This window comes from Clinocottus analis, unplaced genomic scaffold, assembly GCF_023055335.1.
Source record: "Clinocottus analis isolate CAN_PGR_092001 unplaced genomic scaffold, fCliAna1.0.p SCAF_7, whole genome shotgun sequence".
Taxonomy (NCBI): domain Eukaryota; kingdom Metazoa; phylum Chordata; class Actinopteri; order Perciformes; family Cottidae; genus Clinocottus; species Clinocottus analis.
Genome location: NW_027176229.1, coordinates 11325153 through 11386100, shown reverse-complemented (window position 1 = coordinate 11386100; position 60948 = coordinate 11325153). Strand labels below are relative to the sequence as shown.

General features: G+C 41.3%; 5 protein-coding genes across 5 annotated transcripts in view; 2 read left to right on the top strand and 3 right to left on the bottom strand.

The window, feature by feature from the left end:
- The first annotated feature begins 928 nt into the window (after window positions 1-928).
- Window positions 929-4858, top strand: LOC137804905 (calcium release-activated calcium channel protein 1-like). Its single transcript, XM_068604372.1, has 2 exons — window positions 929-1233; window positions 2257-4858. The coding sequence occupies exons 1-2, from the start codon at window positions 1120-1122 to the stop codon at window positions 2797-2799; spliced, it is 657 nt and encodes a 218-aa protein (XP_068460473.1). The 5' UTR covers window positions 929-1119; the 3' UTR covers window positions 2800-4858.
- A 1860-nt stretch (window positions 4859-6718) lies between these two features.
- LOC137805186 (histone-lysine N-methyltransferase SETD1B-like) lies at window positions 6719-15790 on the top strand. Its single transcript, XM_068604990.1, has 17 exons — window positions 6719-6856; window positions 6981-7085; window positions 7185-7455; window positions 7548-7660; window positions 7791-8822; window positions 8947-9669; window positions 9774-9890; window positions 9986-10064; window positions 10156-10346; window positions 10610-10742; window positions 10849-11244; window positions 11918-12952; window positions 13332-13498; window positions 13581-13706; window positions 14242-14361; window positions 14802-14939; window positions 15036-15790. The coding sequence occupies exons 1-17, from the start codon at window positions 6719-6721 to the stop codon at window positions 15207-15209; spliced, it is 5058 nt and encodes a 1685-aa protein (XP_068461091.1). The 3' UTR covers window positions 15210-15790.
- Window positions 15791-15980: 190 nt separating this feature from the next.
- Window positions 15981-21182, bottom strand: LOC137805185 (4-hydroxyphenylpyruvate dioxygenase-like). Its single transcript, XM_068604989.1, has 14 exons — window positions 21171-21182; window positions 19777-19803; window positions 19556-19618; window positions 19250-19354; window positions 18933-18975; window positions 18279-18361; window positions 18053-18142; window positions 17811-17914; window positions 17642-17719; window positions 16887-17049; window positions 16717-16788; window positions 16511-16633; window positions 16245-16361; window positions 15981-16103 (listed from the first exon to the last, which is right to left on the bottom strand). The coding sequence occupies exons 1-14, from the start codon at window positions 21180-21182 to the stop codon at window positions 15981-15983; spliced, it is 1203 nt and encodes a 400-aa protein (XP_068461090.1).
- Window positions 21183-28324: 7142 nt separating this feature from the next.
- On the bottom strand, window positions 28325-30385 carry aplnra (apelin receptor a). Its single transcript, XM_068605384.1, has one exon. The coding sequence runs from the start codon at window positions 30224-30226 to the stop codon at window positions 29141-29143; it is 1086 nt and encodes a 361-aa protein (XP_068461485.1). The 5' UTR covers window positions 30227-30385; the 3' UTR covers window positions 28325-29140.
- Window positions 30386-58103: 27718 nt separating this feature from the next.
- The window catches only part of LOC137805333 (TBC1 domain family member 10A-like), a 9080-nt gene continuing 6235 nt past the window's right edge, over window positions 58104-60948 (bottom strand). The window contains exons 9-10 of the mRNA XM_068605195.1: window positions 60865-60948; window positions 58104-60185 (exon numbers count right to left, since the gene is read on the bottom strand). The exon at window positions 60865-60948 is cut by the window's right edge and continues 71 nt beyond it. Coding sequence (XP_068461296.1) covers window positions 59676-60185; window positions 60865-60948 — 594 coding nt within the window. The 3' untranslated portion in view covers window positions 58104-59675. The remainder of the gene's footprint in view (window positions 60186-60864) is intronic.

Sequence of the window (60948 nt, the reverse complement as noted above, 5' to 3'; positions counted from 1 at the left end):
TTTATTTCACAGTGTGTGTTTTTCCGCAGGGCCTCATTTATCATGACATGTTTCGGGCTACGACCACACCTAATTTCAGAACACTTCAAATTAAAATTTTACACTTTGCAGGGAAATATACATGAGTGTCTCTTGTGAATCTAGAACTTGATATATGTAAGATCAGATTTCAATTTGCTAAAATAAGGATTACACTGGAACACAACCAATCCATGTGCCAGTGTGAATTACTAACTTTGCAAACAGGATTTACCGACATAAACCCGGGACATAACTGGACTTTGCACACTTTAATACAGTGGTTCTCAACCTTTTTTAGGGATGTACCCCCTAACCAGCGCAAAGCATTTTTAGTTGGAAAAAAACACATATGTAATACAGCGCTGTGTCATCAGTTTCTAATTTAATATATCATTTATACAATATTTTTTTTTTAACTTACACTGACCACTGACATTTGATTGAACTTCTACGTGTTTTTTAATGGATGCAAAAAAATCTCACGGACTTTCACGGAGTGCCTTCAGGTACCCCCATTTGAGAACCAGTGCTTTAATAGTCCGTGAATATTATTTGGACCAAAGCAGTCACAGCCTGTGAAAACTTCCAGATCCAACTATTTACTTCATTAAAATATTAAAAACCAATCTCCCCATGTTTATTTCACACTGCAGCATTACGACCAGGGAGCACTTCAGAGAACAACACTAACAGATGTGTGTGTGCACCAACGACAAGCCACTCATATTTGCACTTTAGTGAATGGCATCATTTGGGTGCATTTTACAGGAGATAAGCTACATATTCGTAAATAAAGACAACCCATCATGACGAATAACTGGCACAAGGAGGCGGACTGCAGCCGCAGCGCTCGTGGGGAGCATTGGATTGTGGGTATCTTGTGTTTCCTGATAGACTGACGGAGTCGGTCAGCTGTTGAAAAGTTTTTGACATAGTTTGATAGCCTTCTGCATCCAACGTTACTGGTTTTATTGGATGTTGTACCAAATTCCCCGCGTGTGCCTTTTATCGGTCAACTCCATCGAGTAGGTAGAGCCTGTAAATCCGTCCGGTTCATAACTTCATATTTATTAAAGTAACTGAGACAGAGCTTTCGGAATGAGTTTGAACGAGCACTCCCTGCAGGCTCTGTCATGGAGGAAACTGTACTTGAGTCGTGCCAAGCTAAAAGCCACCAGTCGCACTTCTGCTCTGTTGTCCGGATTCGCGATGGTAAGTTCAGCGTTGACTTCTCTGGGTTCCTGTGACTCAGTCGCCTTTTTTTTTTACTGCATGAATGCAAACTCAGTTTAGGCCATCGGCATGAACTGCACATATGTGTATGTGACGCAGATAATTGTTTTCAAGGGCAGGCCTTATAACTGCTACTTGGCGTTAATATTTAGTATTAATTACCGTCTGATTTAAAGCATAGCGTAATTAAAAAAAAGTTTGCCGACGAAAAAAAGACGACGGTCACTCTGGTCCAAACTGTTCTCGTACGTTTTGTCATGCGTAAGATTGTACGAGCTGTTTCCTCACGGTGCACCTGTGCAATGGTAACGGATGAAGTCGCTGTTTAAAGTTCAGAGGGCTACTCAGCCTCATGTTTATGATAATCTTTCGCCTTAACAAGTAGACCGCACAGCAACACTTTTTGATTTATATCTTTGATATTGTTTTGTTTTATTCAACGTGCAAATCAACACCAATTTCATATACTCAAAAACAAAAAGTTTACAAAAAGCCATATTATTTTCTGAAATGTAGTGTCAAACAACATAATTAAACGACATGACTGTATAGATATATATACACTGCTTCACACGTCTCTCTCTAGAGGGAACTCTTTAGATCAACACCACTTCTCTTTTGGCTTGTATGCTGATCATGCTTGATATGCATCTGTAAGCGGTGCATTTACAATAATGCAGCAGCCCTGCTCTTATTACAATCCAGGGGCCCTCAAATAGCTTTATGACAACACCTTAGTTTGAACTTTTGACCACAAGCTGCTATTTGGTAAAATGTAGAAGAAACTGCCACATCTGAGACTTTTATTGTTCTATTTGATTGGATTACATAGTCCTTTCACATATAAATCAATCAGTGGTCTTTATTAGCTTTCTTATGTATACATATATACAGTGATATAAATATCACAACCATGTTTATTGTGCCACTAACTGATGCAGTTACAGTCATATGTTGAAGATCAAGTAGGAAAGAGACATTTTTCTTCTATGATATTCCCAGGTTGCCATGGTGGAGGTACAGCTGGAGCCGGATCATACATACCCTCCAGGGCTGCTGATTGCCTTCAGTGCCTGCACCACAGTTCTGGTTGCAGTGCACCTCTTCGCCCTCATGATTAGCACATGCATCCTTCCTAATCTTGAGGCTGTCAGCAATGTTCACAACCTGAACTCCGTCCACGAGTCTCCCCACGAGCGCATGCACCACCACATAGAATTGGCCTGGGCTTTCTCCACAGTCATCGGCACCCTCCTCTTCCTGACAGAGGTGATGCTCTTGTGCTGGGTGAAATTCTTACCCCTCAAAAGCAAAGAACTCAACGGCACCATAAGTTCTGGTCAGGCCGCAGCCATCGCTTCCACCTGCATCATGGTGCCATTTGGAATCGTTTTTATCATGTTCGCCATCCACTTTTACCGCACACTCGTCAGTCACAAAACAGACCGGCAGATCAAAGAGCTGGAACAGGTCATCCAGCTCCAGAACCAGCTGGATCATAGGGGTGAGAATGACGACCTCAAGGCCCCCATCCATTTCCATTGATTATAGCCAGCAAGCACACAACTGCAGCGAACATTAAACAATGTTGTAAAATCTCTTATACAAGTTTATTCTTCATGTTTATAACCTCTGCTCCCATGTTTTTCGGAGGGAGGAAGTACAAGTGTGATCTGTTGAGCTTTGTTGGGTTCAAAACAGTCAGCTTTATGATAATGTATTTTCACAAACCTTTTTGGTACTCATACATCGGAGAACTAGTTGTTTTTTTTTTAAATGAGGCTACATCTTTTGTTCTTAAGCCCTCACATTTCAGTGGCTTGTATGATGACAATTATGATGACATCTTGTTACATTAGATATTTTAGGGCTAAAGCCATTTAAAAGGATTTAAGGACTCTAGTGTATAATTATAGGAATTAGTTACTCCCATTTGTTCAGTTTTTCTTAAGTTAAATACGACAGTGATCTAATGAAAGTTGGGTTGTTGTGTAGTTATATTACAAACAAACAACACTACTTTGTATCACCAACACTTAGGAGAATCTGGGTAGAATCCACATCAGATGAAAACAATTACGATAGCCAAAGTAAAGATGCACTTTCTTGTTTGAATATGACTCAACAAGGGAAGAATTTATTTTCAATATTCATGTAAATGAAGTTTGCACAGAAGCCTGTTTTATATTCAGGTGGACAAATGCATTCATGAGTAGTTTGCTGCCCTATTCGAGCTGTCAAACCCACAGACACAGCTGAAAATTCACACCTTGAATATGAACACCTTATGACAGGTGTCAGTTATATTGGCATGGCTGGCTGAATCAACTAAAACCAAAATTAAGGAACAAGAACAAAGCATTATTCTGGTCTCCGTGCTATTGCTGGTTTGTTTTATACACACGCTCATACTCACTGGACTGAACAGTTGCTTGTAGGAACTTTTTTATTTTGCCTTTCTTGTTTTGCTCAAATTAAGATTTGAGCAAAGTATTGTTTAGGGCTTCCAAAAAACAAATGAAATGTTTCAATCCAACAGTATTTTTGTGCAATCTGAGGCAAAATAACACTTCTTAAAATTAAATAAGGGAATGCTTTTAAGCAAAGTGTCTTATTGCGGTGCAAATATTTCTATACCAAGGGCTCAGTGACAACCAAAATGAGTTTTGGGCAGCGTTTTGAGCCTGATGACAAAGTCTGTGAACTTTTGTAACATCAATCTCTGCTCATAAAGAAAAGAAACTAAGAGAAATGTTCTCTTTTTCACATTGCTTTTGTAAACGTAAAATTGTCACTGGCTTTTTGTTGAATGTATTATCACAAAGCATGCACATATTGGAAATGCTGGTTTTGTATGTTTTGTACTTTTCATAGTTTACTAGCTTGAGCGTGTTAGCACGTTGTTGGATTACAAATTGTCTATGTGTGAAATATAGGATGTGTTCTTTTTATCCTGTGGCAGATTGTTGAATAGTTTTACTTGGGTTTGACCATTTACTATACTTTTCTTTATCATGTTAACTGTGAGGACAAAAGCTGTTCAAGCTCAAGTGAAAAATCATGCACACATTTAGAGCAAATTTCTTTTTATCAGTTATTCTCTCATGTGATGGGCTCATGACAACATGTTCTGATTATATCATATCCCATAGTTGAAACATACTGTAATTATATCAAGGTAATACTGTGGTCACTATTATGTCTTTATTACCCAGGTCCTACACATACTCAGTCATTAGAAGCTCCAAAATAAGTAGCCGTAAGGGGTTTGTCCCTTACGGACTGTATATATAATGATTGTTACACTTCTGCAAAGCACTGTTGATGGTGTGTTTCTTAAAGACTTTTCACAAGGAATGAAATGAAGATTGGTTCCTTCACGTAAACTACACACACTCTTGGACACTTCTGATAGGAATTGCCTTCTTTCGAAAGAGATCATTGCAAACTGTTACTGTACATAGACTGCTTTTTTTGAGAAAAAAAAAATATCTTTGGAAATACTGTATTCTAAGTATTGTGTGTGTTTTTACTGTAACAAGACTGTACTGTATCAGATAAAGAGACGCAATTTGGTTGTTACCGGTTTGAGAATAAAACGCTTCTGAGATAATTCAAGATTTTTATCTTTATTTAAAAAAAAACCTGTATACGTATAAAAAATGCCAGGAAAAACAAACAGAAACTAATGTGTACATGCTCACAACCATGATCCATGGAAACTTGAGGCGAGGAAGCGCAGAGGCTCCTGAAGGAGTAGAGAAAGGCCGCAGGTCATCTTGACCTGTTATTGACAACATGTCCAACACCGTCAGAACTATGGCTGCCAAAGCCCTCCACTATAATAACATTTCAGAATGAATAAATAAATTATCAAAACTTCAATAGAACAACATTTTTTTAATTTTTGACTATTGAATGAAAGGAAAGAAAAAAAAGAACACGTGATTGTATTTCTCAGGTCTGAGGACTTGGGCTACCTGCTACAAGTTGAGGTAAAAAAAAATACCAATCAGGAATCAGTCTTTTACTGCAGTGTCATAGAAATGGAGCCAAAACTGTTGACCTCGAGACCTCATATGTATGTTCCTATATTGTATTGATTTATTTAGTCCCCCATTATAAAAACATAATTCTGTTTAGAATTAATTCTGCCAAGATACTTTGTGATTACAAATACAGAAAATACTTTAGATGCAATAGCTAAGTAGAACTGAGCCAATAATTTTGTGTTACTTACCTATGGAAAGACTTCTTTAGTGTACACTGAGCGTCAGAAGGTTTTCCCACAACCCTTGTCTCTTACAATAACAACTTGAATTCCTCTTGCTGGCTGGTGTTTTCTCTCCTCATCGTTTCTGGGTCATGTTTTGTGAAAAGACAGATGGAGAGGGATGCTCGCAGTGTGACTGTTGGTCCTGGCAGAGATAAACAGAAATATGAGTGCAACATTAGCTAGTAGATACAAGTCTGACAAAGTAATATGTGCATCAGTATAGAGGCAGAGAAAATGAAACAGTTTGGAAATGCTTTCTGGAACATTCACACCTTGAACACAAATAAAAAGTCCAGCCTTCTGTTTATGCACTGCTTCTCCCTCCGTCTGAATATCTAACATATTTAAACAGCCTCACATATAACTTAAAAATGTCCAATTAATATCTGTATATTCAAATTTGAGTATGTGACATATGTTATATTATAAACAAATATGCCACATACTCATATTACATTTTCCTAATATGCTATATATACATATATTCTAGAAAACTTTTTCATTTGTATTAAAATACTAACATATTTTCAAATCATCTTTTTTATTCTATTTTGTTTTATTGTTGTCATAAGGGACCATGTTCAATACATTAATTTAGGTTGTACTTGTACCTGTTGCCATTCGATGTAATAACAGAGTCATTGTCTGTAGTCGTGGCTTAAACATGTCATTATGATAATTATTCAGGTTCATGCATACAACTTTAACTTTTTCTTCATGCCTCGTCAACAAATGATTGTATTATAAGCTCATGAAGGTGCATGGAAACACACCTGTCGCCTCTTAATCCATCTTCCTTAAAAGGTTTGTATTCTTCCGCCTCACCGAAGGATCTATATCCGTCTCTGTCTCCGAGCGGATGGATCCGATGTCCAACCTGTGCGACTGTGCAAACACCGAAAATCACAGCAGCTTTTCCACAATGTTGCTCCACCAAAGGATACAACTTTTGTACAGGTACGCAAGATACAATTGTTTTCTTCGACTTAACTTTGAGGATTTTGACGTGTTCCATGTCACAACCGGTTATCTTTGAGAGAAGGATAACGTTACAGGTGATCCTCTCCATCACCTGTTGGGGCGTGTTACCCTCCAGTGGCGGACGAAAAGTAAGCTAGCGAACAGCTATATTCATCGCCCTCGCAATGACACCTCAATGTGTTGTATGTCCAGGTTTTGACGAATGTAATGGAAAGCGAACAACAGACTACTGAGAGAGAGACCCCGCCCAAGCACTGGAGAAGTTGCAAGTTGATTATTGACCCCGCATTGACAAAAGGACTGTACAAAGTGTACCGTTATGATGGACAACAGTTCAACATACAGGTGAGCACTTTGCATTATCTGTGTATTGTCTGTCTTTCGCAGAAAATTGCTTATCAGCGCACATTCCCGCTTTAATATTGCGCCTTTCCATTATTATCATGGCGGGTGTTGTTTACTCCAACAGGTGGAGGACTTAGGTCTGTTTCCTGTGGAGACCGTCAGAGATCCCCGGGTCTGCCGCCTGTGGAGCAAATGCAGCAAGACTGAGCTTTTGATTTCTAAATTTAAGGTAATCTTTATAGACATCATATTAGTCAATACAGCATTACATATACATAATAATAATGATAATAATAGTAATACATGTTGTTTACCTATGTCCTCTCAGCTTGATGAATGGTATGTTGGCCCTGTTCCTCCCAAAGAAGTGACATTTTCCAGGTTGAATGACAACGTGAGGGAGACATTCTTGACTACTATGTGCAATAAATATGGGAACATTGAAGACGTGGAGATATTTTACAATCCTAAGAACAAGAAGCATTTAGGGATCGCAAAGGTCGTCTTCGACACAGTGCGGGCTGCAAAAGACGCTGTTCATCACCTCCATGAGACGTCAGTGATGGGAAATATTATTCATGTGGAAATTGATCCTAAAGGTAATTAATTAGGAAGACCGAACACTTTGTTGAAAGTAAATTATTTTTTTTACTGAATTTGTTGACTAATAGTAACATGAAACCTTCCTCAGGAGAAAACAGAGCGCGGTACCTTCAGCTCATTTTGCCTGGCCTTTATACTCCATGGACACTGCAAGTGGGCGGCAATGAGCGAGCTGTTCAAAGCTTAATCGACAATTTGCTGGTAAACATTTGAAAGCTGCTTATAATTATGACGTAATTGTATCTTCAATGTCTAAAAAAACAGCAGTTCCATTAATATGCATTTTCGGGACAATATTTTATCAGAGGTTATATTGTTTCCTCTCTCACAGGGCAGCATAGCCACACAGCGACGAGGGAGTATCTGCAGCCCCACCAGCATCGCCACACCCTTCTCTCTGGACACAGCCTATTCCAGTATTTGGCAGGACACACCGTGCAGCTTTGGGCTTACACCACGTTCTCAGGGAACCCCCCATACTCCTCTCTCACAGGACTCTTGCTACTCCAGTCTTCAGGCAACTCCGGTCCTGCAAGGGGAGCCCTCCACCTACAGTGTTCACAAACCTTTAAGACGTGAGCTCTGCCATCGTAAACCTGCGAGGTACCACAGGGGATCCAGTGAAGTCTCAGATTTCAACTCAGATTGCCAACCACAGGCCCCACACCCTGTTTCTTCTCAAATCCAAACTAGCAGCCGGCAACTTGCTCTGTGGGGTCGCAATGCACAATCTTCTTCTCACAGTAATGCAGAAGCTTCCTTTGACCTTTCCTCCCACTGTCAGGAGCCCAGAGATGTGGTCAGCACTACCTCTCAAGCTTTACATCAAAACTGCAATTCTTTTAGCCTTGTGAGCATTGACTTCACAGTCGACCTGCAGACCGCAGAATCCTCCAAACCTGATGAGCATGCATCCATAACAGACTTATCTCCATCTGCTGGTAACTGTTCCTCTAGTAGACCCCAGCCAGAGGTAGAGAGTTTGGACTCACGCATTGAAAGTTTGCTAATAAACAGCCATATTTCTGACCCTTCATACTTTGATAGAAAGACTTATGAGGCTGAGTCTCAGGATAGTCCGACTTCACCTTGCTCTGCCAATACCTCCCCTTTCTCGGATGACTCACCTGTTCGCACTCTGACTTCTTGTGACTTTACAACTATCCACCAGCGACCCTACAGTAAACTGTTGGATGTCACTCCAACATCGCTCATTGAAAATGAAGAGGATGAAACTACTCAAGCTGTTATGTTTTTAACAAGAAACTCAGAGTCTTCATCTGAGCTCCCACATTTTGAAAGGAAGGTCCACGCAAACAACGAAAAAGAGGAAGAACAGTTCCAGTCATTCTCATGTCGAGAGGTAACTCCTCCAGATCTTCACATAAGCAAATTATAAAAATAAAAGTAATAGTTATTATATTGGAATAAAAGTATTTATGTTGTGCCACAAATTTGTCACCTAAATTTGTTTGTGACATTCTCAGGACCGTCATGCAGCAAATGAGAATAAGGAGCACTCAAATAACAGACCTTCCAGAGTGTTGACACCTGCAACACAGATCTCCTCTCTTCCTCAGCCACTGTCAATTTCTCTTAATAGCACTACTCAACTCTGTACCTCCAGAGCTCCTCCTGCCATCACATCTGGGTGCTTCCATCTACCATCCACCCCTTTCCCTTTCCCTATTCCTCCTTTTCCCCCATCTATTCCACCTGGCCCACCTCGCCTGCCAAATGGCACCATCCCCGTCCCACCTCCAGGTTGGATCCCACCTCCAGACTATTACACTGGCATCTCAATTCCTCCTCCACCTTTTCCAGCTCCACCATCTATTCCTTGTGCACCAACTTTTCTTCGACCCCCTCCAGGTTTGATGGTGCTGCCCTCTGTTCCACCCTCTGTGCACACCTACCCCTTACCCATGCATCCTGCAGTCTCTTTGGATAAGGGAAAGCCAGTGCATGGCAGTGCACCCTTCCCTGGACCACGCTGGTTTGCTCCACCTTTTCTCAGGTTTAACCCCTTTGTGCCACCACCAGAATACCCGCTTGTTCGGGAAAACCCTCACAAAGTCACGGTAGATAAAGTTTTAGAAGTCATCATGGATGAACTGAAGTCAATCATTAAGAAGGACCTGACACGTAGAATGATTGAAGGGACCGCTTTCAAGACATTTGAGGACTGGTGGGACGAAAAGAAAACAAAGGTAAGTTCTGTAATATCTAATTAAGTGGATCATGAAATAAGGAAGAAAATGTCTGTGACCTTGTGAGGCCATTAGGTTCATTGTTATTGTTGTGTAATTCCAAGACACAAGTATGTCCTTTGAAAAGTGGAGCAGCAAATGTTGACAAGAGGAACAAACTAATAAATCCCCCCAGTCACATCATTGGCAAGGGCAAAAAACCTCCACTGCCTTCCTTCAAGGTAAACTATTTTGTTTACTGTCATATGAAACACGTCACAATTCATCCTCCCAGTGATGCATGAATTAATGTAATGGAAAATACCATGCTATGCAGGTGAAAAGGAAAAGAGACGATGATACTGCTGGATCAGACGAGATAGAAAATGGGTCGTGTTCGACTCATGAAAGCTCAGGTCAGTGCTTTTAATGCAATTAACCCTCATGACTAATTTGTCTATTCTATAATCTAGCTTGTTCAACTGTGTTGCTCTCTTTTCCATGAAGATGTGAAACAGGGGGATGACAGAGTGAGACCTGAACCTGAGAGAGCCAAGCGCAGACATGCAAGACCACATGGGCTTGACAGTGATAATGATGATGAAGGGAAAGATGAAGATAACACACTTCAAGACGATGAAATAACATCAGACAAAGTGGAGGCTATTGTGCCAGTCGATGAGGATCCTCAAAATCTGGTGAATAGGGATTTTGAACAAAAAGTAATTACAAAAAAAAGTCTGTAGTTCAGAGCCAGAAATTTGTTTTCAGTTCTTATTCCGAAAATCAGCTATCAAATGACTTCAATCACGTCATGAATTAAATCACGTCTCTAATCAGTTACAAAAAGTTCAAAATGGTTTACTTTCCTCATACAAAATATCAATATATTAAACTATAGTCTATGTGCTTAAAGTATGACCTTTTTAAGATTCTATAATATAACTTTTGCTCTCATTAGTGTGACGGAGATGATGATGGTGATGATGACAGTAATCAACCTGAGGAAGAAAAGGAGTTGGCCCAAAAGCACACAGAGGATAGCGATGCTCTCATCTTCCAAACAATTGATGAAGTGCAGTACTTAGGTAGCGGTACGTTAAAAGGTCATACAGTTTGAACATTGAACACTTTTGAATATTCACATACTGATGAGTAAATATTTTTGTTGCTTTTTTTCAATTAAAAATACTTTTTCAGTGAACAGCTCCACAGAGGAAAGTGAGTACTCGTCAGACTCCGACTCTTCTGACTCGTTCTCAGAGAGCTTTGAGGACGCGTCCTACTCTGACCTCAGTCTGGAAGATGAAGAAATGGAGGATGACGGTGACCGGTCCGGTGTATGTATTGTCTTATCGTCAGATGAAGAGTCGATGGAACTCGAGCCCCTGGTCAGCCCTTCGGCCCCGCTAACCCCTGGTGCTCAGCTGGAGCTTGGCCTTCAGGGATGGTCCGATCCATTTCATAAGGATGAAACAGAGGAGAACCAGTACACATCCTGTCAACAAGACATCTGTGACTTGGATGTCATGATCAAGCTCCCAACTAGCGACCCCCAGAACCATCTTTGGTCCCCATCACCTAGAGGACGTCCAGGTGCTGTATAGTTGTTTTAACAATTTTATATACTTTGTTAAGTGTTTGTTAATTACATTAACATTATTTTGATGTCCATTATACAGTTGCAACTGCTGATAACAACACTTTGTCAAATGGTTAATAAATACCTTGTAAAGCATAAACATTATTGAGATAGACAGATAGATAGATGGATAGACAATACATTGTCAATGGTTAATAATTGATTTTTAGTTCAGCTTTCTATATTATGTTTAGAAATGTTTTACAAATTATTACTTTAAGTTTTACAAATAATTTGGTAATCAATAAGATATACTTAATACAGTATGTTAAATGTTATAATGCGTGTGCAACAACAAATTCTTAACACGTTTTACGAACATAATCCCAATGTAATGGTTGTCATCTCTAATCAGCTATTTATGTAAAGTTTATCCCATTTGTAATTGATGTTTTTTGTAATATGTTACTGTTTCAAGTAGATCACAATTTTCTGGCTTCTAAAGCGGGACAAAATCAAGGTTTAACAGATATTGTTTGACATAGGTAATAGGTATCTTCAATGCACACAGTTGTCATGTTTACCAATAGTACACAGTTTCACTGTATTGTGTGAACAATGGAACAAAAGTATAGAGAAAAAAATGGTAGTGAAAGTATGATTTTGTAATATCTTGTTCTTATTTAGTAGCAGAGCTACACCTTGATGTAGAGATGGAAAGCCCTGACTGGACGGGGGAGTCTTTTGGAAACATAGAAAACCTGAGGCCTCTTACTCCCACTGGCTGCTTTCTGGACAGTGACCCTGACCTTCTGATAAGAAGCAAACCCACATCCCCCGCTGAGGAGGAGGTGGAACGACCACAAACACCAGGCAAAGGGATAGTGACTGAACTGGAAAGTGAGGACTCAGCGGATGAAGTCTACTCCGTCTCTCCAACAGGCACCGAGCTCAATCTAGCTCCCCGGGCCTCATACCCATCATACCAGGATATGCCCAAAACCCCTGGTAGAGAGGATGGATGTGGATGGACACAGTATAGCTCTGGTAGAGCTCCAGCAACACCTGGCAGAGAAATAACCATGTCATCAGGTACATCAGTGATGTGCCCAACTCTTTGTTGCCCACCCCCTGTGCCATATCTTTCTAGCAATCCGTATATTACAGCCCCAAATACTCCTGGAAGAGACATCACCCTACCCCAAAGAGTCATAATCCACAGAAGGAAAACACACATTGTAACGCGCTTTCAGCCCCCCTTACATGATTCTCTGGGATGCTCTCCCATCCCAGTGTCTTCTCCACGCAGCCTCTCAGAGTTGTCATCTGACTCTGCTGATGAAAAGGGCATGGGGATCAATTCAGGTGTGAAAAAGAAGCCCCTGCAGGGACTGGAGAACATGCCTGGGCTTCTGGATGAAGGGAACTGTAGAGAGACAGCGAGACCCTCGTTCAGGAGACAACAGTGGAGGAGGCTAAAGAGTAGGTGGAGAATCCATCATCGGCAGAGATCACTGAAAAGAATCAATGGTTCTCTTCCCTCGCACAGTCATCTTCACAAGTGGCGTTCACTGTGTGAGGAGAGGAGGATACTTCATAGTGTTTGGAAGGAGGGCCTGGATGAAGAAGATGAAAGACTGCTGCAGTGTGCGTATAAGAGGCTGCAAGTGCAGAATAATGGCTTCGGGTGGATCAGTGACACCCTGTGGATATCTCACCCTCATATCCTTTTTAACAGAGATTTGTGTTGAAATGTAATGAGATCAAAGTGAGTTTACAGAAATTGCAGTCAGTAACTGATGTGTTAATAGATTTGATCATTGTGCCATTCACAAATTGAATCCCTAATTTATCATGTCTTTTTAAATCCTAATTTTAAAGAAAAAAATAAAACCATAACAATTAAATACTGTACATTGCAGGGAGATCTAATCTACTGTTGTAGTTAAGTATCAAGTGTACAGCTGTTACATATTCCTTGGAAGGGTTGGCATTGAAACATCAATTTACACATGAATAATTCAGATAAACCAGTAACCTTATGTGTTTGACACACAGTATTGTAAATAATCTGTGCTTTACATCCTTAACTGCTGCTTACTGACAAAAGTCCTGACAGAGAAGAGTGGGGAACAGAAATCCTGGCAGCCAAAACACCGGACCGGCTCTGCTCGCAGTGAAGGATTCTACAAAATTAGCAAGAAAGATAAAATGAAATACCTAAACAACACAAAGCTCGCCTCTGAGCTTCCATCAACAAGTACTCAGGTATTAATAAGGGGAAACTGTGAGGATCTCTTTGCCTAGTTTATTCCATTCAGTGCTTAATACCACCAATATCTTTCTCCAGGGAACGTGCATCCCAGCCCGGCAATCGATCTCAGTGCGCGCTGGATCTGACTTCAGGTCTGAACAGCGTCGCCTGCTGTCCTCGTTCAGCTGTGATAGTGACCTGGTCAAGTTCAACCAGCTGAAGGCAAGTCAACTATTAGATAACAATCCTCAACTAGAAATAAACCTGTCAACAACCCGAAAAAATGATTGTCAACTGCTAGCATTCCTAAACTGTGGTTTACGGCGCTCACTATTTTTTATCTGAATAGAACAAAAAACAATGAAACAATCTTTTATCAGTGTGAAAGTCCACATCTGTTGAATATAAATGTAGTAATATCTCATATATATATATATATATATATATATATATATATATATATATATATATATATATATATATATATATATATATATATATATATATATATATATACACACACACACACACACAGTATAACTATTCAAATGGTGAATGGGATCTGTTTGTTTTGCTCACAACACTGAGGTTCTGTCAAATACAAATAGAGTTTGTTCTGGTCAGGATTGTGCAGCTGAGGTGGAAGACTAATTTATTGATTTCCTTAAAAGGATTACACTGTCATATCAGCATTTGGTGACGTTGAAGCCTGTTTTAACAAATGACACTTGCCTTATTTTGTCACGATAAATGTCAGTTCCGAAAGAAGAGGATTCGTTTCAGCCAGAGTCATATTCATGAGTGGGGCCTGTTTGCAATGGAGCCAATAGCAGCGGATGAGATGGTGATTGAGTATGTGGGCCAAATCATCCGACAGGTAAGACAAACTTAAACTAATTACAAGGTTTGGAAATGAATTCATAATGCACCACCCTTGGTAACAACATTGGGTTGGGTTTAAGAAATGTACTTTTGAAATTGATTGTCATTTCAGTGATCCAATATTGTTTCATAAAATAGGTGAAGCTTTAAACTGACTTGCGAACCTCAGTCTAATAAATTAAGTAGAGGGGCCAAAAAAAGTGTGTGTGTGAGCCTGTACATTTAGTAACACAATATATTGAAATCCGTGGCAATATCCAGCCCTAGTAACAAATCCCAGTGACAAGCTTTAAAGCGATCTGCTTTTCCCCTGACTTGGCTTAGTGGACCTCTGGGACCCACTGGTTATTCTGGGTACTTTCCAAGAGGGTGAAGAGGGTGAAAGTGATAAACAACAATCGCATGAATTGGCACATCTGTTTTATTTTTTCCCAGGACATCGCTGACATGAGGGAGCAGAGATACGAGGAGGAGGGCATTGGAAGCAGCTATTTGTTCCGGGTTGATCAGGACACCATCATTGATGCTACTAAATTTGGGAACTTAGCCAGGTTTATCAACCACAGCTGCAACGTGAGTTAGTGGTAGTGCCGTGGTTGGAGATAAAAGTGATTATAAATAATTTGTCTTATATGAGCGTTAATGCAAAATACACTTTTTGTCTTGCAGCCCAACTGTTATGCAAAGATCATCACTGTGGAGTCTCAGAAGAAGATAGTGATATACTCCCGACAGCTGATACACATCGATGAAGAGATCACATATGACTATAAGTTTCCCATTGAGGAAACAAAGATTCCTTGTTTGTGTGGAGCAGATAGCTGCCGGGGCTCCTTGAACTAATCTCTAAGGAAGTGATCTGATTATGAAGCGATCCAAAGTTACCTAAGGTACAGTACATTATAAACAAAGACACAAAAGATGTGTCAAAAAAGCCATTTTATTCAAAACTGTACATTCTGGAGGCTGGCCAGGAGCTCATAAAAGCAGTGCGGAAGAGTAATGCATTATCAATGGAGGTCTGACATGAAATTATAGTGTGCCATCCTCAAGTACTGGTAACCACTGTTAAAACAAAATCCTACATTTTCTAGTAAAACAGTACAAAACACAACTTTTGTATTTAAATTACAGTTTATAAACACCACGTCACACATTGTAATTGTTGTCTCTTCCCAAATGGAGCTCCGAACATCAGACAAAAAGTTGATGAAAAAGCAGCAGAAGGTCTGTTGACCTTCTTGTCCGGATGATAACAAAAGTGTATCGTTACGTGTTTTCGTTTATGAGAGCTAAAATTATGTTTTGCTTGAGTCAAGCTTGTATCAATAATATTGTTCTTTTTGCTAACATTTTATAAAAAGAAAGTGTTGCATTATGATTAAGTTGTGATTAACTCTTCCTGCTATCTGATACAAACAACTATGAAACATTGCAATGATGTACTTTTTGACAGATAAAATAAATGATACATTGTAATAAAACATGCAAGTTACAAAAAAACAACACCTGTTGCACATTATTATTGTGTACCTCACAATATCAGAGCATCGATGTGGCACATCATTAGTTAAATACTACAAGTTACGTGTATTTTCATAGTGAATTGATAGTTCAGACTTTCACAGGGATGTTCTTTGAAACTCCATTTGGTGTCAGGATCGTCAGATTTCCTCGAGCATGCTGTTCCGCTTCGATGGCCTCAAACAGAGCTTTGAAGTTTCCTGCACCAAAGCCCTGTGGATAAATCATGTGTTTGAGTTGCGTTTTGCCATCAAAGTGTGTGTCAAGCCCTGATGTTGTTTTATTGAGAAATAGAATAATGAGCTGTATATTTCCAATCCCTTGTAAAAGTTATCTATCCAGTGGCGCCCTCACCTGGTGGTTATGTCTCTGAATGACTTCCAAGAACACAGTGGGGCGATCCTGAACTGGCTTAGTGAAGATCTGAAGTAAATAACCATTGTCGTCGTAGTCCACCAAGATCTTCAATTCCTGGACATGAGTAAGGTCACAATATACAACATGTCAGCTGTAATTTCATTTCTCCACTGTTTTTTTTTTAATGCATTTTGTTGGCTCAAAACAGCAGCTGATGCAAATTATGTTTCCAGACGCTAGATTATATCACAAAGGAGACAAACCTGCAGAACATTGAGGTCCTCTGAGATTTTGACCTTTGAGTCTTTCAAGTTTTCCCTGAGTATGTGGTAGTAGGTGTCTGGCACACACATGAACTCCATCCCACGCTTTTTTAGGTTACGAATCTACAATTAAGGGATTCATTACAGATTTATTGACGCTGTGTTTTGGAATACATCCTCAAAGCCAAAGTGTCTTCTAGACTTACTGCAGTGATTATATCTGATGTGTTCATGGCTATATGTTGCACTCCTGGACCTCCATAGTACTCCACATATTCCTGTGAGTGAAAATGTAGGGAAAGGATACGTGTTATTTAATCATTATTGTGCAAGTAAATTGTTTCGAGTCCACATATGAAAGGGAAAAGAACAATGCCTGGATTTGAGACTTTCTCTTCCCCATGGCAGGCTCGTTGATGGGCATCTTCACAGTCTCCTCGTAGTTTGCCACAACAACAGAGCTCAGGGCACTAAACTCTGTCTGAAGCTGCTTGTCATCCACGGACCAGAAGCGGTGAAAGAGAAGGTTTCTTTGATACCTGTTGATCACAAACCAGAGATCAAGGGCCGCAGTTCACACCTCATATCCACCATATGAGGTCCAACACACTTGAGTGTTAATGTACCTTGTGTTATATCATTTCAAATGTTTGGTGTTTTTTACTGGTGCATAGCCAACACAAGTTGTATTTGAATTGTTTACATGCCCAGCACTGATGCTATTATCATATCATGATCAAAATTGGAGAATTGCAGCCAGCTAAACATAAATCATGTGTTTTTATTGGTTAAGAGCCAGTTCAATGAAGCTCCTCCCATCTGAAAATCTCCAGTGTAAGTCACACCGCTCTTTCCAGGATCAACCAATGAGCTTGCTCATTTTGAGAACTGCCTTTCCCAACTTTGATCTGAGGAGGGTTAAAAACAAGATCCAGATGTGGAAAACTACTGGAGACCCACTTAAGAAATGCAAAGTCATGCTGATCCCCGAAACGAGCCACGCAGAGTTATGTAAGAACCAGACACCCTTTGACTCCTCTTCTCACCCACCCCTCTGAAGTACAATATTATCACATGTGACACACTGCATGCTTCTAAACTCTCTAAAGCAAATAGTTGATCGTCCTTTACCAATCCACCACTGGAACCATCTCATCATATGGTTGGTTTCCCACAACGTGATCAATGAAGTTCAGTTTTCCACTTGGTCTGCATGAAAGTAAAAGCACACAAACATAAGCTGTAATTCTGTGTTAACCATCTTATAAGCATACTAATAAAGATGTGTATGTACACTCACAGTGTGTCTAGTAAAGGGTCCTTGAAGAGAGGGCACTGGAAGCCTGGCAGAAACAACCCAGTGTATCCGGCCCTCTCCACAAACGTGTGTGTGGTGTCACCATACTGAAGGAAACATAAGCAAGTCTACAATTCTGGCTTTTTCTTTCTTTCTACATTTCAATGTATTACATAATGAACTAAATTAAAAATAATGACTAAATGTTCAACATAAATTCGTAGCATTCCTGCTTCGAGACTTACCGTTTGAAGCACGGCCAGCCTGACTTTACCACACTTGTCCTCCAGGGTGCAGGGCTCCTTTAAAATGACTGCCCCTCGCTCTCTAGCTTTCTGTGAACAGGAATATTTTGTAAGTGAAAATATGACTTTAATAGCATTAATTCACAGCAATTAATTGTAACATCAAAAGTATAATGTTTTTTTTAAATAGCTCAGAATGCACTAAAATGAAAACCTGCAGTGTTACCTGCACAAGGAAGTCACAGTCCTGCACTGTAAAAGCTACATCCTTCACTCCATCTCCATGTTTGACTAAATGATCACCCATCTCTGAGAAAAGATGAGGACAAATGTATTCATATTACTTTGCATTTTCATCTCTTCATGTGGCTAAAATTATGATTGAAATGTTGTCTGCCAAATCTACTGGGATGACTGGTTAACAACATATTTCTGAACACACTGAGAGGGATTGTTTAGAGTTAATTTGACAAAAGCAAGTCAAGATATATCATGAAATGCTTTGCTTAATTCTTTCTTGTTCTAATGGCCTTTAACAATAATTTGAGACAAAAACATTTTTCTGAATGGATAAACAAATGATGAAGCCATTTCATAGTAAGTACAATTCAATATAAAATCCAGAGTTTGGTTTCTCAAAATATGAGTCTTCTGTATTGTGGCAACTCTTCTTTTTGCTCTGTCAAACAAATTGTTTAATATTCTTTGAATTGTAACTTAAAACATATTTTCCTTCTGAAAGCCAGATACATTGTTAATAAAAAGATCCATTTTAAACTTAAACATGTTACTTTTTCTATTTATTAAATATGTATCGTTAATAGTGAAATGTGACATTTTTACAAACAAATGACTACTTCATGTCTGACAGGCTACGCACCTTTGTTTCCAGGATTGAGGGCAGATGAGAACACATAAATGATCTGTAAAGTACAAAGACAAATCAATAACCCTCCTTTTCCTTTATTTGATTTACTCTTTACCAATTCATCATAAAAGTCTGACAAAGCTATTTATTGAGAGCTACAGTGTTGCAATCCGCATTACTCAAGTAAAGTATAACATTTAGAGATGAGGTGTGTAATTAAACACATTTATATTACATATACTCACTAAAAGTGAAGTACCTACACAGAAGCCTGTTTGTCTTTGTCATTGTCATGTGTGTGCTGTACTTTGGCATTATTAAGTCTTTACCTTCCCTTGTTTGACTGCATGGGACACCACATCACGGCTGTCTGTCTCCAGACCCTGGTAAGCCAGAGGCTCAAATCCCAGCTTGTTGCAGTAATATGACGCAGCCTGTTGGATTTTTATAAAACAGAAAATCATAGGAATGTATCTTATTGATTGTTGCAGTTAACTGAAATTGAGCATGATTTCAACAGATTGGCCTTAAACTTTGTTATAGCGGCATCTTCCAGTGGCCAGTGAGTTTACACATGCAGTTGGTCAGAAAATAGATTTAATGCGTCTAAAAAAATGTACAATGAGTTAACTTACCTGTTTTGCATTTCCAACCCAGAATGTTATGTGATCAAAGCAGAGGAACCTGCCCTGCTCGTGCTAAAGACAAGAACGAATATTGAGCTTTGGTCATATGGTGAATGTCCCGTGAGGTCTTTGAGAAGGTCAAATAGAAGGTTGTAAAGTAAAAAGCGCATATTGAAAGGGAAAGACAATCTACAGCTAAATGAACACAAACAATTTTTTTATCAGCCTACCTTTTCGCCTTTATCTGTGTATGTTGTCTATAATCAGAAAAAAACACATCATTATATCACAAAGAAAGACAACAGCCAAGGGGATGTTATGAGATGTTATGACCGTGCAAATACATGGTCTCTTTATATAAGTTAATAACCATACAAAAAGTAATCTGAAAAGTATTCAACAGTCGAATGTAACTCACCATCTTGCTCCTGGTGACTGTCAGGATAAAATCAGCAAAGAATTTATGAATTTAAAAGCTGAGTAGGAGGTTTTTTGATCTACACCCACCGGTGAGGAGGAGATGTGTGAGTAAAGGGAGCAGGAGGAGGGATAGAGTACTTCAGGAACTTTTGCTGCAATACAATGACTACTTGGGAACATATGTTGACATATAGGTCTGATTAGACCTCATTATCATTTAATTCTCTGTCACTTGTTGTTTTTTTATAGTTAATATCTTCCCTTCATAGTCCATCCTAAATACAAAACAACTTTTTTTTTTTTACAGAGATTTAGAATTACAATACCCCCCCCCCCCCCAGAAGGCAGCCATATGTTAGTGTTTAGTGGTGAGAGGAGGTTCACTCATGCAGGACTCTCATTGGCCCGCTGTGGTTGAGCCGAGTGAATGCTTGAAAAAGCCCCTTCTCATCGATCCTTATGTATCATTCCATTCATTGTGATTATTTCAGTTCAGGAGTTACAGAAAGTTAAGCAAAGCTATTGATATTAAAATCCATTGGTCATGATTGAACTCTGTTTTTGGGACATTACAGGTTGATTTCATGTGTTTCAGCTGTTCCTAAAGTGCAGCTGACGTGCACATTGTTGCAAAAAACAGTGCAGTATCTGCAGAATGTATGGAATTAGACTATTATGATTTAGTAGGACATATGAGTACAAACAATAATGTGAAGATAATATGATGTTTTTTAAAAGACCATATTTTTGTACAGTACAGTTAGTTGTGCATCAAATAAATGCCCGACTACAACTTGTAGCTGCAGTATTACAGCCTGCCAGTAACTTGAGTTGCATGTATAATGTACATTTCTATGATAAAACCACAACTAGATACTGAATATAAGCCTTCTTTAAATGTGTAATATGGTAGTCCTCAGTGTGGAGGGCATACTAATTATATTGCGCTGCTCTGAAATGCAGAACTGCAGCTCCAAGGACCATTAAAGCTGGAAAATGTTTCTCAACACCTGTTCTTAATGCATATTTAGTCAGGTCCTCCATTCAGCACATGTTGATTAGCTTATCTGGAGTAATACATACGTGTTAGTTGTGCGTTACAGCTCCAAATTACAGTAACAGCTCACTAATGAGAATTTTGAGCCCACCCCTCATTGCTCCCACTGCGACTTTCCCTGAAGATCATTGTTTTTCTTGCTGTTACCAGGTGGTTCATTGTCATGGGATGCAACTACACACATGCAGCGAGAGGAACACAACATGCTGGATTTCATAATAAGAGCTGCTATTTAAATTGATACTATGATATGTGGTGTCACTGAGAGAGTTGTATTTACATTTAAGTACTGCTTTTCAGGAGCAGAAGTTGTTCTTCTAGGCTTTTAATAGTCTCATCTTATTGCGATAAAAAAAAAAAAGTTACCTCATACATAATCCTACATTATGTATGAGGTACTACTAGACTGTAAGCCTAAATCCCCTGGTATTCAATCTCTCTAAGGACAAACAACTCTGGGAATCAGGTCCTACTCACACCAGCACGTCTCACATTGTTGTCAGCTCAGTCGAAGGGAACAGAACAGCTGTCAAGACAAGAAATAAAAATGAATCCACAAATACTATTAAATGGTGAAGAACAGGAGCAACAGCAGGATGACCTCGCTACAATAGAAGGGCAGATGTCATATGTCAGTCTGGAAGATGAATGTTTGGAAGACAGCGATCCTGCAGAAAAGGAGACACAAGCAAAGGTGCAGTCTGTTTTCCAACAGGTACGTAACCAGATCAGATCACAAGTGAAGGCCCCAAAGAGCAACATATTTGAGCTAGTGCAAAGAGTCAGAGAAACGGAGATCGCACCGGTGAACGGAGGACCTGAGGGCAAGGATGTCAGCAGCGAGGAGAAGAAACCAGGAGAGATGCTGACTGATGAGAGCAAAGATGGGATGCATCTAAAGGAAGAGGAGCTGTGTGCAGTTTTTGAAAAAAAGCTTGAGGCAAGTGAAAAGGCCTTAAAGGATGAGTTTGAAGGGAAAGTTTCTCAGGTGCGTAAAGAAATGCAAGCCTACACTGACCAGTCTCTGAAAGACTTGGAGTGTAAGATGCAACATCGCAAAGAGCAGCAAGAGAGCCGAGGTCCAAACAAGATACAGAAGACTTCCGCAGCTGCTTCTCTGGCATCCAGACGAGGAAGAGTCCTGACTCGGACCATGACCACCATTTTCCCTAGAACGTGTGCTCCAGTCATCATTGGCCCACGCGCCAAATCAGAGAACCTGTGCTCCTCGAAGGGCGCATGCGCTCGACTGCTACTGAGGGATCCAGTGCGCTTCCTTCCCGTCAACAAGCCTTGCCAGTGCCGCAAGCCGCTACCCCCAGTTTGCCCACCACTACATCAGCACAAAAAGGTCATCCGGCCGAAAGATAAAACAGAAAACTGACTCAACTTGGGGAGACAAAAATGGAATAAGGATTGTTTATCTGTCCTTATAAACAAATCATTCAGGTCAAAACGGTCCCATTTCTTTTTAAACATAAGCTATGTTATTGCTTTTTCATACTCATAAATGTACCTCTAAAACTGTTGTTGAGTTTATGATTTGCCAGAGGGGCTGTTACTTTCACTCATATTATTAACTTTATGTAGAAATGAAATAAAGAGTTTGAAAATAGCAACTGTAATTGTAACAAATAATAAAACATATTGTGAGAGATTGTGAAAGATTCCTCATTCACTTCAATGCAGTCAATGCATTTTTGTGCCATAGCTGATATTCCCTAGTCAATAATCCCATTGCCACATATCTGAGGTGCCGTCCAAGTGTGAATCAAAACCTTGATAATCATAATTTATTTAATTACAAAAAATAAATGAATTGTACATTTTACACTTGAGGAAACATACTTTTGGTAATTGTGCAATATGACCAACAGATGGCAGCAGTTCATATTAATGGGGCTGTCAAGAAGTACAGGTGAACGTTGCCTTCCTTGCAAAGACTGACAAGTTTATTTCATAATTGTTGTAGCTGCAGTGGAGCAACATAAACATAATGTTCAATTAATGGATTGTCTTGTGGAGCACTAATATAAAAATTACAACTTTTGTGTAAAACCCTGAATAAGGATTAGAAAGGCTTGAGTCATTGAGCAAGCTGTACAATATACAAAGTGTGACTGGGAAGTGAAGAGTACCTGACCCGTGAAGATAGAAATCATCTGGAAGGTGAGGTAACCTCTTCCCTTGTTAAACTCTGCGGTCTGCTGCTGCTCCCCAGTGGCCAAGCAGTAGAGGACTGGTGCTGCTGATAAGCTCCCTGCAGAGCAGAAGAGATGTAGGGGCATCATGCAAAGTGTGCAAAAACATTTGACTCCATTTTAACTTCAACTTTTAATGACTAACTCAAGATAAAAATGTGAGCAACTGGTCCTATTTCAATTATTTGACTAATTCCTCTCCATGATGCTGATGTCATGTGTTCTTCACGGTGTGCAAGAAAGGTGATCAGAACCCTTTCATTTACATCTGATACTTACTCATGGAGACCTGAGCACCTGAGTGCTTCCAACAGCTGAACTGGCACTGGGACCAGTCAGTGACAGGAGATGCATTTAGCCCTGAAGCAGGCACAGGAGCCGTGTGGCTCGAGGCAGGCCTGTCTCAATGGACGGGATAGAGAAGGATGTGAAGAGGATCTTTGTGTATAAGGGATGATGGGCCCTGAGCGGCCATATCCGGAGGGGACGAGCGCCCACCACATTCAGGTCTGGCCAAGCCACGCTGTCCTCGGAAGCAGCGTCTCTCGCCTAACGATATTCACCAGCAGCGGGGCTCATTAATATGCACCCTGCAGTTGGCTTTCATAGAGAGAAAGACAGACAGACAGACAGACAGACAGACAGACAGACAGACAGACAGATAGATAGATAGATAGATAGATAGATAGATAGATAGATAGATAGATAGATAGATAGATAGATAGATAGATAGATAGATCATGCTACTTGTTACAATATTAACAGTGTACTGTACACCCTCATATATTTTCTCAGCTGACTCGAATCCTCGCCCCATCAGATCTAGTTAGTGCTGTACTGGGTGGAGTGGACATGTCCCTGAACAACAGTGAAAAACAAAGAGAGGGAGGAGACATTGGCAAGATCCATTCGAAAGCCCTCTCAAAATGTGCCAAAAGATAACAACATTACCATGAAAACACATATCTTCTGTAAATTATGTATTTTTCTAGGCCGTTGTTCTCAAGGTTTGGACAATTACAGTGAGAGGCCACTTCCAAGTTACACCAGACAGATTACTGAGACAAGCTGATTTCAATGAGTCTTGAGTAGACTCAGCAGCAATTTACAGCCATCATATGGAGGAGACATCAAGGCGGGAGACTGCAGTGACGATGTATTGAATACTCAAGTGGCCACTTTTGTGAGGCATGATTAGACATGTTGGACCTCATTATTTGTGAAACCTTATTGATAAGATTTGTGGGGATTTGGCGCTGTTGACGAATGCTCTGGAATGCCATTGATCAGTATCAGTGAAGGGAAAGGGATACGAGTAGACATGTTGCCGTGAATGCAGTGAAAAGATGAACTTTTTGAGACTTACTAGTTTTACTGAAAACCAGAATAATCAACCATTCGTTTCAGCTCTAATTCATATACATTTATATAACAAAGGTTTTATTGTTGTAATTTTTACAGTTCATTATCACAATTCTTAAAACCCCACCATCATCCTTAGATTAAAATCTAGACAGCTCTGTAACATTTATGCTCCGGAATTAGGTTTTCATTGAAAAAAATTGTGAGGGGAAGGGCGACAGTAAAGACGTATTTATTAAATGTAGCATTGTGTAAGTTGTGTGCAGTGTAAACAAGCATTGAAACATGAAGGAAACTGTTACTTTCCAGGTTTCTGTTTTAGGTTGGACTGATTTTTTGTGTGTGTGGATCAGAGGCTCTTCTGTCTAGACTGGTGCTGGACTCACACTCAGACCACCAGCTTCTCAGACACGTCATGTTATTAACAGTACAGTATGAGCCTTAATCCTCTGGACAGTTTCTCATCTCAAAGCTGTCCTGATCTTAAAAGACGGTTCCTCGAAAAAAAAATCTGACCTGTTCATTTTCCGACAGAGAAAATGTAATTGTTAAGATAATTTGCATTTAAACGGTATCTAATTGATTTGATTTTGTTTTAACTAAATAATAAGATTGGTATTTCAGGAGAAATAACCAAAACAAGTCAAACGTTGGCAGAACATGTTGTGTTTATGACGACCCCCTTTGCTTTTCAGGAGCTTTAAAGAAATAAGGAGGGGGTAGTAAAATAAGAACACATACTCTACACCTATGCAACACCCCCCCCCCCCCCTACGCCCCTCCCTCCCACACACACACACACACGTAGGACCAAATGCAGCCAACACTTCAACACCCTCACTCCCCCTCCTCCTCTTTCATGATGTTTTGGGCTCCAGATTCACAGGTAAGACATACATGCAGGCAGAGAGAGCAACACCCAAAAGTCCTTTTTGATCTTCCCTTACTCTGCTCTGTGTTAAACCAACTAATGGATGGTTTGTATTGGGAGATACTTACCCTAATGTGTGTGTTTGTGTGTGCGTGTGTGTGTGTCTGTGTGTGTGTGTGTGTGTGTATGTGTTATGGTCTGGCAACAGGTGGACAAATGCTACAGAGAAAGTAGGGTTAGCGTTGACAGGCCATGGAATGTGTCAGACGTCTGTTTACATGTGCATATGAACACGAACACACACACACACACACACATACACACACACACACACTATGCACTGCAGAGTACATTTGTTGCTGCCTGGGTGGGATCGAACAGCAGGGAGATCTGAGGAGAGGGGAGCAGTTGTGTTTTGGTTCAGATGTCCCATTTGGGTGTGGCAGCTCACACTGATGACAGCCCTCAGAGCAGGCACCTGTGTGCTGCTTTAATGTGTTGAACTCAGGCTGCACATGCAGAGTGATGGCGCTACCAGTGACGTCTGGTGATATTCTATATTTTGTTTATTATCAACCATCCAAAACTATAAATAAAATCATCCTCCCGACAAGTATTGCCTGTGTAGAAAAAGATTCCTCTGTGTCATTTTCTCCAAAAGCATTAAAACACATTAATAAACCACACTGTTGCACCAGGTGACATGTTTCTTTATTACCATGAACACGCGGCATCACAGTTCAATTTGAGTCAAGCCCACGTTTCTAATGGCTAAGTGGCCGGCTGTTTCAGCTGAAATTCTAAGTTTAGTCCATTTTTAAATTGAAACAACCTATTTTGGACCAGTTCCTGCAGATGTACACCATCAGGACTGAGAGACACATACGGATAGGAAAGTTGGAAAATGATGAAAGACATTGGTTGGTTTTAACTGTTGACAGAAACATGTAGAATAGCACGACTCTTATTCTTTACAGTGAGATGGACTGGATCCAATTATCCGTTAATCTTCATATATGACAAGAAGTCTGAGTTTATTTTTAGTCAAGAAAATTATAAAAGTAAATGCAGCTTATTTATGTGATTAAATTACTTGTACAGTGTGTTGTATTTCTGAATAGAAGCAACAGCTGTTGGTAAAACCAATACATTAATATGTGCATGTTTATGCTAAATACCTAGGTGCCAGTGGGTTGCCTCCAAGAATACTTTGGGACCACTGTAAAGCCCACACACCCAAACTTCCACACACGCAAACAGGTCACGCAGGCCACACACAAACACTTTTATGTGCATTTAGAGGCATACACAACTGTTGGTTTTGTGTTGGCGGAGTCCCCTGCACCCCCGGTGCTTTGCTCAGCTGGTATTCTGGGTGAGTTATCCCAAAGTGGACTTGCTGGCTAACAGCGTCGGACAAGCTGTCAGCTCAGCTCATCTCAATAACAACAACATGTCTGGCCAGTCCAGCATGATTGACTCCACCCTGATTCCACTGTCTTATTGTCATACATTTAAAGGACAAACCAGTTGAGGGCTGCATGCTTTTGGTCCTTATCGTGACGCTGTAAAAGCCGCTCATATGGGCTATTGCTTATGAAGCCACCCAAATGGCATCTGACTAATATAAGAAGAATAACTATGTGTTCAAAGCAATCCTGTTCCTGTCTGTGTGTGCTGAACTGACCCAGGCCCCTTCCCTCGATCCTGTGATCCACTTCAAGCTCCTCCACTGTCAAATCTGCTGCATTTTGCCAGGATGGACAATAAGTACCATATGACCGCTCACACACAAAGAAGAACTGAACTATGCGTCTTCACATTCTCGTCATTTTACATATGTTGCTACTTAAGAGTGTGATGCGAGACGAACTTGTGTAGCTGGAGCTATATTCTTCACCGTGTTCACTATTTTTCATATTTTTCTGAGCAAAGGCCTCCGCTCAGTGTGTTGGAGCATCTGCAGTCAGAGCCCCTCTCCCCCCCGCCCCGCACCACCTCCAGCCCCGCCCTGCACTTCAACACCCGCTCTAACTGCAATCACTTGTCTGAGGAGACAAATATTGACTTGTTCAGTGTCCCGACTTCTGCCAGGATTAGAGCCCCGCTTCCCCCTGCCGTCGCCATCTCTAAATGGTGATTATGTCCAACAGAGCTCATTACTGTCAAACCAAAGGATCCTCGGAAGAGTCACTCATTGGGAATGACCCTATTATTCTGTGGACATGTGGGGTTTGGTTGACTTTACGTCTTGCGGATAGAAAGGTTCTTTACACAATAAACGTTTTACATGAATTGTAGGCACTTAAAATGTACATAACTTATATTTGGAATATTTGGAAATGACTCCATCTGCTGGTAATAAACACTATTAAATTCAAAAGCCTTTGATTGTGACGTGTCATCAAATAGTTACAGTACCTGATGGAAGTCACAACTGAGTATTGAATACACACTCAGGAGGACCAACACTTTGCATAATCCGGTTACAGTCTGGATACTGGCTGTGAATCAATAGAGATTAGAGATCTATTAGTCTGAAGGTGTAAACCAAATGAAGAGCATTCCTAACAAAGCTTTACCCCTCTGGAGATACTTCACACTGGAACAACAGGACGATGTAGTGAAACTGATGTTAAACTGCAGGAGTTTAATCTCCAAAAGATACCAAGTTGTACAAATATTTAGTAATAGAACTTAATAGTTAACAAAAGTTACTTTTTGATCTTCAAACACACACCCACAAACACACACACACACACACACACACACACACACACACACACACACACACACACACACACACACACACACACACACTATCTCTCTCTCAATAAATCTAAGAAATCTGGTTCATAGAACACATCTTTAATACAGTAGTTAGTTACAGTAATGTCAAAAAATAAAACACATCAAGTTGGAACATTTATTTACAGAGCTCCTTTGTCCTCTTTTAGTGCTGCGACTACACTGCTAAATCCCTCCACCCACCCTGTTCCTGTTCCCCAACAACATTTGTCAATTGCCATCTGCCTGTCTGCCCCCGTCTCCTCAACAAACTATATAATTAAGCCGCAACACCTTTTCTCCTCTTACGCCCCCCCCTCCCTCCTGCAGACTTCTACCTTCAATAACAACATTTTTTTTTCAGAGGACACAGCTTTATTTGATTTCCCTGCTCACATATCTTTTTAACAAGTGCTTCTAAAACAAAACAGCAATAGATCTGAACAAGAAAAACAATGCTATTGTATGAAAATACTGTACAGCTTTATGTTTCATCCAGTGTAAACTGATTTCTGAGTAAATTGATTTGCAATTCACCACATCAGTGTGTTTCTAAAATCCTAATTTTGCCTTCTTTCCATGATAGAAATTAGGACTTTAGCAGAGCAGAACAAAACAAAAAAATATACTTTTTTTCTCTGAGAATTTGAGCAACAAAGCAGCTAAAGAGCTCAGCCAGCTGACTCCAGCTTCAATTCCTCACAACAAACAGAGCATCCACATCTTTCGCTGCAGACAACAAATTATGGATTTCATGATTGTGAGCAGTGGAAGCTCATCATCTCAGCTCACCAGCTTTGAACAGCGGACACGTAAAGTCATTTTTTTTCTACAAGTGTTCCAGTGGTTGGAGCTGGGACCGGCCCGCAGCCACGCTCCACCTTTTCTTTTACCCTCTACACCTTGGTGGCCAGAGACTGAATCTCTGACTTCTGAGTCTGGGCGCTGAGCGTGGAGGACATGGAGCTCATCTGGCCATGCATAGCCTTCTTCAGGTTGAGCAGGCACAGACACTGGGAACGAAAGCGCAGGTCGAAGAAGGCATACAAGAAGGGGTTGAGGCAGCTGTTGACGTAGGCCAGGCAGGTAGCGTAGGGGTGAGCCAGAAGCAGGAAGCGCAGGAAGCCGCAGGAGTTCGGAGCCAGGTTCAGGTAAGAGAGGGCATCCATGCTCTTTAGCACGTGGAAGGGAGTCCAGCAGATGGCAAACACTACCACAAGTGTGGTGATGATCTTTAGCAGCCGCTTCTTCTTCTGGTCCTCCTTGCGCAGGTTGTTGAAGTGGCGTGTGACAGTGCCGCCGATGAAGCAGTAGAAGATGGTCATGGCCAAGAACGGTAGGAGAAAACCCAAGGCGGAGGAGGACAGGCTGAGCCCAGCGATCCAGAGGTACTCGTGTCTCTGGTTCATAGTGACCAGGCTGAAGTCCATGGCACATGTGGTCCGGTTGCTGTTTGGGTCGTGCAAAGTGGTGCGGAACAGCAGCGTGGGCACAGCCAGCAGGCCGGACAGGAACCAAATAGCACCCAAAGACGCTAGCATGGTGCCCCGGGAGCGCAGCCTGCTGCTGGACAGAGAGTGCACGATGGCCAGGTAGCGGTCAAAGCTCAGGCAGGTGAGGCAGAAAACACTGGCGTACATGTTGACCAGAACAACGTAGCTGCTGATCTTGCACAGGGCCACACCAAAGGGCCAGTGGTAGCCCAGCGCCGTGTACACGGCCCAGAGAGGCAGGGTTATAACAAAGGTGAGGTCAGCCATGGCCAGGTTCCCGATGTAGACATCTGCAGCCCGACGTTTAGATTTGGATCTCCAGACGGTGAAGATGACCACCCCGTTACCGGACAGGCCCAGGATGAAGATAAGCATGTAGAGGACTGGGATGAGGGAATAAGAGGGCTCCCACTCTGAGAAGTCACAGGCAGTCTCATTGTCATCATAATACTCATAGTTATCAACATATTCCCCAGTGGTGGTCTCCATGCTGCAGTGGGAAAGATCTTTTGTTTTTTTTAAAAAAATGTCTTCGTTCTTCGAAAAAAAAAGAGAAAAGATTCCTGTAAAGTTCCAAGTCTCCAGAAGTGAGCCAAAGCAAAAATCAGAGAATCACAGGAGAGGTTGTGCTGGTGGAGTTGAAGGAGGGCAGTGTGTGTGAGAGAGTGAGTGACTGTTGGCGCTGTCTGCCTTTTTAAACTCGACCCTCCACACCCCTGTTCCCTCCCAGGACCACCCCTCCCTGCCCTCCCCCAGTAAAACATCTCTCAGCCCCCCTTCATCCTCTCTCTCACCTCTTCTGGCTGGGCCCAACCCTTCGCCCAGAGGACGAGGAGCCCCGACATGACAGGTGAAACCCTCGTACCAATGTTTTTGGACTATGCGAAATTAACCATCTTTTAGGGATTTGCAAGAAAAGCCCAATTTAATTAAAGGTTGAATTCAGTAACTTCTCAAAATTAAGAATGTGCCGACTCGAGCCCACCCTGAGGTCTGCTCGAAGTAACACATTGCGAATAAGAGATATTGATAAATCCATCAATAAATTCATAATATACGTTTTTCTAAGAATTTAACTTGTTTCTTTGTAAAGAAATTGTATTAATAAAGCCATCGTCATTTTAACTTGCGATCGTGAGGAAGTTCTAATAATAACATATACTAATGATAATAATACAACAATAATATTAATGGTAATGATGCCATTGAACAGTTGATTTAATCCGTTCCTAAAGTGATTAAATGACATCATGACAAAGCGGACAGGTGCATACCTGTTGGCCAGGTTGCGCCACAATTGTTTTAGGAAAACGTTGCATTATTTTAGAATAACGTTGCAGCGTAAGCGTTGCATTATTTTTCACTGCGTTCAAGGTGGATTTTGCGCACAGTGTGCAGAACAAGTCTGGACATCTCAACGGAGCTCGTTTTACATCACAATCACAATTAAACAGCCTTTAAAAGTGCCAAACTGTCGGATGTGTCCCACTTCGTCTCTTTTTGTCGCCAAATTGACGATCAACGAAAAGTTTACTGTCAGTCTTGCCATCAGAAATCTCAGCCCACCGGATTGATGAGTTGCCTTGAAATGTCAACGTAATTAGATCGACAGTGAATTTTAAACTGTTTGAAGATCAGATTAGAAGTCAGCGGCAGTTCAAGGGACGTGTGAATTCAATTCTCAAGTCTGGGGATTTATTTCCATGATAAAAGGACAAGCAAACGCACCGGTTTGAAACAAAAACACAAGGAAACCTCACATTGACACCATCACTGTGCTAACAATGTCTATTTCTAAATCTTCTTTATTGAGCCTGTTGGTTAATGCATGTTCATTTAACTGCTGATTGCGTCGAACAACGAGTTAGTGCAGTGCCCTCACAAGGAAAAACATCTAATATATATATATATATATATATATATATATATATATATATATATATATATATATATATATATATATATATATATATATATATATATATATATATATATTGTATTATACAAGTAACTCTCCAACAATTAAAAAAAGAAACACAACAAGAAATATGAAAAGTTAAAAAAAAAAAAAAAGATTTTTAATAACCAACCTAAATTCTGCATTATGGAAAATTAACTTTACTGAGCATAATCATCTGCAAAACCACGACTCAATCTGCTCACAAAATAATGATTTTTCTATGAACCTGCCAGGTCAAATGAATTGCCTCCAGGGAAACAAAAAGACTGCTTTGAGCAGTGCTGAACTTTATTTACAACAGCTTTGGTTTTGATAATCTGCTCACGACTCGTCCTCCTAGTGGTGACGACAGAGAACTGCTACTACAAAAATCCTCACTGAGGATTATTGTGATATTATTATGTTATTGCACCGGTTTTCAGAAAGCTGTCTCTGGATCACAGTTTATCAGTGTGACTGGTTATTGTGCTGCACATAGAGCCGGTTCAGAAGACTAAGATGGCATGGAGACTTTATCTTTCTTTCAACGAGGAGACGCTGACGCCCAGTTCCTTGAGGTTCAACTGCTGCACTACATCTGTTTACATGATTTTGTATTTGTGTGTCAATAAATTCAAAGTTCAAATTAAAGAAGTGAAAGCAGTGATCCTCATCATCAGATTGCCTTTGATAAAAGAAAACTGCACCATGCTTATTATGCTTGGAGTTGATCCTTGATCTTAGAAAACCACACACAAACACACACAAACAAACACACACCAGGTGGATCCCACCTCTACCACATTCCCCGGGGAGAGGATTGGCCACCTGCTGCTTGCAGACCTGGTATCCCTTAGACAAATAAATTAGCAAATTTAAAAAATAAAGGCGAGTAGATAAGAAACAGATGGTCAGATTAGACCACCGTATTGATATCTTCAGAAGACCTCCTCACTTGTTAATCACAGCCTTTATAGGTGCAAAGATAAAGTCCTGCTGCTGAGCTGCTTTTACGGGGGTTGGGAGGATGATCATCAACTATGATGCAATGTATTCAATATCAGGTTTGACCTGAAGTTAGCATGCTTCCATTTTTTGTCGTATTTTCTTTCCACCCTTGACCGTTGCTGCATTTTGTCACAGGGTTTCCCTGTCAGTCCTGGACCACACATTTGTCCCTGCCACAGCTGTGACTGCTTTTGATGTGCTGTAATGGCCCTGTTGCTGCATGACTGCTTCTATCTCACTCTGACCATCATCTGTATTTTCATTTGAGGGATATCATGGACACTTACACAACCCTGCAATGGAAAGTCACTGCTATTATATGATTTGCAGCAGCTGATATTATAAAAGAGAGGGAGGTGTGTGATATTTTTACTGAGTTCAATGGAGTCAATGAAAGGCGACTTGGAAGTACATTTTAAATGCTCCAGTCTGGTCAGAGGTGGAGATAAGTGATTGAAGGTGTAATCTGGGATCTGAGGTTTGTTTGAAGTGTAAAAAATGATGGCGGCACACAGCTCTCCTTTCCCCTTCTTGATTTGTGGCCAATACAGCAGACCCCATCCCTCACAAATCATGTTGACGCACCTCGGGACCAGGTCCAACAGCGATAAGGTCCCAGTGTGGTATCATTTGAGAGACAAGGTTGGTCCTTAAGTGTGCACCGTCTTTGCTGAAAACACTTTATGCGGAATAAAGATGACAATAACTTATAAAGGTCAACCTAATTTGTCTTTCCATCCAATCTTATAACTAACATGAGGCCACAGCCGCGGACCTTTCACGTCAACCTGCTAAGTGCCGACTTTGCTGTGTCAGACGACATCGCACTCCTGTGCCGGGGAGCCAGTGCCACACCCTCAGATCTGCCAGGGCACTGCTCCAGCTAAGGGGTTTGCTTATTGGCAGTGCAGCTTGTCAAACTGAAGGTTATCTTAGGATCACTGGCTGTTGTGTGTCAGCTACTCCTGCGTGACAATTTGCTTCTTCCTGTTTGCGTTTTCAATGTAAAAAGAAATCAAACATTGCATTAAAGCACAAGGATAAATTACATTCTCATATAATGAGAAATGGAAAGTTCTGTAAATAGCTTCCAGAGGGCATTGTACTGTGCTGCATGTGCCTAATTAAACCCTTACGCTCGAGGTCACAAGCAGCTATCTTTCTCCCACATCTGTCTACTCTTAACTTCATCATTGAACTGCAAAAGAGACCTCGACCCGGTCATAAGAAATGTTCGGGCTGATAAAGCTGCTCCATTGTTTCATTTACGTCGCTCTCAGCACTTTTCTCTTAATGAGCAATACACCTGTAGTTCTTTTGAAAAAAAAAATGGCAACAGGCATCGCAGATTAGGTCGAAACAATAGATGCTTTCAACATTAATAATTCAACTCTGAAATTATTCGAAACGGTGGTCTAATCTGACCATCTGTTACTCATATGTGCCTTTGTTTTTCTAACTTGTGGGGTCTAACCCTACAATTGCTATTGTATTTTTGTCCACATATTCAAAAAAAGTGAAAAGATTGTCTGCTGCTGCAGGCGAGATGCATTGTGTGTAATGTAGGCTCCAGGTTCTGACAAGAAAGAAGTGTAAGGAACGTTTGTAATTAAAAAAAGGTGTCTCTGGTTCTGCTGCATTGATTTTGATACTCACGTCGTGATGATACTCCATCGGGAGTCCGACAATACCAAACCAGCGGAGAACTTTTATGCACTAGCTTCTTGCTGTTGTTGAGAGCGTGTTACATCCTATCTGAGGCTGCAGTATGAAGTAAACATGTATGTATTTTAACACCTATTCTGTCTAAGTAAACCGGACATGTGCATGCATCTGAGCATTGTTTTCCTTGGATGGCTCAAATGGAGCGGAGACTTTATCTGCAGCAGAAGTCATGTTGTCTGTGTGTGGCAGTTGGCGACATCCATATCAAAACCTAAACATGGGCCATCCAGATCAAATCATGATAATTATCATGATAAAATGTTAGCCAACAACAACTGATTGACCCAAATCGACGCAGCTGCCCAGCGGTGCTCTCTGCCCGTCCATCCTTGTTGTCTCCTCCAGTAGCTTGGTCAGGAACAAGAGGGTCACAAGGTGTTTCCTTTCTCCTTTCTCAGGACTCTGGACCATCCCCGGACCCATCCTCTCCTGACTATACTGTGTGTTTGTGTGTGTGTGTCACTGGACAAAACAGCAAGCACCACAGGATGTGCTATAATAGGACTATTTGTCCTCTCCAACTCAGATGCTTCTGTCAGACGTTTATTTTCTAGCTGCTAAAGGTAAGCTATTAAGTTCCGAGATGCCGTGATTTTCTCCCTTGCGTCTGTTTATTTATTTAGAAACTTGTACAATTTGTTATCAGATTGGAAGTTATTTTATAATTGTTTTTATCAGTTAAGTACTTATTTTTAAATAAGGTGTGCAGGTGAAACACTTAAGATTTATGTTTCACCTGCACTCACGGGAAAGATCAGGAAGGAAATCCTGTAGAAACCGTAGGAAACAATAACACAGGAGGAAATAAAGAAGCGGGAGATGAGTCTAATGAAAGAGAGGATGTGACGGGAGAAATGAAGGGACAAAGGACAGGGCTGATGAGAGGGCAGCGGCTGCAAGCAGACCAGTTCGCTCTGTGTAGGAGAGTTAATGACAGGGATTAAGGACCCGGGGGGATTGCTGAGATCTCGACTCCAGCCCGGCCCTCCCATCATCCCAGGAGATCTGCAGGAATCCGACTCCATTTGGCCCAAAATCTCCTGACAAAACAAAAACCCTGTGGCTCAATTAGGAGGAAACAAGTATCTCCTTCCACGGTCACATCTTACTGGAGAGTCAATGTGAAATCTAAAATCAATTATCTGGTCTGCTTTTAAGAAAACCTGCTTAATCCTTTAAAGCTGGATGATTATTCTTAATTGTTCAAGCAGTAAATGTATTCCAAAAGGAAATGTCTGGATCTCATAGGCAATAAGCACAAGCATGATCTGTGCCTGTTTTCCTTGAAACTATAGAAACCTCAATCCTGTCCTGTTATGAGAAGTCAAAGAGAAACCCAAAACAGCAGCCCATGTGAAAACCAGGTGCGTTGCAGACTTTTTATTCAAAGTCTCACGAACGTCTGAGCCGAACTTTTATCTGTTATATGATCATTTCCTTCAGGACAGGAATGAAAGAGCTGTCACAGGCTTGACTGGCAGTGAGAAAGGCCAGGACAGAGCCCTGGACGAAAATGCTTGGTGAGCAAAACCATGAACTCAAATAGACAAGAGACAATCTGTGAACTTTACTTGTTAACTTTTTAATCCGAAATTACTCGTTTAAAGGCCTACATGTGTGTATTATGCAGCAGCGCACAAAAAGCAAAAGGTTTTGAAAGTCCAACCCAACACTGGAGCCTTTTAGAAAAAACTGCTAAAATAATAAACAAGTTGTGTTACACAGAATGAACATTTCATAAATATATAGAATATTAACATTTTGGAAGATTTACAGACAAAATGACTGCACTGTGTTACATTTTTATTCTTATATCAGGGCCAAGAATGACAAAGGTTTTGAAACGTTCTTTCAAATGTGAGCAGCTGCATTTATTTTCAATGTAAGTATTGTTTCAATAGTCAATAGTCTTTATAGGTACAAAAAACACAGTTGTATGCTCTACTGTTACACTTTTATGGTAGCTGTTAACCTTCCCATCAAACACAAGGAGCAGTCCTCGGCATTCTTGCCACTGGTGAAACTGCAAAGCATCTAAGCATGGCGACAGTGTGTCGGAGGCAGCACTGTTTTATCCATCTGTCAGCTGTTTGACAGACAGCAACAAACTGTAAATCAGTCACCTCTGAGACAAGGCTGGCTCCCCTTCTGCTCAGAACAAACAAACCACAGGGTGTGTGTGCATCGTCGGCCTCCTTTGTACGCGTCATCTGGTGCTGATGTTAGCTCCCTATCAGGTGGGTCAAGTGGAGCCAAATTTTTGAAATACTACGGTATTTACTGGGGTTTTGCCACCTACTTGTTGTGGTATAACCAGTAGCATTTTTCAAGTTTGGTGACTAAACTTTAAAAAAACATATGGTGTGTTTTTATCCAACAGTCTCCTCATTTGTGCAATAAGGAGAAATTAATGTAAAATAGACGCCAAGTACAAATAACAAAAAAAGAGGAAGGACAATTGTACCATCAGAAAACACATTTTATGACTTGAAACTGCATTTGTGTCTGACTAAATGAACCTTTTTTGAGGATGTCTGTGCTCTCAACTGCTGTGCCGCTAGAAGCTACTGCTCCTTTAAAAACTGACAACTGCTTTCAGGAGTCAAACAATAAAATCAGCTTTAACACTCTGTCGACAACTTTGATGTGCAATCACAAGGCGAGAGGAGGAGAGGGGGGTCAGAGTGGGAGTAAAAACATCCTCTGACTTGCCCTAATTGTTTCAGCATCTGTTTTGCTGTTGCCATCACCCAAGCAGTCTGAAAACACTCCACACACATTCAAAGTTTCCACTCAGTCCATTTCCTTTTATCAAGCTGCCCTCAAAGTGACTGATTGCCGACCTTGGTCTCATCTTGCGCGTTGCTCCATCTCTGCTTACTGTATAACTCATGTTAAACTCTACAAGGCTTTCCCCTCAATCATACATTTACTCTCCCTTCAGGAGCAGCTGATAATGAATATTAACATAGTATGTAACTGGGGGAAGAAAGGTAGGATTGGGTCATTAGGGAGAGTTTGTATTTGAGTAAGAGTCCATGGCCAGAGCATGCTAATGAAACAAGACCAACTGGCTGTGGAACGTGGCCATCCCATTATACATGTACTTCAGGTTCCTAAAAGAGGAAGCGGGACACTGTTAAAACACAAAAGGTCCAGATGCAAGGCCCCTTGAACCACATCTCACTGTGTGCGCTCTGTTGAATGCTGACAAATTGGCCTTTAACGATCCCAAAACAGGCCTAAAGTCAACGTCAAAGACATGTGCCACTCTTCTGAGCCCTGTGTGGGAAGGCTAAGTGCCTCCAAAAAGAAGCCAGGACTCTAAGAAAATATTTGGACAAAGCCCTGGACTATTTAGGTTTTAAAAATGGGTCGATCCATCACTGAAGAATTAGAAGCTTTGAAACACAGCTGAGGGAGTTAGGACCTCTTGCATTATTAATGAATAAAGGAGACTTTTTTTAGACGCTTCTAACCTCAAGAATACTTTTTTTCACTCTGAAACAGGTGACAGTGACACGAAAAAGATTATAAAAATGTATAATTTATATCCATGCTCGCAATACAGCATGCAGCCTAATCTTTTGAGCCACCAGGTTGTTCTATTAGCTGGGTGGCCATGATGCCAGCATATATGATGGCTGGCAGCACAATTTCTTACAAAGCCAAATGTTTTCACCCTACGCTCATCCAGCTTTGATTTAGCTGAATCAAACAGCTGCAGACCACGTCCCTCCCGCCTCAACAACGTCTCTTCTTTAATCTACTGCTAACCACCATAAAAAAACACTGCCCAGCATTTAGTTAAACATCACTCAAATGTGACAACATTTTTCTGTATTAAGTCGTAATCCATATACAGTATCAAGATGTGATACTGAGCATTAATCAGTAGTGTATAGTGTAAGCAATAGCTGTGGCTAATGCTGACCTGGATATGAAATATGATTTGTGCTCATGCTTCCTCACAAATCTTAGCAGATCCTTCATTATATGCGTGGCTTGCATATGGCAGTAATACTGTGGAACAATCTGGAAGAACCATTTTGATACATGATCTCCTATTTCCAACTGTGACAGACAGGCACATTCACAAAACAGCAGAACAGCATTGTTGAGTTTCAATAATGTTTTTTCTGCAACTGATCCCATATATTGCTGGGCCTCGATGTGGTCACCACTTGACGTGTAGAACCACGTTAGCAACTCTAACTCCTCCAAATCTGGCATCCTGACCAGACTGTCCACATCATGCAGCAGTTAAGTGTGGACGCGAGACAGTTTGCAGCTAAACATCTCGCTTAAGGTCTGTTCTAATTTTTCATACAACTGTGAATTCTTTGGAGAAAGATATTTTTGAGATATGCGCACCATTATAGATAAAAAAAAACATAATCCTCCCTCCTGTGTCTTCCTTCATTTGCGACCAAGAGGAGCAAAGTGTACACTAGCACACTATGCATTCACAGCTTTCCATTTCGGATGTCACAATGGCCACATCAGAGCCATGATTTGAGAGTGTTTACATTGCTCTACAGACCCCACGTCTTTGCTCTCAGAGTGAGAATCCCCTGAGAGGGAATACTAAAACAGGAAAAACATACCCATCATACTGCACTGACACTATGCATACGATGGATGCTATGGGTGTAGTGTTCAACGGCTCAGCCCTTCCTGCCTTTGTTGGTTTTTGTTAAGGGTGGTACGCCTTCATCAACAAGGGTTGCCCTTGTGGCTCTACAGGTTACTCCCGAAAGATCACACTTTAGGTTGCACTTTCATAGAAGTTTAAGGTATTTCATTTGTAAACGAAGCAGAACCTGGAGGAACTTATGTACGTGTTTTCATGAGTATCATGGAAACGGAGTGTTTTTAAAACAGATTGTTGGGGTGGGTACAACCCTGAGGGCCTGTAGGATTACGACTGAGGGGGCAAGCCTAAACCTGCTCTCCTACCTCCACTTCACTCACTTTGCAACACACAAATGCACAACTGTGGTTGAAATACAGGTGATATGTAACTGAACAAAACATCTTAATACGAAATTCAGTTAAGATGGGAAAATTTAACTTTTTAATTATGGTCACACTGAAACCACCATGACCCCCTCACACCTGTGCAAGTGTGACTGTATGGGTCCGTGCATAGGGCAGCAGGCTGCTTGACAGCAGGATCAAGGTCAGATAGTTTGAGAAGAAGGAAGAGAGAGGAGGACACCCAAGCTCTTTTCAGGGATAATCTCTGCTACCACAATACGAAGTGACAAGCTTTCACTGGCCCAAAAGGCAAACAGCTCTCAGCATTCCAACATGGCAGACTGATCGGCCTATTCATACGTAAAGCAAATGGCGACTCATTGCCTTGCTCCTCCTGAAATGCAGAGGGGGTTTTAGGGGGATTTGTCTTGCAGAAGAGAAGCCTCACCTGTCAGATGTATAAAAGCCCTTTGGCCAGGACACAAAGCACATAACGAAACCTGACAGGTCAGGTGCTTCCTGTAGACACCCGTAAAGAGGAGGGGCTTAGATAGACTTAACCTTTACCTAAAGTTGCATATGCTACATATTCTTGGTCAGGTTATAATTTTGTGACTACAGCAAGCAAACATGTTATGGCAGGAAACCTCTTGCTACTGATATTTATGCACGACTCTACGTATGATGGAGAAATACTGTAAGCCTCTCAGTGATGCTTATCTCGGCTTCAACATCCTCCCCGCATAATGCATAAGCACCTGCTGCTTTGATTAAAACTGCATCAATAATGGACCTGTTTAGAGCATTACCTCTATCAGAATTAAATAAGTATACATTCAATTCAAACAGGAGTTTAGCTTAGCTTATCTTAAAGTGTGGAAACAGCTAGCTAGCTCGGTCTAGTGGTAAAAAAATCAATCATTGACCTCCCTCTAAAACTCACAGGTTATTGCACGGATTAGCTGTTTCCCCCTGTTTACAGTATTTGAGCTAAGCTATCTTTATACATTTTTGTATAGACAAGTGGTATGAATCTTCTCATCGAATTATTGCCAAGAAAGCAAATAAGCTCTCCCAAAATGTTGAACTGTTGTTTGTTTGAATTCTTTGATTTGACACAGAATGTAGTGGGAAATCAACAAGTCACCTACTCCCAAAATAATTTTTTGGCAGTTGTTTCAAAGTTAATCAAGCTCTGTGCTGCTGTATTGTTCAAGGGGGCTATTTGGCAGCAGGCTGGTAAATCATATTCTGGTCAGTGAACAGTTGACAGTCTGCTGATTTTCGTTCAAGAAAATGAGGGAGAATCCAATTGTTTGTCGGCTCCCTCCCCTTCTCCCTCTGTGGCTATCAACAGGTCTCTGGAGAAGTGCTGGTTTCCGTAAACGTGCTGGGGAGATGTTTCCTGTGGCAGGTCTGTCTGCTGCTGATTAGAGCCCATCCATCAGCCAGACCTCCTTGGAGCAGAGAGGAGGGCACTGGTCAGAGCTGTCTCCTAGACCAGACCAGCCTCCCATAAATGAGACACAAGTTTACAACAGGTCCACACCCTGCCTCTCCGCCCTGGACAGCATGGCCAGATACCCCAATCAGTTGCCACTCACTGATTCAACTTTGACAGTGCACACAATAAACAATGTTGAAACTTAGCCAAGATGTAATTTGACAGCTCTCCAAGTGACTCTTATCTAAATTTGTTCCATGTAGACCTGCATTTTGAACACTCTAATGGGTCAGCTCGGATCAAATAATCAAAATATCCATTGGGAGTCATCCATGCATGTGTTGTGAACATCACACGCTATATTAATTGTTTTACAGTGTAGAGCGGCTGCCCCCAGGCTCACAGAGGTCAAAGAGGCTTTCTTTTCTTTTGCAGACATGATCCTTCATCAGCTCCGGTCTGCAGGCACTGATTGCTCTGTGCAGCAGTGTGTTTGGTTTCTTCCCCTGTAGACCTCTGTATCACCCTTGAGTAAAGCACCCACAATAGCAGGATGACGTAAGTCTAAAAACAGGCTGCAGCGCATGACCCCTGCTGTGTTGAGGCCTTTTTCTCCCCAGTCGCCATTACTTTCTTCGGCCTCCAATGTAAAGTGTAAACAGGAGGCCAGGCAGAGGAAACCACACAGGGTATAGAGATTGAATTTTCTTGTGGTCAGCTGGTCAACTGGAAGGCACCTCTGTGAACTCCTGAATCTCTTACAGCTCGTCTTTTGTGTTGGACATTGTGTGTGGATTGATGTTGAAAACAACCTGACCTTGCTCCTGTGTTGGCACTCTGGAAGTGCTAGTAATAAAAAAAGAAGGGAGGGCCACTAATGGGGAACAGTTCAAGGCATGGGGACACAAACAGGAAAGATTGAATTTAACAAGTGAGCACCAGAGCAGTAAACATCTCAACTGGTTGGGCTATCAGTGCTGCTGTCTCAGGACTGGAGAAACTTCCCCCCCAAAAAGAAATCCCAGAGGTGATAAATTGTGCTTGTGTACATAAGAAAGACTAATGTTTTCCTTTTATGCATATGCGTTCAACACAATCTAAATCAGCAAATATTACTTTTTAAAATGCAGAGTAGGTTACTCAAAGTAAAGCTCTATAATGTGACACAAATTCCTTGGTAATCCAACTCCTACGACATAATGGACCACGTCAGGCGAAGGAATTTAGTCAAATTTATGCCACACTTTGACTTAAGACTCCATTGCTTTTCTGGGCCCCTTCCAGGCATGCGCTTGTGCGGATGTAACATTCCTCAGAGAGCAGTAAGTGACAGAACACCACTGACCGTACTCACCTCAGCTTGTCAGGCTATTGAACCTGAGGCTGATGTAGACAATGCACAGGTCAACCAGTCTGCACTGCAATCACGACAGGTAACAGATTCTGTTACTCAGGTTTGACCTCTGACCTCTAACATCAATTAAAGTGGTGGGACAGCGCCAAAACATCAGTCAAAGAACCATTTAGAGTGAAAGATATTCAATAAAAACAAACAAATTGTAAACAATACAGCCAAGCTAAGAGGTATGTAAGGCTTTTCATTCGAGGCCTTGAGCTAAAGGCTAGCATCAGCATGTTAATATGCACAAAATAAAAATACTGACATGCTGTTGACAATGTTCACCATTGTAGTTTATGTTAACATGCTAATTTGGCTATTTCGTAGTAGACACAAACTATTTTTCACAGGAGAAGTGGAAATTGTGACATACAGATAAAACAAGGTGATGAATTAAGTCATTCTGCCTCTGTGGACCATTAAAGTCTGTACAAAATCTCATGGGAATCCATCAAATAGTTGTCCAGATATAGTACTCTGGATCAAAGTGGTAGGCTTACCAACCGACATTGCCAGAAAAACCTCAGTAACAGGTCCTCTGAGGATGGAAAGATATATTTTCTCAGGCTCAAGCCTTGGGTTAATTGCCCTCTGCATTTTAGGAGCTGAAACCTCACTATCCTCTTTTACCTTCTGGCAGTAATACAGGCAGAATATGAGTCAAAAGACCCAGTATGTTGGAGAAACATGGCTTCTTGGACTCACAGTTATTGAGCTGCAGAGGAGCGACAGAGGCCACTTGGGCTTCAGGGAAAACATTTTGCTGTTAGGAACTTGGCACTTCCAAGCTATACTACAAGAGGGGGGAAATTAGAGGCAGGCTTGGAAAGATGTATAGTCTTCATAATACATTTCTCAGGAAGGATTACAGCATTACATAGGAGCAGGCACCACTTGGCCCAGACGGGGTTGGTTCTGTTAATAGCTTGGCCACCGCTGCTGTTATTGTTTGAGAGACACTACGCCAGGCAGACTCCTCTTTAGATCAGATACAGCAAGTCTCAAAGGCGGAGATTTCCTTTCTGCCATCCAGCTGCTGTCGGTCATGACTGAGAGCCTCTGAAGTTACAGACAGCTGCCCCAGCAGATCAACTCATTTTCACCACAGCCGTCTGTACAGTTGGATATGAAGCATTACATTATACAGAAAGACAAAAACATAATGCAATATTTGTCAATGAAACTCCAATGATCCACTTACGTTTTGAAGTAAGTGTGCAAAAAATAAAAATACAATAGATTAAGCCTCAGATATGTTCTCATCTTGCACATTGATTCCTCTCATCCTTACAGCTCTGCTTCTTGTGCATAACTCAGAGAGAGTTTCCACATATCTCTCATTCCACTTCACCATCGTATCTGACCTGGATTGTTCATGGACAGACCCTGCAAATTCCACAGCTAACAAACTCCATGGGGCAGAAAAGGAGGGAGGCCTGTTGACTTTTCACAGAGAACATCTTATCAGACCAGCATGCAATTATATACCAAGATAGGTCATTTAAACACAAGCTGATGTTGGTACAAAGTTAATTTTCTTTGATAAACAACCATGTTCCATGGAAATGTTGTGCAACTTTGCAACAACTCAGTTGTCTGGTTCCAGACCTTTTATTCTCCCACTCCACTGAGTTTGAGATGACAGTTCTGTCTCAAAGACTCTAAATATAATGTGTAATATTTGCAGTTAAATAGCTAAAAAAAAAAACACATCCCAGATTAAATCAAAGGGCCCGACTGATACGATCCAACAGCACTGTACATGCAGATAATGCCCTTAGCCGCAGTCTTCCTCTTTTCTTTTGTTGCCCAGGCGTGGGTTGTCAGATCGCATATGCTGGCTGTCGGACATTGTGTAAGAGAAGGACAAGCTCAGTAAAAGCTGCAGAAGCCAGCGGTTTGACCTGACGCTGGCCCCTGACCTACACCGAATGGGAACGAAGCTCAGCAGCAGGATGCAACTGCCGACATGACAGCTCCTGCTGGGAGGGGAACAGGCGAGGCACAACTCGCCTCTAATCCCCACCAGATCGAGCTTCACCAGGCTGGTTCCCTGACTGTAATGCTGTACTCACATTTCTGCACATCCTAATAGTGCAGATGACCCTGCTTGACCAGATTGAGGGAAGCACCTGTTGAGACATAAGGAACTAAACTGTGCAAAATTGTATCTAAGAAGTGAAAAACATCCATGTGAGCATGCAGATATTTGTTCTCACTTTGCATGTGATTGTTAATATGGTCATTCATGTGGGGAAAGGCACACATGCAGCAGCATGTTTTATGTCACATCCACAAGGCTTAAGATGTTACCTTTGGGGCACAATGCCCAAAGCAAATACTGTAGATCTCGGAGGAGTTGAAGAAACAAAGGTAAGGCATTTAGGGGCTCTCTGAAAGCAATTATCGTGGCACACATACACACACACACACACACACACATACAAAGGCTACGGTCAGTCAATGGTGAACGGCTTGACTCCTCAGGCTCTGGTTCTCCAAACACACCCTCTTCCTGTTTTCATAAGGAGAAAATGGGAGCAGCAATAGAGAGGAAGAGAGGCGAGACACAGCGGGGCGAGAGAGAACACAGAATCTGTGTTGTGCATTATGTCTGTTTTAATTGGAGCGGACAAATTTATTAGATTGACAGAAAATGTATCTACCAGAATCATCAATTAACCATTTCAGTCATTTTTTAAGCAAAAGTCTCTGCTGTCCTGCAGCTGCATTTGGGTCTGTGAACACACCGCATCATAAACTTAAACTTGTACTTAAATAGAGTACTTTAAATAGTTACTTTCCACTACTGGTGATCAAGTCAGTTTTGTAATACATTTTTGCCACGCCGGCTTTTTCTGTCTCATCTGAGTCGGAACGGCGGCTTGGTCACGTGACACAAGGACGACGCATCTCGTTGCTTTGAGTTTTTATGTCACTAGTTGCCATATAATTGTTTTTTTTTTACAATTATCTTACATTTTCCAGTCTACGCAGTCCATCTTTTTTGTGTATTCCGTCTTCTCGTACTCAAGCAACTAATGAAACATAAACCAATAATAATAATACAAAAAAAAGATAAATCTGAAGCAATTAGCGCTAGCCTATATATTGTATTGTATATATATATATATATATATATATATATATATATATATATATATATATATATATATACACACCACTAGTATGTGACGGTGATACGATTCATGAGCAAAACGCATAACATAATGCATGAGTAATGGTCCCAATATGCTAAAGCCAGAGGTAAGATGTTAAAAGCACAAGCCTTCCCCACATGAAAGCCGAAAAAGAAGAAACCACTGGCTTTTATCCACAGACACGAGGCGTGCAGACAGCGAGCATCAAGCAAAACAACACATATTTGACAAAGCAGGGAAATTACCAGGTGATAATTGTGTCAGCATGTATGAGAGGGGATACAGTGTATGATATCCCACAGTGTGGGAGGTGAAAGCAGGGACACTTCAAAAGATTTTCACGCGAGACTCTGAATCTCAGTGTTGCCAGTCTCTCAGGAAAAAACTGTCCATCTTTGCCAAAGATTGTGAGCTTGTCTCCTGGAAAACACCGGCTTAGTCATGGTGTGAATCAGAAGAGCCATAAAGTCTCACCCAGGACCTTGAGAAAAGTCACTACTGTAAATTGAAGCTTCAAACAGAGGAGTAATCAGCAGAGTACTGTGAGCGGCAGGACAGGCTGATCCTGTCGTCACACTGAATGAATTCCCAGTTCTATGACTTCCTGAGGGGCCCCAGGGTCTGCAGGACAGGGCTGTACTGCATACAGCCAGTCATGATTTCACTTTCAGCTGAGAGCACACCACCAGATGCACATAACCAGCTCCTGTATGATGCAACTCATGCAAAGACAGAAACTCCAGTTCTCTCAAGAGAGAATGTTCGTATTTAGGAGAAAATAGAAACAAAAATATGACAGTCTAATAACCTTAATCCTTTTACTTGTGAATATTTAATCATTGAATCTAAAAGCAGGGCTGAAAGAAAGAGTCTTGGTGCGTATTTCCTTTTCTCCCCCACTCAATTATCTGCAAACTGTGACATATTCACCTCCTCTAAGAACTAGGGAGGGCCTACAAATCCGACCACCACCGCCTCTCCCATGACATCAGAGTGATAACTGAAGCAGCAGGCAGGCCAGGGGAGGAGAGCGCTCCAGCTGGACCACATCCACCTCATTGGGTCTGGGCCTCATTACAAAGCGCTAACACACGTGTGCTGCAGCCGCCGCTGGGTTCACCCAACCAACACTAGATTATTCATACTTGAATGAGCTACTGTTTTTTACACATTGTGGATTTTGCTTGCCAGGTCAGAGTTCATGTTGCTGTAACTCTAAGTAGGATTTATAATAGTTAAAAGACTTAGCTGTGGCCGATTTAGTAAATCCCTTCAAGTATCAGATAACATACAAATGTTATTGCTTACTTTTATCTGCAGTTAATCTTTTGCAAGAAGAAACTCAAGTTATTATTACTGACCACAGCCTATACCATCAGCTGACCATTCAATAAACCCAAAGCAGCAAGTTTCCAATTGTAGCTTGGCAGCCATGACACTGTCAAGATTTAGATTTCTCTACATGCAAAACATTAGCCTGAAGCAAGATACAAAGAGTTTGGAGGTGGTTTCTTCTTTGAGCTCATCCAAAACATTTGGGTTAAAGCAGTGTATTTGTCTTCTCTCACAGAGTCACAATATACATTACGACTCGCCCTTTCATTATATATGCATATTATATCGTGTGTCGCCATAACATTTCTATTCAAGACCACTTTTACGAGATGCTTGTTTTAAAATGAGCAAGCTTGAAACAAAGTCAGCTGGAGACAACGCTTTAAACTAAAAACAAGCGTAGCAACAGTTGGCCTATTGATGGATATACTATCCAGCATTAACAGCTTACTATTGGTTCTGTACCATCCGTTGCATCACATCTAATCTTCAATTTATCTCAAAGGTCTGTTACTTTTTAACTTCTTTCTTCCAGCATAGCTTTAAATGGGTGGCAGGTTCTCTGTAAGATATAATTATTCCCAGCAGGCCTTAGTCAGATATGGGTCTGTAAGATGTCACCTGTTGTTCACACAGCTCAACATCTATACCAGGCCTGTTGCACCCCCTACTCTTCCTGTGCTTATGTCTTTGATCAATAATTCTGTGGCCACCCGTCAGCCATCAATATGTGCACCAGAGAGGGGCCCATTGTCATCTAATTACAGGCCTACTACTCTCTGTGACCGAGCCAGTGCATTGGTGAGTGTGATTAAAAGTCAGCTGGGACATGCTTTGGTTCTTTCAACTGGAAACAACAGCTTGGAAGCACGACTCCGCCGAACAAAGCTTTCTTCAGCACTCTCCGTTCGTGGCGGAAATTTTAAAGACTATTGCTGGTGACGTTTCTATGTGATGGGGGTTCACAGAAAGTGAGCAGCGTGATTAAGCATCTAATTTAAGATGTAATTGAGAGCACCTGTGACATCTGGAGAGGCCAACGCTGAATCACATATGAGTTCATCTTCAGAGCCAGAGGAGCGGAACATCAGGACAATAGCTGATAGCATTAGGAGAGGGACAGCAGCCATCTGAGTCAGTGTGAGGAGCCAAGATCATTGTTTGTCCTGACGTGGGTAAAGGATAGCATACACAATAGGATCTGGAGAGCTTAGATGTGTATGTGTGCTTGTATATAGGCTTTCCTGTTCATCTGTGTATCCAGTATTCACTTTAAATGGACTGTATCCCCCTCCCGTCCTGTAAAAGAAAAGATCAGGAAAGTTTTATTTGATTCACAAGTTTACAGTAAATCACTTCAAGATGGCGACCGAGGATTGAGCCTGCATCTAGTCCCCCATAAACCCACAGTAGTGGATGGAAGCGGATTTTTCCTGAGGGGACACTCACAGGAAACACCTTCTCCTTTATTATCCTTCCTGTCGTTATCGCTGGGAGCGCCTGTTTGCTCGCTCTTCTCCTCTCTAATCTCCATGGCCGGCACAGCCTGCACGCTATCCCGACATAACTCCTCTTTCTCAGGGCCGCACTCCCACATGCATCCTTCTTCCAGGGCCAAGCTCCTGATATAAGCTTCATCCAAAAGCACAGATCAGGGAGCAGAAATTAAGGACTTCGTATCGTGAAAAAGTACAATCACATTTGACCCAGCTCAGCTGCTAATTAATACCAGCAATAATCTATTGGTTAAAGCTCCTTATAAATGCAGAGGAAAAATAAAGCATCTCTGACTCACTCATCTGTTGATGATAAGAATGTTTGCTTTGCTCTAATCTTTGCAGCAATCATGTTCTTACATCTATCATGATCTGAGGTCCTCAGCAGATCTGAGTCTGGGGTTGAGCTTAGGTGACAACAGCACATACGTGCAATCATGCAATCATGGACGCAGTCAGATTTATTATATGGCACAATTAGGTCATATTAATGCATGAACAAAACCTGTGAAGAAGCTGTTTATTTTCATTACAGTAAAGTTAAATAAAAACTAGGGTCAACCATGACCAGCAGTTAGGAATTACTGCATCAAAGGGAAATACATTATTAACTACATGAAGTTCTAATAATTAAATAGTACAGTCTATCAATCAATCATTAATAATTGTTCTTCCTCCTTCCTTTTATATTTTGATGTATTTTAGTACATGTAGCCTTTCATCTAATGGGGGTACCATGCTTCATATGATGTGCTATGAATTTGCTATTGATTTACGTCAACCAACGAGAGAACACGTAAAGACAATTATTGTTTTTCAGCTTTATCTTTTGCAGATCCGCCATCTCAACTAACACTTTGTGCTACATAAAGAAACCTGCATTCTCTATAATGTGCACCTGTATGTCACATGCATATATTTAGGATTAGGAGTTTAAAGAGTAGGAATCGTCCTGCATTTGAACTTTCTACTAATGCCTTCATGTACATAGAGAAAAGTCTGGGATAACATCATTTATCAATAAGCAATCCTCATAATCCAGCATAAACTAACAATATTTAGCTACCAGATCCAGCCCGCTGGCTAAAACTGAAACCTGTTCAGTGGTCCATAACAGCAGTTTTAACAAGTCCCACTTCTGTGCCCTGATCCTCTTCAATCATAGCCGACCTGGTGAAGAAGAGGCTTTGTCCATGCAGCTCTGAAGACACAACACCCTCTACTGATACATGAGCTGCTGTTTCATCCCCACAGCTCATTGTAAATAACACAAAAGCCAAACCCAAGCTTTTTCCATGGGAAACAAACCCACTTTGTGTTCCTCAATGTGTATCAGAGCTCAACTGCTGCCCGTCTTCCTCACAGTACTGGACTCCAAGGCCAGTCTTTTAGAGAGGCCCCATCAACATAGCTGAACATCACAATTATTGGTTGGTTTATGGTTGATGCTCGGTAGAGCTCAGGTTTCTGCTCATCTGGTCTCTATAACACATGAGCTGTGAGGGGACATCCTCGCCTCCAACTTGAGATTCTGTGTTGTCTGATTTAGGAAAAACCAGAGATCTAAGACTCTACAACTCTTACAACATGTCTCCACATAGCATCAATCCTTGCTTATTACTGATTATTTAATCATTGTCACAAGTTCCACTAAACAGTAGCATTCAATATGACATACATGGAGATAACTGTTTATTTGTTACTGTTCTTATGACAGTTTTAGTGGCATTGAGACACTTAATTACCAACTCCAGTAGTTTTGACCTTGAGTTTTGAGCATTTCACTAAACAGAACATCACTCCATCGTCTCCAGAAATTCATGTTGGACATTATTTAAAATGAGTGATTCCCTATCTTTATGAATTTAAAGTTGAAATTGTTAGCTAAATGTAATAAACAAAACAACTGAAACAGTTGACTAAATGTTAACTAATAAACTGTTTAAATAATTATCTAAATTTAATAAATGTATAGTGGAAATCACTAGTTTAAAATGAATGGTTAAAACAGGTAGCTATCTATAATAATACAGAATGTTCATGGTCCAGTGGGCCTCCTATTGCTATCTTATCTCTGTGGCACTTAATCTCATCAACCTGCACACCAGAGACCCATTCACTCACCAAACTCCTGATGTATATCTACAAGAGCTCTCCACTCCGGTCTTTACCAGTTGGTTCAGTTTGCCAATGAGGTACTAACGCCGAAGTCACCATAATAGTTTGGGTGAGCGTCTTCTGTGTCCTTGTGTTCTCCAGTGTCCAAGGCTCATCATCCCTTTGTAGTTTTTGTTTGCTGCCCAGCCAGTCTTCCAACTACCGGCTCAAGTTCTCTCTATCTGCACCTAGTCATTCTGTAATATAACAAAAGTTAAATTGTCAGGTAATGCAACATGGATAAACGGTTTAAATAGTAATTAATGAACAGTTGGACTCACGAGCTAGCTGTAATGATACATTGAGTTTGTTAGCTAAATGCAGAGGTGGAATGTAACGAAGTATTTTTACTTCGTTACTGTACTTAAGTAAATTTTTACGTATCTGTACTTTAAGTAAAAATAACAGTGCATACTTTTTACTTTTACTCCGTTACATTTTGCAGCTATTATCTCTACTTTTACTCCAGTACATTTTATGAACACAGTTTCGCTAAAATGTTGCTGAAATGTTGCTCCCCCCGCAGAATAACCCTGAGAGCACACACGCCGCAGGAGGGGCGGGGCTCTCCCAGAATACACCGCGGCCTAACAATAACACCGGTCCGCGTAGTAGGATCCGAGCTACGCTACAGTTAGCTGCCTATTCTCCCTGATTACATCGGTATTACAAATACGTTGAGTATACGTCTGTGTAGTACTGCAGTGAGTTTACAGTACTAGATGGAGTTAATCACCCTCTTCGGGCTGCATTCGCAAACAACCTGAGTTAAAGAAGACCGGACCCGGCGTGACGCGGCCGTTACCGGCACCTCCGGCCAAGCGGCCTTCAGACCGGCCCCGTTACCGACCTCACACCGCCCCCAAGAATGACTCGTGGAGGTTTCAAAGCCTTTCCTGTCTATGTTAATGTCCCTGACTTTTTGAAAATTAAAATATATAATTAATTTGGTTGCTTATAATTATTACTAGTAGTGACTTCTGTAGAGGCATAAGTATTACCAGGAGCAACACTAAACAGCTAAAGACAACACAATGTTCAGCTTCTGCACCTTTAATTATTATTTAAACTCAACCAAAGCAACTTAAACATTTCCAGTTAAATTGTGTGAAAGAAATATTGTAACTATAACCACTTTTATAGTTAGACTATGAGTAGTGTCAATTACGTACTATGGGCGTATGCAAGCATAAATAAAGAGCATAAATAAAGGTTAAGACTCACTGATGCATCCCTCACACCCGCACACATGCACACACACACAGACACACACACACACACACACACACTCTTAACGCTGTGGATCCCTGCAGCATCCTTGTCAGCAGCACTGCAGTGTTCTGGCAAAGTTAAATGGTTCATCTTGCTGACAAGTTTGTCAGGAGCAGTTTCCAGCAGCCAGCAAATAAAAGATTTCTGAACTAGAAGGTTGATAAATTCTGTGACTGATGTGTTAAAATTGTTGTTTTTTAGATTTTGAAGGGAAGTTGGTGATCCCATGTGGGTTGATGGGTATGCTCAAATAATGTGTGTCAGGGGCCTTCAATCCTCAAACATATGTATTCATAATACAGTAAGGTGCTTCGGGGGATGGTATTTAAACCATCAAACAACAAGGTGTTTGTGTAAATCCTTAAGTGTCGAAAGAGACCCATCAGTCCAGCCGAGCGATGACAGTTGGAGTCATCAAAGAGACTCTAGCGCCACAGCATCTCACAAAAAACCCAAACAATGCCAGGAAGGGTCTGTGAGTCTCCAGGAGATGAGCCACACACAAACATCTTCAAGCAGGATTCATTAGACTGGCGCTGAGGTTTTGGAGGGGGGGTCCATCCATTTCCTGTTTTTGCCTCCGAGCTAAGCGGTGACAAGGGCCTGCGTGTGCCAACACCCCTAATGACTCAAAACTTGAGTTTGGCTACTAACACGATCATTCAATACTCTATTATGCCCAGAATGGAAGTGGTGCAGACCATGCATCCTGGGGTCCACACGTGTGTATTGGCAATCACATCATCTCATTAGTGGTGACCAGAAATGATGCCAGTGACTGCGTGTCCCACACAATGGTTTGTCAAGAGACTCCTAACACAGAGGACATCCTCCCCATATGGCTGAGGGAGCCTGGCTCCAATACTAATCTGCTCACTGTTTATAAAATAAACAGGCCCCCAACGCTAACCTACAGACTGCCCAGTTTCCCCCCTCCTGGGCCCTCCACATTGCATCTGGCTGACCTTTGACCTGGACTGTTTGAACTTTTCTTCCTGTCCAGTGTAACATGCATATGGCATCAAGGCAAAATCTGCACTGTCGGCGTTTTTCATGCAGCGGAAGAGGGGATTACCAACGCATCCCCTTGGAGGTGGCACATGAGCATAGAGGGTTACAACAAAGACCTTTGATTATGATTCATAAAAGTCCCAAAGGCTTAGTGGTTGAAAAAAAAAAAGGTTTAACACCTAGATGCCATGCTATAAAAGTGCAAATGAGTATACATTTAGATAAGGCTCCATTTAGTGGTGTAAAGTTACTTCTAATTGCAAAACATGTGCCAGTAAAGGCAATGGCATTACCTTTTCAAAACAAGACTGTTTTCACACAGAGATCCCCACCAGACACCCACACACACCCCCCGGCCCTTCTCTCTGGGAGCCTCGAGCCTGCTTGGCCCACTGATGGTGGAATGAGACGAGATAAGCCCATGGTAGGCCTCCATCAACACATGAGGCTTGCCGAAGCGAGTAGAGTTACAGACAGGCACTCCTCTGGGGCTCAGTGGGAGTGGGAGCGGGCTGGGACAGGGCTGCTCAGACATGGGAGGCTGCTAATCTGCCCCCAGCCTGCCTGCTGATGCCCACCATCTGTGTCTGTAACTCATCACCCACCGGCCAGAAGCCTCCGCAGGCACACACAAGTAAACAATCACCCAGTGAGAGCCATTTAACAGCTAATTCTCTACCTGGCTCTGTTAATTACTGATAGTGCCACCCAAAAAGCAAAGGACAGGAGCCAGTGTGGAGACGTAAGAGGAAATAATGGGGGCCCAGTAACTTCAGGCGGTTTCCTTGTTCTCAATATTGAGGGAATTTTCACAAAGATATTCAAACGTTCAATTACCACCAGCAGGGAATGGAAACCCGAGTCAAATCAACATACTTTACAAGTGTCGGGAAAAATGTAGCCGCTGCTTATGCTTCATTTACTTGACAAGACTTCACAGCTGTAATTGCGCGTGCCTCTGGCAAACTGAGCCGGGGGATCTAGGGGGTTAAGAGGTCAGCAGGATGGTCCAGGGGGGGACAACTGATGGAGATTAAATGAAACACCTAAAAGTCCTCAAGGTGTAAGACAGACGCGCAGGTGTGCAGCAGTTACCCCCACATAACCCCCACACACCCATCGTTTGGATCTAAAATATCCTGTGGGCAGGTGATTAGCAGACACAATTACTATGCCTCACTCACCTTTTCACCACTCACCCGCATGTTTGGATCTCACGTGACAGAGACAGGCTTGTTGCTTTATGTGATTGGAACCTCCTAAAACCACTAAGTGGCTGTAGTTTCTTAAGTTGTGCTGAGGGACTTCATGAAACACTTTTAGGGAGGGCTCAGAGAAAGAGGAGGGCTAATTTGTTTTGCTTTTGCTGAAGGGAGAATGGCCTTACATTTTTAGGCATGTGGGGTATTATTTTAATTTTTCCATGCCCAAGTTTTAAGTTTCATTGCATCCTATGGATAGTTACATCAAAATAGTCAGACCAACAATCATGTTTTCAAGCTGTTCGTGGGACCACTATGTCAGTAATGAAGCAGGGGATGTGGATCTTTTTAGTTAGTACTAATTGAACATTATCTCTCGAGAAGGCACACATGTTTTCCCATAGATAACACTTGCCTTCACGTCACCTAGCATTTTAACAGAACTATCACATTTATTATAATGTTATCCGATAGTATATTGCACGATCAACACAATATTTGCTATTGAGTAAAACAAAAACATTTTTGTGCTGAAGCACTTCAGCCTGTGCCCCTGAAAACAGAATGCACTATTTCTTATTTTCATTATTTTGGCAATTAAATACACTACTATTGTTTGCTTTGGGCTCTTTAAAAAGTGATTGTTCTATAAACTCTTTTATATAAATTGAACTTAAAATCTTAGTTTAGAAATTAGATTTGTTGCATTTTTGCTATTAAAGAGGGTCAAATACCAATATTTATAACCCTTGGGAGGCTCAAAGTCAAACATTAAGCTCAGCCCAAAATAACTTACTGAGGTGGCCTTGATGAATGAGATGACGTAATTTTCTAAATACACCCATGAGGATTTTTTTGTTTTTATTCCATGTTAAATTTACCAGCTAAGTATTAACCATTTATATAAGTAGACCATAAATGGAGACAAAATGATCTGGTGGAAACAGCATAGGTGCCAATGAAAATTTTCAAGGTACACAGAGCCTATGTCACATGATGGAATAGCTAAGTCTGCAGGCACAGCTCCAGACTTAAATAATGTTATAAATGCCTGCTAATGTTTTAACAGTAGCCTATGTTTAGGGTGGTCAAACATAGATGAGAGCCAGAGGATGGAGAATATTTACAAGGCTATGTCTGGAGAGAGCGCTGTTGTAGCAGTGCCAGACACTGGAGGCAAGTATTTATGACAAACGTATTATAATGCTGCAGCAATAAAGGGCAATTAAAAGCTTTAAAGGTCTGATTTAGAAATGAAAACAGTAATTCATGACGCAAGAAGTGGACAATAAAAGAGAGTTTTTCTTTTGTCAGATGAACAGAAGAGGTCCACACTAAAAAAATAACACAGGGATGATTCAATTATCCACCCAGGCTCTCGCACATAGATCCCCCATCTCCTTTTAATGCCACAAAGACTAATGTTTTCCCTTTCTCAGTGCAATAAATAACGTTTTATTCCCACTGCCACGGGAGGTTCACCTGCACAGACGATTACACTATCTGCCCTCATATTTGTTACTGTGGCCTTTTTTAATTTGACCTGAGAACAACCTGTCATGCTCCATCAAACGTGGGAATCGGATACCTCAGGAACACAGGCGCCTTTGCTCTGCGTTATGCCATCCACCCCCTCTGCGCCTTAACACATTGAGCCTGGAAGCAGAGAGAAAGTCACCCGCATCACATGAATCAAGCACTGTGACAGGGGTCCGTTGGGTCTGGGATCACACAGAGGATCACAAGTCTCTCTTTTTACTGCTCCCTCTCCCATCTCGGTGAGCTGGGGATGAGAGAGGCGGGATGGGCCTCTAAAGGCATATATTTCCGTTGATGAAGAGATAAATCAGATCATTTCTGGAGTAAGGAAGGGAGCACAGAGAGAGCCTTCTTGGTTGTCCCCCTTTGAGATGTAAATGGCACGGTGGCACTGAAAGAGGACCAGGTGTCCGATGCAAAGAGGGAAAGCGTGACGGTGCATGCATTCCTCTGGGACCTAGACCATTAACTGTTGCTTTGCTTCATGTGAGCAAACATCAGCAGATCCCATAATGGTCCATAATGGCTTGGTAAAATGACAGAATAGGTAAGTATGATTAATAGCTATTAACAGGTATTGCTTTTTAAGTGAGGTATTATTCATATGGACACACACCCTACATGCAGTTAGACTGATTACATAAAACAAATTGTAACTGTACAGACAATTATTCCCAGATCTTGTGCAACTGTCTGCCGGCTCTTGTAATCACTGCTTTGAGCCCCTCGTGACCAGAGGTCAACAGCTGCAGCTCACGCCTTGCTGGACGATTAGAAACCAGTTAGCGGGCTTTCTGAGGTCATCAAGGCAGCAATTTGCAGTGAACTCTTTCAAGCCTTAGGCCAAACCTTAAAATATCCCACACCTCAAGGTGGAGAAAAGAGGCAGTCGGCGGTTTAAACAGTGAATTAAGAAAAGACGAGCAACCTGTTATTAGTCTGAACGAGGAGAGAGACCAGGAATGACCTCTTTGGGCGGGGGGACGTTTTGTAGCTGAAGAAATAGCCTTAGAGTAGAAAGGTCAAATATTTGTGTCATGAATATATACACTCCTCCAGTGGCAACCCTATTTTTTTTTTCATTTGCAGATAGACAGATATACACCAGACCATATACTCCCATTTGATAAGATGTTGCACTATGTAGTACTATCTGAGGTGATGTGTGACGGTGCACAATTACGTTGAGGAAAATGTATCACTGCAGAGTCTATATTCCAATCATTATACTAACTGTGGTAGAGTAATTTAACTAATCATCATACACTTAGGAGGAGCTAAAATCCCAGACCCCACTTTGGTACCCACTGCTGTACCACAGCAATCTTATTTTAAGGAAAGGTTTCAAATCATTTATTTTTTGCAGTAAATTAGATGAGAAGATTTATATCACTCTCATACGTCCACTAAATGTGTAGCTACAGGGGGCAAGCAGCCAGTTATCTTAGCTTAATATTTAGACTGAAAACAGCGGAACAGGTAGCCTGGCAAAATCCATCAGCACCTCTAAAGCTCACTAAGTACAACCAAGACATTTTCCAGTACCCATTTATTTTGAATACGTTAAACAACCAAGATATGACATGTCAGTTAGACTAGCCTTCCTAGTCTTTGTGCTAAGCTAAGCTAACTGGCTGCTGGGTGTATCTTCATATTTACTTTACAAACACACAAGTGTGACTAAGAGTCAATCTTCTCTAACTTTCAGCAAGACAGAAAATAACACTATTTCTCCAAAATATTCTAACTATTCCTTTAAATTATGGCACCCCCATGTACCCCCCTCACCCTCCCTCCACACACACACACACACACACACACACACACACACACACACACACACACACACAAAAAAAAAAATAGTTAATGCTCACCTTTGTTCTATTTTGTTGTCCTTGTTTTTTGTCCATTTGTCCATTTCTGTGTATATGTATGTTGAGAGAAACAAAAACAATTGATTCAAATTCCTTGTGTACGTGTACATTCCTAATTCTGTTATAAACCAACACAAATTGAGTATGCCAATTGTTTAAATGTATTTCTAGAGATTTGTTTAAATGCAAGGCTGTCACCAATCTTAACTGTGAACTTACTGCATGTTTTACAGGAGTTTTAAAACTGATTCATCTTCTGTTTCTGAGGGAATCATAGGCCCTTCTGACGCCCAAGGGTGCCACAGTACCACACACATAAACTCCTGCTTAACTCAAAGTGATAACTCTGGAGCGCCATCTGGTGGTAAAAACATAATATTCAACCAATTTATGAGAATCAATTAACACATGCAACAAAGTGCAGGTTTTATGATGGTTAGTTACTGTTAATGATGATGATGCACACTGCCTTATTGTGGTCGAGCAACTCTAATAATCCTACTGTGAATGATAAATAATACCAATCCATTTTAAGAGAAACAACTGATTTTTCTAGTGTTACACATGATCTAAAAGATAGTCCTACACTTAAAATTTAGAAATGTCTCCCCAGTTTATGCAACTGCTACATCAAATATAGAATTGAAAACATTGAATAGATTTAATTACTAAATTTATTTTTATTTTACATGTATTTACACATTAAGCATTAAATTAAAATATAACATTAGCAAAAAGTGAGGCATTTACACACCGCACTTTTTGCTGATGATATATAGATATATAGATATATATGCTTGAAAATGTATTATCCTTTTAAAACATGTGACTTTTTAAAACACTGACCCAACACATGCATTGTTTAGCAGACTTTTTTTTATATTAATCATATACAAAAACACATCTTACACATGTGTGCTTAAGCTTGTCAAAACTCCCTTTACTTTGTATCATTGGGATGAAAGTTAGAAAACAGACTTGGACAAGCACAAAAAAAGGATTGTCCGATATGGTTTAGAAAAAGAAAGCCTCACAATCCCTGTATGTTTCCATATTTTGCAAACAAATGAGCTTTGTGGTTTTCAAAAGAGAAATGCTACAAATATCCCAAAGAAATCTTCAAATCATTTGATCCCTCTTGACTGTACAAACAGAGTAGGCCGTCTCAAAACAGCAGTCTTGATCTGCTTTGGAACATCTAGCTTAATATATATATAAAAAAAATAGACCCACCACACATGAGATCTTCTTGGCTCTAACTGGATATTTGAGCAAAGCCAAGCGGAAAGTTCAGCACAATTAGGTGATTTGCACTGACTCACCGTCAAAGGAAACGCATGCACAAATTCATACATTATTTAGAATTGCATTCGGCAAGAGAGCTTTCAGACTTTCGCTTTGAACAAGGCAGGAATGTGTCTTACAGCGAGGAATGTCCAGTGTGCTCCTCTCTGCTGCCAAAGTAACATGAATCACTGCTGCTCTAAAGTGTCTGGAAGTGCCTGGCACAGTGAATATTGGAGTTATATTCTACAGACTCTGGGGAAAAAAGTGACCATTTGTGCACTAGGCAATGCACAAACAACATCTGTCATTGAACCGTCCTTCAAACAAATAAGGGTTCTGAGAAAAGACGTTCATGAACAGTGTTGTGTAACTCAATCTCATGGATCAATTCAAATTTAAGAATAAAAATCAGGAAATGCACAATTTCCCTGACTTGGAAAAAAACAAAAAACAAAACAGAAGCTCAATCTCTCCCAAAGTTAGTGAACCCTGAAAAGGAATCCAATCCCTGCTGTGATCAGCTTTACTAACAGGGAATGTAACAGCTGGAAACCTTTGCCAGGCTGCCCTCTAGTGAACAAAACCCCTCATGACATAATGCCTTAAGAAGTTAAAAAGTTGTGTTAGAGTTGGACAATTACATCCACCGCTTAAGTATGACTAATGAATTTAATAGTGTTGAATTTGAGCAGAAATGTATAGAAAACTGCATTAGCCGTGGCAACTCATTGTTCTTTAAGTCCCATCTTAACCTCGAGACCACACTGCTATGAAGAAATGACTGCTCCCAATAACGCAGTAACATATCTCTCTTGCAGACAGAATACTTAAGGTCAGTATAAGAGCATCAATAGGAGTTAACATTAGTTTAACATAAAGAAATGGCACAAGCCTCAAACTAGTTTTACACATACCCATGATGCTTTAGTGTATCACAGTAATGTAAAAGGCAAAATGGTGTCTAAAATGAATAAATGAATACTAAACAGTCCAACATTAGAATAATAAACCTTGGCAAGGATGGCTGGCCGTTGGCTGGAGGGTGCTGGTGCTCCATTCACATACACACACACTTTCTTAAACACACACACGTGCAGACTGCTGTAGAGCTACAGGTAAGTGTCCTGCTCTGTGCTGCTAAGGCTTTGTGTGGATCGCTGAAGAGGAGATTCTTTGGCAGGGGGAAGATCTGTAGGAGGCGCTTGCTGCTGGTGAGATGGGTCTGTTTCAGTCTGTGGCACAGCCTCTGGCGTCTTGTTGCTGACTGGAGGAGGTGCTGGTGCATCTGAGGGGGGCGGCGGAGGGTCATTGGGAAGAGAGTACGGATTAGGGATCTCCACAACAGGCTGGGACTTCTTCATGCTATTCTTCTTCTTCATGCTTTTCTTCTCCTTCTTTCCCTTCTTGAGCTGTGGGGTGGGCTGAGGCACCTCAAGTACAATGGTGGGGTTCTGCTGCAGGTCCTGGCGTCTTGGTGGCTCAGACAACATGACGATTCGAGCGCCGTGCATCCTCGGGGGAGATTTGAAATTTAGCTCTCCGTGGTTCTTCTTCCAGCGCTTCAGCTGGGTGTGGTTCTCCCTTTCCACATCTCGCGCTGTCACCGGCACCTCCAGAATCTGCGACAGGAAGAGGCACGTCATTAGGTAGTTGGAGTCATTGTTCAACAGACGATCATTATTTTCAAAGGAACTGTGTGGTAATCGACCAGCCTTTGCTGGAAAATACAGTATGTTTCTTCCACATTCGGCCATTGTGTTATAAATGTGACCGTTTCAGTAAATGCCAAAGGGCCTCAAGGCTGCGTGATCCTCTCCAGGCCAGACAACCCTTCATATAGAGGTGGTATTGTTAGCCTGGACAGAGACTCTCACAAAGCTGGACACAGAAACCAGACAGTGAACCAGCCAGCACTCCGGTCAATTTGTCTCTGTATCACTTCAATTCACGCTCTCAGAGTCTCTACTGTTTCCTGTTTTTCTGAGCATGCAGTGTTCATTATCACCACAACACTCTAAAACATGTTGGAGTGTTGTCGACAACACTTACTGTATTTAGGTTGTTTAGGAACTAAAAAACTGTCAGCTGAAAAAACAAAAGGCATGGTCCAGCCCTTGTGTGACAAATATTTCAGTATTACTTATATATTCAACTAATTTAACTCCTTGTGCACCTGTTGGACATTGGTAATGTCATGCATCTACAATTAAGCAGGGTGAATGTTTACCAACAAGGGATTTGCACACATGCATTCTGGTTAAACACTTGTCTCCCATGTTGCTGCCTCTTTGCGGTTACCTCTCGGACCAGGAAGCCCTCCTGAATGTATCGGGGCTCTATGGCCCTGAGAAGCTCCATGGTTTCATACTGGCCCTGGCAGGC

What these genes read in the sequence shown, in the direction of transcription:
- LOC137804905 (XM_068604372.1), top strand. Translation starts at nt 1,120, where the DNA reads ATGAGTTTGAACGAGCACTCCCTGCAGGCTCTGTCATGGAGGAAACTG. An exon ending in TGTTGTCCGGATTCGCGATG is followed by an intron (nt 1,234 to 2,256) that starts GTAAGTTCAGCG and finishes TGATATTCCCAG; the next exon opens with GTTGCCATGGTGGAGGTACA.
- LOC137805186 (XM_068604990.1), top strand. Translation starts at nt 6,719, where the DNA reads ATGGAAAGCGAACAACAGACTACTGAGAGAGAGACCCCGCCCAAGCAC. An exon ending in CTCCACTGCCTTCCTTCAAG is followed by an intron (nt 9,891 to 9,985) that starts GTAAACTATTTT and finishes CATGCTATGCAG; the next exon opens with GTGAAAAGGAAAAGAGACGA. An exon ending in AGTGCAGTACTTAGGTAGCG is followed by an intron (nt 10,743 to 10,848) that starts GTACGTTAAAAG and finishes ATACTTTTTCAG; the next exon opens with TGAACAGCTCCACAGAGGAA.
- LOC137805185 (XM_068604989.1), bottom strand. An exon ending in ATGCAGTCAAACAAGGGAAG is followed by an intron (nt 18,976 to 19,249) that starts GTAAAGACTTAA and finishes TGTACTTTACAG; the next exon opens with ATCATTTATGTGTTCTCATC. An exon ending in ACTGTGACTTCCTTGTGCAG is followed by an intron (nt 18,143 to 18,278) that starts GTAACACTGCAG and finishes TCCTGTTCACAG; the next exon opens with AAAGCTAGAGAGCGAGGGGC.
- aplnra (XM_068605384.1), bottom strand. Translation starts at nt 30,226, where the DNA reads ATGGAGACCACCACTGGGGAATATGTTGATAACTATGAGTATTATGAT.